General features: G+C 45.8%; 1 long non-coding RNA gene across 1 annotated transcript; it reads left to right on the forward strand.

Annotated features, from left to right (window-relative positions):
* Positions 1 to 4595: 4595 nt before the first annotated feature.
* Positions 4596 to 27127, forward strand: LOC106898257. The gene is made up of 5 exons (XR_001413904.1): positions 4596 to 5577; positions 6759 to 6868; positions 14104 to 14296; positions 24853 to 24902; positions 26388 to 27127. It is a non-coding gene; the product is annotated as an uncharacterized LOC106898257 (long non-coding RNA).
* Positions 27128 to 71237: the final 44110 nt, after the last annotated feature.

The following is a 71237-nucleotide window of genomic DNA, read 5'->3' on the forward strand; positions in this document are numbered from 1 at the left end:
GCTTTTGTGTCCCAAGGATCTGACTCCAGCTATGTTAAAGCTGTTAGGAAGTAGAAATGCCCTGTGTGCAGACACCCATCAAGGCCTGGAGGGGTCTGGAGGCTTGATCTTTGCACCTCTACAAGGTGGTCTGAGAGGGTCTCGTGGGCTGGGACTGCCCAAAGGCCCTTGGAGCTGTGTACTCTCTTGGGTGTATTTTCCTTAGTTCCTGAAATGGTGCACCCATTGGAGTCTCGTTCTCCTCTCTAGATGATTGCTAGATCTGAGTTCCCAGAACCAGGCTGGACTTGTACTGTGTCTTCAGCTCTTCCAGCTGAGTTTGCCCCTTTCCTTGAGTGCAGCTGGTGCTTGAGAAGTAACACGTGTTTGTCTCCATCCTCCAGGGTAGGAGGAAGGTTCCCACCTCTGTGTCCTCTTCCTCTGTCTCTTGGAGCCGTGGAGAGATCCAGCAGGTCAGCATTCATCAGCAGCATTTGAACAGGTCACTTCAGTACCAAGGTACCTTCTCTCCCTCCCTCCCTCCCTCCCTTCCTTCTTGCTACTTTGGCAGATTGCCTTGCCTGATTGACTGCATTTCGATTCATCTCTGATATATAATCTCCTCCCTGGAGAAAGGTGGGCAGGAGAGATGCTGTTGCTGCCCTGAGGTAGAAATCAAGAGCTGTAGAGTGTTATTTCATTCAGTCTGAAAAAGCCCTCTAATAACACAGAGGACGTGTTGTGCTGTAGTGAAAGGCGGCTTTGAGGGATCATGTAATCTGCCCTCGCCTGGCCTTGTGCTGTCCCTTGCTGTAGGACTGGAATCAAAATACCATCTCAGATACTGCAGCCCAATTGATTGGAGCTGCTTCAGCCAATTCCATCTCTGTGTTCTGGAGGAAGACCTTTCTGCTCCTTCCCTGTCTCCTGGTCAGATGACATCCAGGATACTCAGTGTCTGGATGAGAGGCTCTTTCTTTTGCAGAGAGGTGATCCTGTGAAGGAAGCAGTCAGCTTTATAGCAAGTGGGAGTGGGTGGGCTAAGGATGTTGGAACAGGAGAGTGATGGGAGGGAGCAAATGAAATGATGGGCCCCATCTCCCTCAGCCAGAAGTGTTGTCAGGGTCAAAGTCTTGGAATACAAATAAGCAGCTGTGAGGCAGAGGCTGGAAAGAGCTTTTTTTTTGTTCATGCTGGATAATGCTTGGTCCGTTGGCTGCCTATGTCTAGCTGTGTGCTGTCCTACAGGCATGAGAATTGTGCCCTGTTGTCCTTCCTCTTCCCTGGGACCTTCCAATGGGTTGGTGCCTCTTAAGACTGAGCTGCCTGTGTGGCCCCTCTCTTAAGAGACTGAGCACACTGATGATGCTCTCTGAGCTTTAAGGCAGTGAGTTTTGGCCTCTTCTCTCACCTCTAGAGAGGTGTTTCTCTTTCTGATTTGCCACCACAAGAGAGAGGTGGGGGTACCAGGACTTGCTTGGGCCAGCCTTGAGTAAAAGAGCAGGTATCAGAGCCCTGATACAGGTTGAGTTCAGCCAAATCAGACTTTCTCTGCTCCTCTGTGTTGCCTGTGTCCCTCAGCAGAAAGGGAATAGATGAGAGCACCTACTGGATGTGTTTATTTTTCTGGGGCCATATCTTTCCAAGGTCATTTGTTTGTGATTGCAAACATATGGGTGGTTCCTTTGCCTAACCGAACTCTTGGAAGCCCACCAGGAGACTGGCCTCATTTGACTATGAAATACAGAGATTTTATATGGCCATTTAAAATTCTACTCTTCATCAGGACACAGCCTCCTGGGACAGATCTGTGAATGGAGCCAAGTCATAGAATCATAGATCATCTAAATCTATGTAAGTCCTATATCATACTTAATTTCTTCTGACCACTGCTGTCCTAGTCCAGCTTGCATATCAAAGGCTTTTGAGAGCAGGGTCCTGTGATCTCATTTTGCTCGAAGGACTTGTTCCTGTTTGTTGGGAGTGCCTGGTGTCTTAGGGAATGGTGGAAGGAGGTAGTGCCCTCACCTTGACTGTGGATGTGCTCTCTCCTGAAGCACAGTGCAATCTCCACTGGCCCAGTACTTTGAAGGAAACTAACTGCAGCTTTATTTACATGACATGGGTGGGAATATAATAAAAGGAAATGAAGAAGCGCACACTAACAGCAATGGCTTTTGTTTGTCACCAACAATACTGCGAGTCTGGCCTCACTAAAAAGCAAATGCTGAATGGCCAGCTGCCATCCTCTCTTGGGCTCTGGCTGTATGCTCTTGTCTGGAGAGCGGAGCAGAATCAGGCCCATTTGCTTGCTGCAGGTCCTGCTGCATGAGGCGGTGGGAATGATATGATGCTCTTCCCAGGAATTAACATGGGACGAGGCACGTGTTTAACCGCGGTAGGTCGGGCTCTCCAAGCGTTCTCAGAGTAAGACCCCCTCCTCTTTCCAGATGGTGAAATGTCTCTGAAGAGTTCTCACTCTGGATAGACTTTTTTTTATTTAACTGTTTGGCCTCTGCCCAAGGGAGTCTGTGTGGCTTTATGGGAAAGGATTTTTAGTTGTGCAGTAATGGTGTTGTGCACATTTGAACATGTGTACCCAGTGGATCATTCAGCTAGGGATGAAATTGCACTGTTGACCGCAAATGTTTGTGCATATGCATTGATTGCACTTATCTGTAAAGTTATAATCCTTACTCAGTCAAAGCTTCTGGTATTATGCATTTGCTTGTTATTCTCTGTTCGTGCTCAGCAAGGCTCTGTTAAGCCTGCTGCCACCTCCTTCCCTGCTGCATACCTTGTCTTTATCATCTTGTGCCTTCCACCCAGTTGGAAAGTGGCTGTGTCACCAGGCCTTGCTGCCCGGCTACGCTTGTGGGAAATAAACCATTTCCTCAGGGTCTAGTGGCTGATGGTGGTGGAACAGCAGGGTTAGGGAACCCAGAGCCTCCCCTTGGGGTCCAGAAATGGTGATAATTTTTCTATTGCTCCCTGAAAGGATGTGTATGCTCTGTATCTGCAGGGAGATAAACTAGATTTGACTTCTAGGAGAAGAACTTTTTTACTCCCTTTTCTTCTAAATGGATGGAAGGAAGATTGGATGAGGAGAGAGGAAGAGTTCTGAGAATTAGAAGGTGAGGGTGGTATACGACTGATGAGGACCTGATAGTAATCTGTGTTTGAAATCAAAGGTGTTTCACATTTACTGCAGTACTAAGACATGGAACGTCTTCCTGTAGGGGCAGAATGAGATCAAATTGCTTGGTGGAGAGAGTTTTACTGGTTTTGGAAGAGGGTTGGTTATGAAATGATGCTGCCTGTGCTCACAGGGCTTTCACATTGTGTCCTGGGAAGTCCTTCCTGGTGTGTGTCTCTGCCTGTACACTGTGATTCTCAAGGGCTGGTATCTTGAAAGCCTTTTGGCTGCAGGTAGAGGAAATGCTGTGTCAATACAAAAGTATTGCCTCGCATGCCATGGGACTGATGGGTGGAAACTGATCTGGGGAACAACTCTTCTGGGATGTCTGTGTCTTTTAAAGGGATGTGTTGCAGGTAACTGACGCGGCCATTTGTTAATCAGCTGCAGTAACAATGGCGAGGGATAACATTAGAATTAGTGTTAGTGCTTGTGTCCTGCAGGTGAATTTGGCTAATGCTGAAGCACGACTTACCAAAAGTTAGTGTCTCTGACAGCTGCCACCCCAGCTAGCTTGAAAGAAAACAGGGATACAGGGTTTGCATCCTTTGGGGGTGAAGGGCGGGGAGAAGAACAGCAGGCTTGGCAATGCCAGAGTGGGGGATAAGCTTTCCTTTCTTTTGGTGAAGAGGACAGAGGAAATTGGACCTTTTGGTACACGTACAAGGGGTGCTGAGGAGACCACTGGTGTATCTCTCTCACTCTCTTCCTTGCTGGGATGGCTTCAGCTGCAACCAAAGGTAATACATAGAGTCATGAAGCCTGCTGGAGGTTCCTGTATGGAGACAGTTTGAGGAGACACATTGTGTCTGCTTTTTTCCTTGCATAGCCTAGTCTTAGAAACACTTCCTGTAACACCCAGTGGGCTTTTTCCAGAGTACCTATTGGAATTGAGGTTGGCAAGTCAAAAGGAAGGTTATATGTGGACCCCATGCATTCACTAGGGTTGCCATAGTTGCCACTCCTGCTCTAGCTGTTACAAATCCATGGCTCACATGAGGACCAAGAGGATAATCTAAGATGCATCAGGGCTGTTTGCCCCAGAGGTCTGTAATCACAAGATGGGATTCAGTTCCTTGGTAACACTGCACAATATGGTGTTAATGTGGTGGATACCCCTCTGTGTGCTTCAGGCTTTCCCCCATCTCTCCTTGGCTGGATCAGTTCTTTCCATGGCAGCATCCTCTTGTGTTTGGTGTCAGTGCTGTTGCCCTCAGCCTAAGCCTGAGCCCTGTTTTTGAGATGATAGTAACTCAAAGCCTTTGTGGAAGCTAAAGCTTCCAAAGAGTCTGAGCTTCATCTCATCTGCTCTGGGGAGGCACATCTGGGAAGGAAGGGGGAGATATAAGGGAAAATTTGGCTGCAAGATGGAGCAGCATGATTTCTTCTTTTTTTTTTTTCAGCGCTTTGCTGGCCAAGCAATGCCCCGAGCATGGCTATTGCTTCTCTGTCAGCTTCTTCCACTGGAAACTTCAGCACCCTTCTCTCCTCTACCTTGGATAAATAACTGCTGTCTCAAGACCTGCGGGAATGCCAGATGGAAAGTGTTCCCCTCCTTTCAGACTCGCTGTACACACAGGGCTCCTTTACAGCTTGCTGGCATGTGCTCGTTGTTCAGAGAACTGACCGTGCACTGCCTCCTCGGCACGAGCAGAGGGAGGCCAGGCTCCAGGACACAAAAGAAGTAAAGGTGAAGGGATTTGTGTGGCAGATGAACACATGTCTGTGCTGGCAGTGCAAAGGTGTTCAGTGAGCACAAGAGGAACAGGGCTGATCCCAAGCTGCAGGAGGACAATCTGCTCAGCCTCGTAACTATGCTTCTTCTCTCCAGGCCTCTCCAAACAATCATCAGACACCCCTACCTCAGAGCAAGCCTTGGAAGCAAATACCTCAGGGAGGAAAATTTAACCTGAAACAAGTTTGAGGCCGCAAAGCAAATTAGTGGCATGGTTTGTGATACCACCAGAAGGTGTAATTTCTCTAGCCATGCTTGGACACAGCTAGATACCGCTCATTTTTTGTGGACAGACATACTTACAAGGGGAAAAAATAATATTCTTACATCCCATCCAGCATCAGCCTTTTCTCCTTGATACAGCCACTTACAGTGGGAGGTCTTTCAGAAGGAATGGGGAACTGGCAGTGATGGAAATGCCTACAGGAGAAAAGGCAGGGTGTGGAGACATGTTGGTACACAGGGGGAGTAACATGGATGGCAGCAAGGTGCCCAGGAGGGCACCTGTGTGATCAAGCCTCTCACTGGGACTCCAGCAGCCTTTGGTAGAACTTTGCTAGAACTGGGGAGATGAAGTGCAGAGTGGTCCTGGTCTACAGCCCTTGTGGAAGAAGCAGAAAGAGGACTTGTCCATCACTGAACTATTTTCAGGCAGCACAGCTCTTAGGTAAGTGTTCCTGGAAACGTGATGGATTTTCCTCTTGCTCTGCGGGATCCCCTTGCCTTGACGATGCGAATGAGTTAAGTGCTAAATGGCACTGCAGTTGGTGCCACAGTCAGCTTGGCTTCCTGCAGGGTAAGAGCCCTCTCTGCCTTCAGAGTGGTAGAGAGGTGCCTTGGGGCATGGTGGAGAGGGCTTTGCAATAAGACCTGAGCTTCTGCTCAGCAGTCTCCTACCCATTGTGTTTGAGAGGCGTATGCACATGCTACGGCACTGATGGAGGCCGGATGGCTGCTCAGACCTGGTTCTCCTTCACCTGCCCTGCCCTCAGGTGTTGGGGTGTGGGCTTGGGGCAAGTCTCTGTGGGTTGGTGAGTTTAGCTCGGGTTCAAACACGGGGGGAAACAAACTCACCCATTTCTGCCTCTTCCCAGGGCCCTGTTCCGACAGGCAGTGCCACGCTGTCCCAGCTCCAGAGTCCTGGTGCTGCTCCAAGGCCGCCAGCCTTGCAGAAGAGGAGATGGTTTTGTTTAGTTTGCTTATATGAAGAAAAAAGTCTGTCAAAATAGGGATTTGGAAAGGGGAGGGGGAAGCAGGAAGTCTTCCTGTTGGCATTTATTAGAAGGGAAATGAATGTTTTATGTTCGGGGGCCCTGCTGGATGTGCAGTGCTCGGGGACAGTGGTGTGGTGAAAGCCTCCTCACTTCTTGAGTGCAGGGTGCGAATGTGATCTGGAATAAACAAGAAAGGGCTAAATATAGAAGCCTCTGGCTCCCATCCTGCGATGGTGGCTCTGCCCTCACTGCAGTCCTGGAGGCAGCAAGTTCTGCCTATTGTTCCGGTCACATTCTTGTGTCCCACGATGGGGCCTCTGTGATGGAATAAAATGAAGAGAAACAGATGGGAAAACAATAACCCAAGGAACAGGCCCTAAGCTTTGCTGGAAGCTTCCAAAAACCCATAAATCCTCAAATGCATTTGTGCTGGATTAGGGAACTGAAGCAAAGCAAGGGCCAAGTACTTGCCTGCCTTTATCCCATGTGCTCTTGTTGTACAGGGGCCGCTCTCTATAGGGGCTCTACCTTGCAACAAATGCTTGTAGTGGCAACTCTGTTTCTTTAATCTTTTAATTCTGGCAACTTCTCCCCTTGTCCTTCCTCTATATTTCCTGACCTTTTTGTCTTGCAGGCCCCTGGATAAAGTGACTGCACAAGGAGCCAGCCCACCTTCCCATCCTCCTCATGGACAACAGAGCTGGAACCCTTGCAAGGCAGTGGTGCAGTCTTTCCGAGTTTCTGGTAAGTGCTCTATAGAAAGAAATAACCATTAGAGACTGTGAGCCTCTTGGAAGGAGAGAGGGACTGACTTGAGCACTGAGCAGGGAATATTACCTGCCTGAAATACCATGTTTGGTGACCATGAAGGCGTTCAAGTAATTGGAAGTCCTGGCACAGTCACAATTTGCTTTTTGTTCGTGTTTGAAGTCAGTGCATGATGTTCTCCTGAGCAGATTCTTGTTATCTGTAGTATCCCTTCCTTGAGTCTGCGTGCAAAGCCCTCATTGAGCAGCTGGGAGTGTGGATGATTCTGGAGGTGAATGAATGAAGTTTGGTTCTTTCTGCAGAACTCTGCGTTACCTTGCAAAGAACAACCAACTTGTTTACTCACCTTCATCCATGTGAATCGGCTTTTCTCACACTCAGCCAAAAACTACAACTCTTTCTTTCCCTGATAGCTTATTTGCTGCTGTCTTTTTGAGATGAAGCAGATCCCCAGGGGATCAGGCTGATGTTGCAGCTGGCTCAGGGGAAGGGTGAGGCACTGCTGCGAGGAGCAGGGGACAGGATGGGAGGTGAAATGAAATGAGGTCTTCGTTCTAACCAACCATCTTGCGAAACCTCATCTTTAGGATCTGGGGCAGGAAGAACTGCACGCACTGAAGCTGTGCTGCTGCAGCTGTGCTATTACAGCCTGGGAGCTAAGTCATTTAAATCTAGATAGGGATCTATACACCAGAGATCTTCATCCTTGTTAAAATTCCCCCTTTTCTCCCCCTGTTCCTTTCCCCATGCATATATTCTTTTCCTCCCTCAGTCACCCTCCTCCCTAATATGTTTGCTCTTTCCAACCACTGCTCCATGTTAAACAGCTGTTGCTGCTCTGAGTGGACAGATATATCCCTATGCAAGCAAAGGAATGGTGAAACTATTCATGTGCTGAAGTGGTTTGGTCCAAAGCTACTGAAACCAGCAGCCAGGCTCACATTCTGTTTAATGGCCTTTGAATTTGGCTTGATGTTACTCAGGCAGTTGCCCTGGCAGGATATAGATTTTCTGTGTGGCTGCTCACAATACTAGGGGGTATTTTGCACAGACAGATGTGTACTCCGGGATTGTAATTACATAGTTTATTAACTTTATTGTTCCTTGAATTTAAGTGGGAGATTTTTTTTTCATTGAAATTATAGCGTTTATGCCCTTTTGTTCTTTGTGTACATGAAACCGCATAGGAACCACCAAGTTGCTGGTAGAAAGTGAACTTGAAATTGACATAAAACACTGTTGTGCACAGGGGAGTGCATTGCTTCCTTTGACCCAGTGTTAACGCTACCAAAAGCATTTCATATCCTGCATCTCCTGCTCCGCTGCGGCAGCGTGATGCAGCTGATGTGCTCTTGTGTCACTGCTCCTGCAGCTGGGTATAAGGAGCACACCTAACAAAGTGTATTTCAAAGGCAAGGTCAGTAAAGTGCAATTGGCCCCTACTCCAGCTGTGTTTGCTTGTACCTCTTTGGAGGACTGTCCTCAGAAAGCACGCAGAGGACAGGGAACTGCTCCTGCCAGCCCCCTGATGCTACAGGAAATGAATCTTCCTGTTTTGTTACCCACCTCGGTTCTATTTAGGGCGAGCCCTGCTTCCTGCTGAGAGCTGAACAAGGGACCGATGGAGGTAGATTTCATGAGGAACATGAAATATGTCCTCCTTTCTTTGGGTTTGGAGCCACTGAGAGCCTTTTCATGCCATCTGAATGGGATGTGGGAGGCAGCAGGGGAGGAGGAAAAAGACTCCAGGCTGATTTTCTCTTTTAGGATCTGACTCCCATTCCTGTTGTCTCAGAGCAGAGTGGTTTACACCACCAGTCAGTGACCTTTTCTCAAATGCAAAGTAAATATTTTCTCAGCAGACTAACCATTGTGAAAGAAACAGTAGGAAGGCAGGGAGATGGCAGGTAGCTTTAGATATCTTAGGTCCAGTATTGCATAGCTAGAGTGGATAACGCCAGTCAAGCCAGCAGGAAGAGACCTCTCTACCATTTACAGAGGCAACTGTGCAGTCTGCGCAGAGGTGTGGAGAGCAGAGTCTGGCTCACAAAGTGAGGAACAAGGAAAGAAAAATCAGGGTATTCAGTAGGTGTGAGCTCAACTAGCTCAGAGGTGAAGGAAGGAGATAATCCTCCTGTTTTCCTTGTCTCACTTCTGAGGTACCAGCTAAAGCCTTCATGTGTGTAGGCAAGAGTCACTTTGATCAAATGCAGTTACTGTTAAAAGAGAAAAAACAATCAACAGCCCCAAACCAGTGCCTAGGAGGACATAAACAGTTGAATCCTCAATTAATCAGCTGAACACATGGAAGAAAAATGTTTGGGCTTGAATGAAGTGTCGAATTCCATTTGGATGGGATGGCGTTCAGTAATGCCACACTGCAGCGTTTTGTTTTGGAAACAAACCAGAGTCATTTAATCCTTTCTTAACGTTGAAGCTATTCTGTAATTTGCAATTTGAAAGTGCAGCTTGGGGGAGCTGATTGCATTTCTCAGTGCGTGTTCCTTGTGCTGTGCACAACCCTGTTTGGGGTTTTTTATGTTCGCGCTGTGAGAGCTGGTAGGAAGGTCTGCCTTTTGGAGGCAAGCAGACTGATTGACTTCACAAACAAAACAATGTGAGCAGAACTATCTTCGTGTTCAGTGCCCTACAGACCCCTTGGCCCTGAGGAGTACAGTGACTGGAGGGAGATGTTAGGTCTCATTGCCGTTACGGACATGGGCTCTTGGCTAAGAGAGACTGGGAGTGATTGTGTGAAAGCAGGAGCCCACCTAAACAGCAATGCTTGTGTTGTATTGCATATATGTGTTGCATGTATTGCAGGAAGAAGGAAAATTTCCTTCTTTTGTGATTTTGATGGTATTAAAACTTGGTGTAGCTCAGCCACTGGATGCCCACTCCGTTTTTGAAATTGCAGTGGTATCAAGTTCACTTCTACGCAGTTTTGAAGTAGCTCTCTAAGAGTGCTTTTGCCTTTGATATGGGTAGTTCGTCTGCTTTAGAGCTCTGCACCATCTGAAACTAGCTTATCTTGAATCAGAAAGGATTCTTGCTGCAGTCCCTCAAGGCCTCATTGTGCTTGCCCCTCTACAATTACAGTGCTTAGCTAGGGGCATTCTCTTTTCGGAAAGAGTAGTCAAAGGAGTGACTTGCCCAAAGGCATGGATGTGCCTGGGGAGGCAGCGTAAGAGCAGACCATGTCTCTCCTATTGCTGGAGCCAAAGGTGCTGCCATCGTCCAGCTTCTTCCCTGCTTCCTCGTGGAGCCTAAGCCTGACCCAATGCTTGTGTTGTTCACGACACTGTGATTTCTACTTACAGCCTGGGAATGACCAAGCTTGTTGTTCCTTTAGCAGTTATTTAGCTTCTGCAGTGGAGAACGGATAGAAAGAAGTTAAGGCTTAACTTGTTCTAATAACTCTGAGCACCTAAAGTGCATGTGACTGTAATGCTGTAGCAGGTACAACATCATTTCCACTTTGAGGAATAGGGACTCCACCTTCCCGTTATTGAACCACACTGTAAATGAGCACAGTGCTGCAAGCAGATTCTCTACCGAAGAATCCTTCTTTTTTCTTTTTTTTTTTTCTTTTTGAGGTCTAATTTTACCTACAATATCATATTGATGCATGTGTAGTTTTTAAAAAATAGTAGCTACTGTCCATTCCATTCTGCCCCTTCCCGTGTAGCAAACTAATCTCTTGTATATGTGGCCAGAAAAGCAGCTGGGAATGACTTCACCAGATACAGAGCAATGGCAAATCCAGCTCATGATGTATGTTAGCAATATGAATAGCTTACCCCTTTCTTCTGCTCCTTTTCTCTCCTGAAAAGAGTAATGGAAAGTTAAAAGAATTATTTGACACAGAATAGATATTTAAAGAAACACTTCTTCCTGTAAAGTGTATGCATGGTTATCGACATCGTAAGGAAGAGCATTTTGTCTTTCGCTCCTGAATGATGGGAACTCATAACGCAGTAAATTACACCAATATAAAAGTTAATGTACTCAGCTTTAACACGGATATTTTACTGTTATTATCACTATCGAAAGTGACATCCATCACAGTGACATGCACCCAAAAAGGAAAAAAAAGCCTGGTGTAGTTGTGTCTAATAACCCCAATTACAGAGCTCTTCTAATGCCTTTTTTATAACAGTTTTGCAGCTCTGTATTATCTCCTATTAATGTGATTTCTCTCCTAACTATAAATTTCTCAGGATTGCCTCTTCCCCTCCGCTTTCCATAATCGCCATTTATTATCCACATGCTTCCCATAAAACATGACTATAGGTGACAGAGAGAGATTGATGCTGACCTAGATACAAGCCCACCCCCAGCTTTTTTCTTTCTTTCCCCTTAGCAATGATGTGCTCGTTACAGTGTTGAGGAGTCTTTGTTAAAAGGTTCAGCTTCTCCTAGCAATTGGTGCTAAAAATAGTCTCGATAGCTGAAACTTTGCTTCATCAGCAAAGGAGCTCTTGGGGAAGAGGTACTGGGATGGACTCAGGATGTAAATAAACAAGAGGAAACTCCATCCCACTGCCCTGTCAGCTCCAGGACTGACTGGGACCTGCAAGGCAACAAAATAGTAATGCTTTCTGTCTGTGGCTCTTTGTGAAAGAAGATTTCTTCATCTTCACTGGCTAGAGTAACTGTGTACCTGATGATGGTTTTGCTCACATAGTTTTGGGCATTTATTTTAATGTACCCACACTGGGCCTTTTCCATGGGCAGCCAAATACTCTGCAGGTCTTGCAGGGCTGCAGCACTCTAAGCACTCCTGGGGGCTCACCGTACTGAAAAGCAGCCGTGTCTCAGAGGGGACAGGTATGGAGCAGTCCCTGCCTTACTGAAGCCAAAGGCTGCTTTGCATGGCTCTTTCCAAACAGCTTTGTGCAATTCTGTGCATTTCCCCGGAGCCTGCTGGGGCTCCCAGCACAAGCGGCTCATTTCTGCCTGCCCAGGCTTCAAGAAGTGCATCAGAATGCACTTGTCCCCTCTGCATCACTCCCTGGGCCACGGGCCCTGCTGAGCAGGACACATCTGTGACATCTGTGGAAACCTGGGGCAGCTGTGCACATTAGGGATCCTAAAGAGTGGCTGGGTAGTGCCCAAGGAGGAGGGAATACTTTCTTTTTCAGGAATCAGTTAATTTTGTTTTCTGTCCTCCCAGTGGTAAGAAAGCTTGGCCCTGTTGGCCAACACTGGTAAGGGGGTAGTGGGTTTCTGCAGCTCCAACTTGCTTGCTCTATGCCAGACTTGCATTTGCTCTGCTCTGAGACTCTTCTGCATAGCAAAGGATATCTCATTATCTCCTGTCCAAAAGGGAAATGCAACTCATAGAGTAATTATCTCTGCCATCCTCGCTGCCTTATTTCTTACCATGTTAACATACTCATAATTAACCACAGTCTTTTTTTATTTCCTCCTTCATCCCGGTTCTTGCAGTTGTACTGCACCAAGCAACCGAGGCATGTTTGAAGTAGAGCTCTGCCTTTTTCTACCTACCTTGAACTGAGTTTAACTCTGCCCTTTGGTGAAAACCAAAGGGAAAGGTCCAGGATCTCCAAAGAGGAGGAAGCATGGGAGGGAGCTGGTGGCAGATTCTTCTCCTCTCTCTGCTTGTCCTCACCTCTCCTTTCCCAGTCAGACTGTGACATGAGCCCTGCACAAAGACCCATTTTTGGGGGGAGACCTTTGCAAGCCATTCATGATGAGGTTGTCCAGGCAGCTGGCATGGGCTGCCCATGTGATGCTGCTGGGGAAAGCGTGTGGCCTTTGAATTACAGCTCTATTTATCCTGCCAGATTTTTGTGGAGTATGGTTTGTGGTTTCTTCAGGGAATTTTTTGTAGTTTACATGTGTTGATTTCTTAGTACCCTTATTTTGTTTTTATCATCATTAGTAATGAAAAAAAATCAATGAAGAGTAAGTCTGGCTGTGCTTTGGTTAGCGAGGGAAAAGCTTACACTGAATGCCATGTTATTAATTTGGTTTGATTGTCTCATTACTGCCCTGAAACATTGTTTATATGACCAATACATAAAGCTTTTGTATGTGTGAATAATATCCAACAACATAAGGGATGCAAAGGCATTTCTGAAGGCCCCTCAGTGGCTGCCAGATTGAACATCCTCCAAAACTTGTTGCTGATTCAATTTAGCTGGGGCATTTCCAGAAAAGGCTTGTTTCCTCCACAATTTTTCCTGCCTCTGACCATAGCAGTGGTGGGAGAGCAGGGAGCAGCTGGAGTAATTACTAGTAACTATCTGTCATTTTTTTTTTGTGAGCCTGATCCTAGGTCTGTACCTTGGCTTGAAGGTATGGCCATGCACGGGTAGAGCCAAGGACTCGTGACAGCCATCCTAGGGCTGTGAAGGCTGTGGATGCTTCCGTCAAATTGTGACTCTGCAGAGCAGGAAACTCCCTCTTCCTCCTCCCAAGAGGCCAGGAAACCAGCAGAGGAAGAGAAGTCAGCGTTCACAGACAAGGATCAGCACGAGTAGGAGGGCTGGGAGGCAGCTGGGCTGGCCCTGTTCACCTCGATCAGCCCGCCAGCACTGCTCACTTTGACCAGAGCTGCATGAGCTTGCTGTCCCTCAGCAGGCAGAGGGGTGAGCTGGAAAGGACCTGCTCTGACCTCCTTGCCAAAGAGACCCTGGTCTGGCTCACACCATGGCTGTGAGACCCCTTGCTGCCAGCTGTGTGTTTGGGTGAGGGAGGATCTCTCCATGCGCCAGGACACTAAGCAAAGGAAGGAAGTGTCTGCAGGCTGGGTGGCTGCCTGGACTTCCTGAGCAGTTACTTGGGCTGTGTGACAGCAGCAAAGAGTACGTCATTACCATACTTGCTTGTTTGATTTGGCCTCTCCACGATCTGCCATGTGGGCTTGTGAGCCCAGGCAGGAAGAGTAATTACTGTATAGCCAGATGGTTTCGTTTTTTTCAGGGACATTAATTAGCTAGCATCGACTGGCCCAGCCCTGGCACCTGAGAAACAAGTACTTATGGCAACAAATGAGCTGTCAGTTGTCCCCTCCTGAGCCTGCTGAAGGAATTCAATGGACTTTTCCTCAGGCCCTTCATACCTAGATGATGTGTGCTGACATATGTTACCTGTCTCAGTTTTTGAACTGTCTGTTGAAGCTTGTGTGATGGGCATGTAGGTGTGTTAAGGGAGGATTGACCGGAATTTGGGTATATTTTCAGGATTCCCTGCATCTGTGAGGAGCAGTTCTGCTGCCAACTTCATCCCTCTTCCTTCACAGAAGAAAGACTTCTGAGCTTGCCGACAGTCGCCCAGTCATGTGGGACAGTGGCAGGGATGTAACTACAGAGAAGTGCATATGCTTGTCTCCTGGGAGCCACCACAGCTCTGCAGAAGTGCTCTCAATAGCCACCAGTAAGTAAGTCTTTAGAGTGTGAATTTCTTGGGTCAGACACTGTACAACCCATGCCTTGTTGGGCCTTAATGAGTGGGAAATGGAAAGTCTGTAAACTTGGCTGTACTAAGCAGATGGCACTGAAAGTAAAAAATGGATTTAAAGATTATTCTTTCAAGCCATGGTTTGATTTGGAGATGTTGAAGCTTGCGTGATGGGCATGTAGGTGTGTGAAGTGAGGTTTGACCAGAGTTTGGGTACAATTTCAGGATCCCCTGCCTCTGTAAGGAACAGCTCTGCTGCCAACTTCACACAATACCCCCTCTTCCTGCCGTGAAGGAAAGACACTAAATTAGGTGCTCCTGCTAAGCTGGAGATTTTATTACAGTTGCTGTATTGGGAAGAAAGGCTGCATAATGCCCTTGGAGCTTCAGAAACAAAAGGTTCGGTGATGCCACAGCTTCCCATGAGTTTGTTCAGAAATCTGCCCGGTGCTGGAGCACATGGACCTGTCTGCTCAGTTCCTCACCCATGGGCAGTGAGGTTTAGCTCCTTCCCTTTGTGCAAGTCTCCTCTTGTTTCCTGTACCCATTTGTGACCTTCTTGGGAGGGCTGGAAGCCCCAGGGTTTTCCCTTGAGGGACGATTGCTCATCCTTGAATAAGATGTTTACTCTTGCCTGTAATTGCATGGGGCTTGAGCAGCGCCAAACCCTAACTGTGCTTCCTTCCCATCTCCTTGCTTTCATGTAGAGACATGGGTGTGTGAATTGCTTGGGGAGGTTCAAGTTGTGGCATGATAAGCTCCATCTCCAGGCACTTTCCCAATCTAGTTTGTCAGGAGCAGGTTCTGCTTCTTGCTGTCCGTTCATTGCAATCCCCAGTGTACATCAGGGTCTCCTGCCCTTCCTGCACTGCCCTCCCTGCCTCTGGCTCACAGTACATTGGGGCACCGGTTACTGGTTTTAAAATCAGAGGACAAGTATCCTTTATTCCACTTTGAAAAATGAGGAGGTTTGAAGCAGTGGAAGGGAAAGGACCATGGATCTGTTCCAGTATTTATTTTGCTTATTGGAAAACAAAAACATTCACCAGGCTGCTTTCAGAAACCAGCAATCCATAAGCTTGGTTTTCATTAAAAAGGCACTCATTGTTTTCCCCCTGAGGATTTAGTGACATTTTTCAAAATCTTCTGTGCACAATAATTGGGTTTTTTTATCAAATTTTGTTCTGACTTGTGACCGCAATAAAGTTTAGGAAACTGTTATTTATTATGGGTTAAAAAATATTCTATGAATCTGACTGCTTTCCTTGATTACTGGATCATACTGTGATTCTTCTCCCAGTTGCAAAACAGCATTGTAAATGCTGCTTTCAGACTCTGTGGGACATTCCCAAAATGGCTTGTAGAGCTACTGTCTCTGTCAGCCATTGCTCAGCTCTGTTGCTGGGACCCTGACAGGGGAACTTACGGATAGATACCCAGGGAGAGAAAGAAGGTGGTATCCTGAGTTCCCTGCTCCTTCAAGGTCTGTCTGTTCCCTCTCTCTTCCCCACACTCCAGAAATTGAAGTGTTCATTTCTGGTGTTTTAGTGGTACATTCATCAGAGCTTAGTGTTGGTCAGAAGTTAGGGAGTAAACTCTCTAGCCCTTGTTTGTTTTTTGTTTTTTTTTGAGATGTCTCTTCTTGTAGCACTTGTTTGTTTTTTGGTTTTTTTGAGATGTCTCTTCTTGTAGCACTTCAGAACTGAAAAATAAGGTGTCGTGGTGTTGATGTTAAAAGTCCTCCTGAAAAGCGAGCCCTGATACATCCGTATTAGCAGACTCCGGAGGCTGTTCATTGCTGCTTCAAGGATGGGGGTAGGAGGAGAGAAGAAGGTTTCCCCTTGAGAGAGGATTCTTGGAAAATCTGTACTTGCTTTAAAGATAAGGAGTTGACCTCTGGGGGCACCAGCGAGGATCTGGAGATGGGGTGGTGACCTAGAGAGACACCAAATGTCTGGTGTTTGCTGTAGCCTGGTTTCCAACTCCCTAAAAACATGTGAGTAGGAGGTCAGAGGAATATCCAGAAGTCAGGCATCTAAAGGGTCCTGTGTCCCCTGAGTATAGACTCAGTGAAGCTATCCACACATTGCGTCAATGTGGATCATGTATGTTCATACAGGGGGGCTTCTTAGCTTCCAGGCATGATTTGCTGCTGAGGTGGGGAAGGTATGGCTCCTAGAAGACTCTAGGAGCTGAACCATGGCTGTCAGGTCACTGACCAGCCTTCAGGTAATGGTGGCTGTAGGCCACTATTTACCTCAACTAAATGTGAGTGCACAGTGCCCATCTTGTTGCCAGTCAGCTGAGCCCTATGGCATGACCCTGTCTTTTGCTAGAGAAGCCCCGAGCTATCCTCTAAGGCACCTGAGAGACGGTCGGGTTAGGTTAACAAAATAACCTCTGCATGGATGTTTTGCTTCACCCTTTCCCAGAGGGGCTGTTGCATTTCCATTCTCCTAGGACACATGGTGGCATTTCATTCCTCTGAGGTCAACTGATTGTGGCCGTAACCTACCAGAGAACATGAATTAATCACTGCTTTACAGGGAGACTGGACGGTTTCTAAAGAACATGCCATAATTCATCATCTGTGGTTATGGATTATAAGGCATAAGTGATCAAGTAAAATCTATGATGCATCCTACAGGAGGGATATGTGAGCTGCTGTTAATCTTAGCCAAGCACAAATGACTGTGTGGGATGGAAGACCATAGAGAAAAAGCCTAAATGTATTTATCTGTTCCCCATTTGTGCCTGCAATGGATGTCTTAAGGCACAAAATTATTCTAAAAATCCAGCTTCCTTTACAGTTTATAAGCCTGAACTTTTGTAACTAGGTGTGTAAATAATGCACAAAGTATCTTGATTACTCTCCTGCATGTTAAGCTGCCACTGCCAGTGTAATTGCTTGCAAATACTGTGTGCAACAGCAAAGGAAAAATCGGGTTTGCTCTGTATTTATTGCATTTCACTCAGCTTAGCCACTGGAAGCAGCTTGAGTCAGCTTTGCTTCATGTCTCTCACACCCTGAACCCAAAGCTGCATTGCTTAGGTTCCTAGCAGAACTGGTTGGGAATCTTTTGAGATGATTATTTGTTAGTAAATGCTGCATTATGTAGATGATGACTTTTAATAGAGGAATGTAAATTTTGGTTAAAATTTTTGTGGCTACCTCTTGTATACAGAGATACCTGCTCACTGTAGTGCAGCCCAGGATCAGACACTCATGCTAAGATGTGGAAGCTCCTACCTCCAGATCCAGCCCCGCAGAACTTCAGCCTCTTTCCCTCTCACTTTTGGACTGTTGGCTCTTCTTGGATAGACATGTGGGGATGGGTATGCTCTGAGCTGTGGGAGCCCCTTTCTTTTTCCTTTGTTTTTTTTTTTTTTTTAAAGGTTTGAATTTATGGCACATTAAATAGTTAAATAATCAGTCCCTGAAATACATTGCAAAATGGCAAATATTTTTCTCTGGATGACTTTTAATTCATGACTGAGAGAGGGAATCCTTCCAAGCGATTAAGCAGGAAAAATGGTATCTGCCCTTGGATTATGAAAGCTTCTGCCTCTGAGGGGGCTCTCTGAGACTCCTCTCAAGAACTGCCTGTTATTGCAACTTGCAGTGAGCCAAAATGCTTCTCACCATGATTGTGTGGCTGCTGGAGGGAGCCAGGCCTGGACAACTGCATGAGAGTTTAGATCTGATTTAGCAATTGGTAACCAGCACCCAAAATCACTGCACAAATTGAAGCACCTAAGAAATCTGGGATTGGGACTGGTAGAGCTTGGTTCTGCTTGAAAGTTTGCTAACATATGGACATCTGGAAGCAGCAGTTTGCTTCAATTCCTATATCTACATTTGGGGAAGGCTTCTGGTTGACAGGAGTGAGCCCAGCTGGTCTCAAGAGTGAAATCTTGCATGTTTTATCTGTAGGAGGCAAGATCTGTATTTACCATTTTTACTTTTTTTGTTGAGAAATAAGTCTTTCACCTTCAAAATAGAAAAGCTTGCTTGTGTTTGTGTGTGAACACCCACAAACTGGAAAGGCAAAATCCCTTGATTTTCCTGTCCTCAGTGCGATTTGTAGGGAGCTGCCTTTGCTTGCCCACATCCCCAGCTTCGCTGAAGGGCTGTGTTTGCAGAGCTCTTCATGTCTGACCAGCCGAGCTCTGATTTGGATTTATGCACAGATTGTTTGAAGTTCAGGCATAAAACTTAGGAGGGTTGATTTTATTTTGTTTTTCCTTCTTAAGGGGGGCTGGGAGTCCAGGCTGCCAGAATCGATTGGACTGACTTGTATATCTTCTCTCCTGAAGCCAGCTGACAGTTTTAAACCACCTTTAAATCAACCCTTTGTGGCTAAGATCACTGAGAGCTTTTTACAAATGAAATGCAAAATCTGGTGCTTTCCACGTGGAAGACAAATTCACTAGTCTGGCTTCCTGTGCATTGACAGAAATGTGGGGCTTTCAGGTATATATTTACGTGTACATGCTGCTCAGCCCTGCCGTGGTGACAGACACTTCCAAATGGCCCTGCTCAGAAAGGAGAGGTATCTTGGTGTTTGAAGGCAGATCCCGTGGGCCTCGTAGATTTATGGGAACAAGGGCCCTGAAGTGGGTGAATGGGACAGGTGCCTATAAATATAATGAGCTAGTCTTACACGCAGAATAGCTTTATAAATAACAGCAGCCTTTTAGGTTTCCTGGGAGGTCTGGCAGTCTTACAAATGAATGTGCTGCTAGTTGTCTGAGACCAGACATCAGAAAGCTGTCCACGAGTGCTGTTGGCCCACTGTCTCTTTTTCCCTGCCCCTATTCCCTCTCTCTTGGTGGGGTGTTTTTCTGTTAGGTTTTTTTATTTTTTTGGCCGTTTTTGGTTACTGAAACACAGACCCTGCCTGCCCTGCAATCTCTTGCTGTTGCTTGCTGAAGATGAATGATTCATCGGGCCCAACCTGATAAAATTGTGCAAGCCAGTCACCAAAGTTAATCAGACCAAAAGGGAAGAGAGGAGGGAAGGGAAAAACAAAAACAAAAGGCCCCAGAGCTAGTTCTAATTTTCGAACCTCCCCTGGGAATTCAAAAATGCATCTATAATATTCTCAGCCCGGGTTTCTCCGTCCTCCTCCAGCCTTCGTTGGGCAATCGGAGAGCATCCCAGGCGATTGGTTTTAAAGTGCAACTTCCGATGTTGCAATGCAGAGGAGCGTGATTCAACAGGCCTCTGCCTGCCCTCCGACGGCTCAGCCGTGGCGCCTTATTTGTTAATAGTGCCGGGGAGCAGGCGGCTGCGGTTGCAACCTGCTAATCACTTCCACTCGGATTTATTGTGTCACACCAGCCAGGACTGAGGTGAGGGGGCTGAGGAGCTGCTGACATGAATCATGCGGTGCTCTGCTGTGTAATTAGGAAGGAGCCCTGTGGTTCTCGGTGCACTGGCGAGATTTCTCAGGCCTGAAACATTAATAAAGACTGCCACCCACTTTAGCAGTGAATTAGCATCATCCTTGCTGGTCCTCAAAGAGGCCGAGCACTTGCTGGAGGCCTGGATGCTTGGGATTAGGGGGAATTGGGGTTTGGCCAGACAGGGCAATGCTGATAGCTCAGTCACTGCCATGGTGGGCAGGACAGATCTAGGAGGAGGGAAAGTGTAAATGGGAGGAGAGCGCCTGGGGATGCTCTGTGTGAAGGCCATCACTCCCTGCTTGGTGTGTGGCTGCAACAGTCCTGCTCCTGTCCACCACCGTGTGACTAAATGAGATGGAGTTGCACAAGCGGTTGCAATGGGGTGTGCCTCTCCCCTGCCTGTTTGCTGTGATCCTCAAGGGGTTCCCAGGGTGCTGCTTCCATGTCTGCAGCTGAAGAATATCCTTTAGTTTCTCTCAGCTGGTTGCAGCAGTTTAGTGCTGTGCAGGAATCACTGGCTTCAAGACCAGCGTGGCCTCAAGAGTACCAGTGCTCTTGAGGGCTAGTGAGAAAGGATCACCGTTAGTCATCTTTCATGCCAGTTTTTCCAGCTGTTCTTTGCATCCTTGGTGCTTTTGGCTTCAGGAATTAGGCCGAGCTCTTAGTGAGCATGAGGAAATGTGTTAAACCCTGAAACCTTCACACCACCAATGGCCTTGTTCCAGAGTGAAGAGACTAATTAGTCAGTGAGAATGCTTCAAGGGATTTCATCAATTGTCCTGTGATTCTTTCTAGCCTCTGAGTCCACATTACAGTAGAGAGGCATTCCCTTTACTCTCTCTCATTTTAGGTTAATTTTAGTTTAGTTCAGTTTTGGTATATTTGGTATTTAACAATGTTGTATGAAAACAACATCTCCACATGCGTTTAATTTAGAATCAAATTACTGTGATACTGTCAGGAGAAAAACCACATGCCAGACCCTCAGCTGCTGTGAATCAGCAACAATCCATTGATTTCAGCAGGGCAGCACTGATTTATTCCAGCCAAGGATCTGGCCCACCCTTGCATAAAAGGAAAACCCATTTCTTCACCCTGGTGACTGAAACATTGCATATCAAGATAGGATGTGTCTAAACCACCTCCTTTTACTTTTCACCACTTGTGTCATTTTGTTTGTGTTTTCTGCTACTCATTTTTTTGCTGGGGCAGTGAAACTTTTCTGTTGGAGATAATTTCACTCTAAGCTCACAAGCCTTGGCACAGCTGAGTTTTGGGAGGATGGGGTTTAGTGTTGCACTGAATATGAAAAGTGAGATTATCTTCAGCAAAATGAGATTTCTGGTTGTAATGTTTTTGTTCTTGTACGTAACCTTCATGCTATATAAGACAACAGGGGGGATGTTTCCTGCTATTTTCTGTTCTTTATATGATGCTTGAAGAAGCCAAGGGTTGGTGTGTAATTACACTCTTCAAGTCAGAGAGCACCTGAAGAGCTGGGTACCTTTTGAGACAAATTAGAGGAGTTCAGACTGGCTCGTGTACAACTTCTCTGCAAGAAATACCTTTCATGGGATAAATGAGAGTCACTTCATTTTTGTGAAAAAGCGTCTGCTTTCCACAGCACAGTTGTATTTTTCTGTTGGTGCTGTCAAACTGCTTTGAACACAGATGGCAGCTGCATTATCCTCTGCATCCCTTCCATATGAGGAGAGACACAGCGGCCCTTGAGAGAGGAAACCCAGCTCTGATTTCTGATCCAGAAGGTCCCAAGAGCTCTTACGCCTGGCTCAGGCTGACCCTGTCTGTGCATTGATATGGTCCATGTGTTTGGCAGAAATCCTGTTAAAGTTAGTGGCTTCTGCCTAGGTGCCATTGCAACCTCAGCCACCTTCCCACAGCAAAAGGAAGAAACCCCCTTTTTGACAGGTACCAGGAAAAACAATGACGTATGATGTTATAGGTTGGGTGTAACTGCCACCCTTCATTTACTGCAGTTTTAAGAAATTATTAACGCTCCTTTGTGGAATCAGGGAGCTGAAACAATGGTGGCCTCCACCCCAAGCACACGTCACTGCCCAAAACAAAGGCACGGCCCCAGCCTGCATAGGTGTGGACAGGTTTCCTTGGCTGTTGGCTTGGGAGAGCCTGGCAGGAAGGGCAGCCAGGGAAAGCCCAGCGCAGAGAAGCAGTCAGTGCTTTGTGGGTTGACTGATGGTGAAAAGGGAGCGGAATAAACTGGGTCTGGCATGGCGAGGAGAGATTTTGTACCTGCTTCGTACACGAGCAAGATTTCTGCAACGAAATAACTGGCACCGCTGAGAAGCGGAATCCACATGGAGCTGACCTAAGGCTCTGGTTATCCACTTGTCTGAAAGAAAGTCGCTAAAGAAAATGAAATGAGTTGGAAAACAGAAGGCATTGGCAGGAGTACAGCCTGTTACCGGAATATATGTGTTGTATAGCAGTAAATGGAGGAGCCTGATTTGCCTGGCCCTGTGCAAATCCCACTAAGCGTTTACAAACCAAGAAGTGATGACTGACGCAGAGCAGAGGGGCAGCAGGGGGAGAGTGAAGTGCTTTAAATCTCTCATTTTCATTTGACTCAGTTCCAGGATGACACAGTCCACCCTAGATTAAAAATAACTACAGAAAGGAGTAGAACACTTCTGCTTCGGGGTATCTTTTTGGGAGCATCACAGGTTTGATTCAGCCTCCTTATTTAGCTTTTATGCCAGCCTGTCAGTGGAATTGTGCTGTCGTGGCTGAAGTAATACTGCGGTGACTCGCAGCTGTGACAAGGACCTTGGGCTGCCTTCCTCATTTTAACATGAAACTGTAAGGAAGACTTAGCACTATCCTTGCTGTTACCCAGAAATGCTTTTCTTCCAGAGATCAGGAACAGTAGGACCTAGGGGATCAATACTGGTTTGGGAGCCAAGAGATGTGACTCCGTCTCCCAGTGTAAGTTTTTGTGAGGACTGTTTGGAGCAGGGACTGTTGCCTGCTCTGGCTGCCCATGACTTCTTTCAGTTGCTTTGCAGGTGCATCAGTAGAAACACCAACCCACTGTCCTCTTGAGTCTGATCTGTGAAAAAATACATCCTGTATCACTGCTGCCACGTGCAGATTTCAGCCAGATTTAGGGAAGTGAAAGAGAACTCAAAGATACTAAGTTCCAGCTTTTTTTTTTTATTTGTGGAAATAAGCGGTGGCTAGGAAATGAGATCTAATTACCTAATTTCTTCTTCACAACAAGTTGCAGTGAAAGTGCAGATCTTGTTAGAAAAGTGTCCCCTGCGAGCACCCCCCCCCCTCCCCAGAGGAGACAAAGTTCTGAGTGACTGGGATGGCGTGATTATTGTCAGGGTGCAGAGCTGCTGGATCCAGGGGAGCTTTGATACAGGAATCCTTGGGACACCCAGTTACTTCACAGGAAATCTGGACAGGTTTTCTGACTCCCTTATCTCCTGCCTGTTTGGAATGGGTCTGTAACAAACTGCCTTGCTCTGCACCAGTAAATGTGATCTCCTACAGAGTCATCAGCTATGGGTGGCATGAACTGGTGTAACCACGGGATGAACATACCTTTGCCTGTTAGTGCTACTAGAAGATCTGCAAAGTTCAGCAGGGGAAAGTTGACTTTGACGCCTCCTCAGTAAGGTTAGAAGGCAGCTAATAACTCCTTTCCCCAGTAGCAAAGAGCTGATAAAAACTAGAGCTGACCCAGCCCTGTGAAAGCCGCTTCCTGGGTTCCTCAGCCCCCTGGCTGATGTACAGTTTGGTGGACAAACTGAAAAGTAAGGCAGAAAAGGCAGAAATCCCCCCTTTAAAGGGTGGCAAATGAGGAAGAAGAGATTTATCCCCAAATTTTGCCTTTGTTCAACTGGAAATATATTGTCTCCGAGTAGTATCACCAACTAAACCCATCAAGTTAAGTTTAAAATGGTTCCTTCAAAAGAGTTTGGGGTTTGTAACCCTCAGATCTTTTACTGCCAGAATTATTTGGGGATTTGAATAGCTTCAGACTTTTTTCTGTGAATTTACTGTTTTCTGTAAAACCAAACTAATTACCCAGATCCCCTAGGGTCGGATAGGACCGGCAGTGCTGCAGCGGTGGAGTGAGAAGGTGTTTCTCAGAAGCAAACAGGATTTACTCTGCTGGTTCCCTCCAAGTGCCATGAATGGTGCCATAGGGTGTCAGAAATGCATCTGGTGTTTCATGCTGCTGCAGACCGGAAAAAAAAATATATTTTCCAGGAACTCAAGCCTGAATAACATAATAAATCCACGTATTTCTTGGTTTTCTCAGTTATCTCCTCGTGCTGCCTCACAGTGCTATCTCTCCCCCACCCTTTAGGGCGGCTGCGGTTGTTCCCAGTGCATGAGCAAGGGAGCATTAGATGTTTCCTTGTAAGGAGCGTACACTGGCCTTACCTGCTGGGGCTTTGCCTTGCAGGAAGTGTGACTTGCCCAGATCCTGCTGCTTGGGAGGCAACAAATGTCTTCATCCAGCAGTGAGGTAGGAGTGACCACTTCTACGTAGAGATGGGGCTCTTCAGTGGAGGGCAGGGCTTTTGCTGCTGCTGTTTGTCGTAACGTGCAAAACCCTCTCATCAGAGATGGGATCCTCTTGTGCTAGGCATGCTCAGATAGAAAGAGATTGTTTTAAAGCGCAAAAAATGTTAAAATAGATAAGGACAAAGCTGGGAAAAGCTGCAGAGAATCATTGACTGTTCCATGTCCTTTTGGTGGGCTAATGGCACTCGGGCCCAGCAAGGTCAGTTCAGTGTGCACAAGATGAATTTCTCAAGAGAATAAGTGTTCAGTGCTCCTTCAGTTCAAAATAGTTGGTTTTGGCACATTGTTGCAACAGTCTCACATGCGCTCAGCGGATGCAGCCAGAGAAGACGGATGAGCCTATTGTTGCTGCAGTGGTTTTTTTTGTTCTGTTATTTTTCTGCCAGTTCAGTGAACTGAACCGGCTCATGGAAGAATCTCTAGTGCCAGAAACATCAGAGTACAGAGTAACAGTGGAATCAAGCCCAGCCCTTCTGACAGCTGTTAGATTAAGCCAGCCACTCTGGTTTACTCACTCCTGGTGCCTCCTCTTCCCTTCACAGGTGGGTCTCTGGGATCCCTGAATTTCTGCAGTTTGCAAGAGTCGTCCCTGGTGAGTGAAGAAGTAGAGAACCACACTTTCCAGTGTAATCCATACGGCACCATTTGCCACTGCTAACACTGTCTATTTGAAAGCACACAATCAGGTGGGTAGCTCACAGCTGGAGGGGGACTCCTGAAGTGAAAAACAAGGAGTGTCTAGTGTGTGTTTATGAGAACTGCTCACAGAAGCTGGCCCTGCAGTGAGACTTGGTGAAGGCTTAACTTACTGTCCTTCATGGGTTTATTTTCCATCACGGACAAAGAGTGGGCTTCAGCCTGGATTTTTTATTCCAGTTTGTGCTCTTTCCATCCTGGGGTTGAGATTGCAGCACCTCCTCAGCACAGTACCGGAGAGAGCTCTTAAATTGGTTGCCAGACTCCTGCAGTTCTCACTAGAGCTAGGGTTTCACCTCCTGTTCTTCAGGCTAACTGCATGAGGTGGATTGAAATTTCAGGGTTTCCTTGCACACGTGCTTTCTTTTTTCCCTGACATTTCATCACATTTCCCTGCTTTCAGTCAGGCTGTTTCAGCATGAAAATTCAGAGGGGGAATGCAATGTAAAGCAGTTAAGGATTAGGAAGTGATGAGTAGATTGCCTGGGGAGCTTGTGGTGCCTGTCCCTGGGAGCTTTTAGGAAGAGGCTGGCTGTGCACTTCAGCTGTGCTACACAACAGGGGGGCCTGTTTTAAGATGGGATGTGAACTGCTTGTCTTTGCACCACTCCTTCACCTCTGCTTTGCAAACAGTGCTTGCTAAGGTAATCGGCAATGACAAATGCTCATGGAATATTGCAAGTGTGTGAATCACCACCTCAGAAATATTTGGAAATAGCTGCTCTTGGTATTCTGGGCTCAAGCTTCCAAACAAGAGCTCCAAATAAGTAAGCAAGAGGACACGTTCTCTTAGCTGTGGGTACCCTTTGCTGAATGGGTGTGGGCAGCAAACCCGTGCAGAAGCTGTTAGTAATCCTTGAAGCTCTGGTGTGGTCACACTGAACCAGAGGCTGAGTGTTATATCCAAATGCAATGACTTTAATTTCTAATATTTGGCTAGCTTTAGAAACCATCTTTCTTTTTTCTCGTTTTCTTTCATGAAGCCAACATTTCTCATTGGTTTGGGGTTTTTTAGTGACTAGAGGGGAATGTAGTCTTCTCAGAAGCACACAAGCTGTTTTGCTCTTCAGTAGTGTCCCTCCTTTTCATATGGGCAGAGGAGACCTGGGTGGAGAGAATCAGAGTCATTAGGCTAAGGAGAGCTGCAGGCATGAAAGAAAGCTTCTGAAAGAGGATAGAGTGGCAGAAAGGCTGCATTTTCTCAAGGGATACATGCATTGCATGAAATGAGATGATCCTGCTGCCTTTGCTGCAGCAGGTAATTGCATGTTTTGTGTGTGCTTTGCTTGTTCTTTGTGACCCAGAATGTGTTTCTCTTCCCAGCCCTTAGCTCTTTCTTTGCTCTGAGTCTTTTGATTTGTTCTTTCTTGTTCTCTTCTAGTCTTTGTGCATGAAGCACAGGCCAGAGGTGCCTGCTGCCCCTTTGACATCTTCTCAGCAGGACTGATGGTGGCCAGGCTTTGAAAAAGAAGCAGCTGCAACATGGGGCCTCCCCAGCAGGTCTCCCATCCTGCTTCCTCTCCGTCTCCGTGCACGCATCCGGAGGAGCCAGTCTGCTCGCAATGCCATGGCTGCAGCTTCAGACAGCCAGAAGTCATCTGCAATTTGCCTCCTGTGACACTGAGTCACAGGAGAGAGGAAGGTCTTGATTCACTGTCTCATGGGAGATGTTCTGGCTCCAGGCTTCCCTTACCGTTTCCTCGCTTAGATACCCGTTCAGCAAAGCGTTTGAATAGAGTCCATTGAGCTGCTGCCTACAGCTTGTTGCCCCCCTTCCTCCCCCCAACATGACAGAAAATGTCCTTGTGGCACTGATGGTTGTTTCCTGAAGAAGTGTCAACTGTATGAAGTGGAGTTGGTTGCTTTGATATTCCCTATTCACGGCGAATACTAAAAATACTTGTTAAAGATCATGACTCTGGCGGCAGAATTTTTTTTGGTCTTTGTCAGTTTTTGTAAACTGTCACTTCAGTAGTGGGGAAATACGCATGTATGATGGAGGGAGGGTTCTTACTTCCCAACTGCCAAAACAATGCAGCATCTTAGGGAGAGAGGAAAACTTCCCATTCCTTCCATCAGTAACTGAACTTGAGAAAAAGTGTCTATCTTTTCTTTTTTGGGGGGAGATTTTCCACTTAGCCACCTTCTTGGAGGTGCTGGCCAGCTCTGCCTTGACTTTGGTCCAGAAATGTCTGTTATCTGCAAAACTGTCCTGGACATGTCACTGGAATAGCCTTTCCTGTGAGATTTCTGCTTCCTGCTGGGCTGACAAAGCAGCCAATTCGGTGGGATTTCCCCTGTGGTGGGGGGGCCATGGTGTGGCCACACAGTAACTGAAGTCTCAGGCTCCTCCTTAGCAGAGGAGGAATCTGTGAAGATCCTGTTCTACTTAAATACTTGAGATTTTCACACTTGAGGGTTTTACTAGTAGATATTATTTTAAATCCTTCACGGGTGGAAGGCAGCCTTTAGATTTGTCAATCTTACAAAAGAAATTTAGCATTTGGAGTATTGTGCTGGAACTCCAGAGAACTAGTTTGGGAAAACTAAGAATATAACACTATCCATCTGGCCATGGCTGGGCAATATTGTTTCACTCCTTTATTTCTTCTTTAATCTGCTCACCCATGGCAGGTGGTAGAGCTGGAGGTACACTTGTAGTGTCACTCTGACAGGTGCTCTGATGGTATTAGGGGTCCCTGTCTCAGATATACAGGGAGAGGACAGTTCAGACAGGTTTTTTAATTTCCTCCCTTCCCAACCAAAAACTAGAGCTTCATAGCTCCAGTTGTGCATAAGTGGGGGGGACTCAGAGTACCTGTTCATTTTACATCGATGCACCAACTGCCATTTGAAGGTAGTGGTTCCATGTCATTCAAGGTGATGTTGAATCCCTAAAGCCTCTTTCTAAATCCCTTGTGCCTCCTGTCTCTCTTCCTGAGATCTGCTGTGTTGCAGACCTTGCTTTTATGGAATCTGCCAGGCTGGAAGGTGCAGCCTGCTGTTCAGATCACATTTACAGAGGGCTCATGCTAGACTTAAGCCGATATTATGTTTGTTCCTCTGTGATGCTTATATTTGTCTTGTACTTTGTCTGGGAATTCGGACTGTGTGTCTTGGCTAGGCTCTGTGGTATATGTTTAATCCCAGCTTCTTTGCTCTCCTGCAGGGACTTGCTAGGGAACAGGAAGTAAATGGAGTGTCTTGTAGAGACGACTTGAAGGGAGAGCTGACTGCCAGCCAAAAACCCCGTCCAGCTACAAAAGCAGCTGTTTCAGCCCAAAGAATTTGTAAGCAGAATTATTTTCTTAGCACCTCATCATGCTTCCTGCAGGAGCTTGGGCAATCAGACAGGTTTTCCATCCTAGTAGGCTACAAAACATGGGGTGCTTATTTAGATAAGTTGGTGAGTGGTGCTTGGTGATCACACGGCTGAGAGAGCTCCACGCGGGTGAGGGGGGAGAAAAAGTTTTGAGGCGTCAAAAAGGGAACACTTGGGCTGAATCAATACTGGAGGTTTGGAGTCAAGTTTCAGCCTTTTTCCTGTGGCTGCTAATTCCAAGCCCCAGCTAGAGCAGGGATGTGTGTGTGTGTGTGCCTCAGGCACAGCAGAAAGCAGGAATTTTCCTAGGCTGTGACGCACAGTCTACCTGGAGGACTGGCTTTGTCCTGGCTCCAGGGCCAGGACAGGGGGCAGGGGACTCCCAACTGTCCAAGCGTTGGTCCTGTCTGGAACCTCTTCTACACTGAGAAGTTCCTGGAGTTAAAAAGAGAGAGTGTTTTTCTATGAGAGACTAATTGCCATAGGAAAGTAGAGAGACCTGCTCCCTGTTTCTGACATACAGGTCCCACTGTCACTTCTCTTATGAAAAAAAAATCCTTCAGCTCCTGACGACAGACATAAAGAAAACAGATTAGTTTGATCTAACAGCACAATCAAGTGTAGTGGGTTGGTTCCCCTTTGCTCTTTGTTTCCTCACTGGCCTGGAGTGGGGAAATTCCTAATCTCAACACCTAGCCATGCCCTCTTTGCCAAGCCTCAGCTTACCATCGTGGCCTGCGTTGAGGCTGTGACAGAGAGTAAAGCCTTGCGGCTGTTTTTCTAAGACACTGACAATCCTTTGCCAGCACCCAAAGGTCTGCTGTGGAGCTGCTGCTTCAGGGTGCTGGTATGGAGCTGCAGGAGCCTTCTGGGCAGGTCCTGGCCAGGGCTGTCTGTACTCCCCTGCCCCAGGTGCTCATGCCATCATAGAAGGAGTGACTGAACCACAGAGAAAGCAGCTCTCACACAATTTACAGCTCAGCGTGTTAAGATAATGCCAACTGGTGCTGCTTGGCTGCACCAGCTCCTTCTTCCATCGTGTTATTGCTTTGAAGGGTAACAGCCTGTTCATGATGCTGCTGTTACAAATATGGTTTCCCACTGTGATTGTGAACAGCATTGTTGTCCTGGAGACAGACCATGGTACCACAGTTCCCGTAGTTATCTCTACTACAGAGAGATCTGGGTTCCCCTTTTCTGCCTGTTTATGCCCTTGCAAGGCCCATGGGACTCTAACTTACATTCTCAAAATTCTCAGTTTACAGTTTGGTCCCAGCTGGCTCTGCTGTGCCCTACATCAGCCTCCAGAAAGTCTGTGTCATGGGACAAGAGACCTTTCAGCTGGAGAAGTCAGTCACTTGTTCAAGCTTGGTCCAGATCGTTAGGTAAATCTGCCTTTGTTTCTCAAACACACCAGGAAGCAGCAGGTTCAGGGTCACGGGTGGCAGCACGACCACGTAGTGCAGAGCTGCTGGGGGGTACATGTCCTCACCCCTGCCCACATATCTCTCCCCCAGGGGAATGGTTACAAAATCATTTCTGTGCAACTTTGAGGATGCTTGCTGTCTTTTATTGCCCTTCCTTTTATATTGTTAACTTTGGTTGGTGATGGCAGTAATTCAAGAGTGATGTTACAAGCAGTCAACTTCTAGCAGCATTGCTGCCTGGCTGCCACAGGCCACCATTTCAGAAAGTTCCAGAAACAGGGTGCTTGGGGGGTATTGCTTGTCCTGAGTTGAGGCTTTATTGCTGTGAGCAAACCTTAATTACAAAGCAAATGTTACTTCTAGACCTGATTGTCTGAATTCTGTGGCACCCTTACACATGCAGCAGGATGCAGTATACTTTTTTTTCCTGGCCCAAACTGTTGGGTACCACTTGCTGTGTCGCCTGAATGCAGGGGTGAATTTCATTGGGTAAAGTGACGCCTGTGTATGGATGAAAAACAGATGAAAGTATAATGTGAGTCAGCAGCTAGAAATTAAAGTTAGATAAATGTAAGCTTGAAATAAGGTACATGGTTTTAACAGTGACTATTTAACTGTTGGTGTCAGTTACCAAGGGATACAGTGGTTCTTCTGCCACTTGAAGCCTCTGAAGAAACCACGTCTTACTATCTCAGCCAGAAGAAATTTGGGACATCAGATGAAATTTCAGAACGTTTTCAGGCAGGAGACCAGTATGAGCATTCCTGCTGCCCTCTTAAAATCTAGAAATCTAAAAATAGGTTTTTTAAAGGCAACTTGGCACTCGTTAGAATAAATATTGCTGTTCTGTGACAATTCATCTTTCCCTCTCCTTAACGCTGTTTGCCTAACATGTTGCTCTGAGCTGGTGGATCGTAATCGAAACCGGTGATAAGCCGTGTTCATTAAACGCCGCAGTGTGTCTGTGTAACGTGGAGTGGTAGTTTATGCCCAGATGTGAAACAGAGGCTGGTCTATGAAGAGGCTTCATGCTGAGGTCGTGGCTTGCTGAGCGTTTCTTTTGGTGGCAATATGGTCAAAAGCTTCTCCTTCCATCCTTCCACTCCTGCTTCTTTTCTGCTTTCTTGTTTGCTTTTTTTATTTTTTTTTTGGTAGTAAAGCCCCCAACATCATCATAGGTCAGAATGTGATTTTCTTCCAGCTGAAAAGGCTTTCATCTTGAGAGCTTTCTCACTGACTTTCAGCCTTGGCAGTTGTCTTAGGGCTGCCTGAGTTTGTCTCCAGACCAGTATGGGAATGTAAGCGCTGGGGGATAAGCTGGCTGTTGCTGAAAGAGGCCCCCATTGGGAGCTGCTTCACCAGGTGGGAGGGAATGGTCAAGGCCAGAGATCAACTAGGACCCTAGCCAAGGACCTGGGCAGTGGTGACCTCGCTGCAGTCGCTGCCTAGGCCAGGGATAACTGTGCGAGGGGTGCTGGTGTTTGTGAAGGAAGTAGGACTGACAGTGATCTAGTGACTGGAAGGTCCAAACTCTTTCTTGATTTGACCTGAGATTAGGGAAAAAAATAGTGGTTTTTAATCCATGCGATCCTTGAATGGCTTTAGGCTATGAAAGGAAGTCTGGGCCTCCTGAAACACCCTGTGCCACAAACACAGCTTTACTGTGAAGGACTGTATTAAAACTGGTTTCCTTATTGAGGTTTGCTGGATACTTACTAAATGTGAGAAACCTTCAAAATCACTCTAAATGGTCACTTGTAGTTGTTTAAAATTTTATTTTAATATGTCTCCAACCCTATTACAGGCTTAGTAAATAAAAAACCCTCCAACTATTTCCTTTGACTTGCTGAACTTCAGGGTGATGTCGGTGTTGTTAATCTAATATCAAAGCATCACAGCACTATGAATCTGTTGATCCTCTCAACAAGAGGTGAACTGCTCCAGGCTACCCAGGGGGTGATAAAATACATCCCCACTTAACTGTATGCATATATGTAGAAGTGTCTTCCCTTGCCCGAACATTAGTCAGGAAACCTCTCTGGCCTGGCCTTGCCTGAAGTCTGTGGGTTGCTGGGAAGGTTATGACAGATGCTTCTGTTAAGCTGTATTCTGTAAACACGCCACCACCTTCTCCACCCAGTCATTGCCCTGCCATCTCCTCCCCATTCTTCCAAATCTGTTCTGCGTAAAAGAAAGTAACAATTGCAAGGTCAAACTTTCGAATTCCTAGGTGCTGCTTGTGCGTGCTGCTGAGTTGACTGAATGGTATTTGAAAAGTGCAAAGGATCTCCGAGATCAGCTAGACCTATGACACCCTCACAGAGAAACAGAGAAATGTTGGAGGTCAAAGGTTTGAGTAATAGGATGAGGAAGTTACAGCCCCATGTCTGAGTCATGATCTTTCATTTTGCTCTTCTGAGAAGTGGATCTTGGTGCTTTTAGAAGAGCATTAGTTTTGCTTTCTAAGTGTTCCCTTCGATTTCAAAGGGAGGAAAGGTGGTTGTAAAAGAGGAACGTTTGTCTGTGTTTTCTTTCTCTGTGTAAAGGCCTTGTGAAAGAACAAGTCAAATTCACTTCTGGAGGAACAGGGCTGTGTCAGAGGCAGGAGATATGGTGCTTTCCCACCCCAACAATGAATTTTTGCCTGATATTGGCAAATGACCTCTAGCTCCCATCCTGCTGAGGATGACCTTCCAAGTCCAGACTTGGAAGCTTCTATACAAGGAGCAATGAAGCAGTCGGGGATACTTCAGCCTAGAAAAGGGTCAATTTTGGGGGGAATGTGACAGAGACATAGAAAAACTGGAGTCGCATGAAGAGTGGATAGGGACTGAGTGTTCCTGCTTTTTCCTGTGCAGGAACTGGAGGCCAAGAAATGGGGGCAGTGGGGTTGGATTTTAAACAAATGAAGAGAGATGGTTCTGGAGGTACCAGGTAATACACCTGGAGAACTTTGCATCAAAGGGTCTTGTGGCTGCAAGGTTCAAAGGAAGACAAGAGTGCTTCAAAACAGGATTTTTTAGGGATTACTAAATACACAAACTGTCTAAGGCCAAAAAACGTCTCTTCAGCTGAAAATAATTGAAGGCTAAGAAAATAATTTGGGTTTGTGGAGGGAAGTACTATGCATTTTTGGCCTGTTCTTACTCTTTCCTTGGTGTCAACTCACAGATTTTGTTGGAGGCGGTAGTGGCATAGGTGGACCCTTGGTGTGGACCCGTATCACTGATGGGAGTTCCAAGACAGTTAACCCTGGAGACGATATTGTTAAGGTTTTTTAGTCCCTCAAAAGAAATATCAGTACAACCAAAGCCTTCGAGAACATCCCAAGGACAGCTGATCTCCTTAGAAATGGTTTCCAAGCTATTTCTAAATTGACTGCAATCTCAGAGGTTATTTCCTGAATGCCCTCCCTTCCTGCCCACATAAACAGTAAATGATAAGGTCTCAGCTTGCACAGGGGAGCGTCCCCTGAGGTATGAGGACTTCCCCCTGAGGAGGGGTAAGGCTGCTGTGCACAAGAAGGAACAGAAAAGAAGGGGAAGGTCTGAGTGAAGGTACTACAGTGGAACTTTGGAAATGTGACATTTGGCAAGCTGTATTTTCTTGAAAAGTTTCACCTGGCTACAGACTGATAGGTGGTTGGAAGAGCTGGGCAAGAGTCCACGCAAGCTGGACTGGGCTGGAGTAGGAACTGGTGGTGAAAAAAAAGCTCTGAGCTGGAAGGCATGGGCATGTCTCACTGCCCCGTTTGCTCTTGAGCACAGTGAACCCAAAGGAGTGATGCTGGCTGTTGGTTTTCTCAGGATGGGAAGCCAGGCTTTCTCCTTCCCAGGCGTTGGTATCAGCAGGTTTGACAACTCAGAGGGATTTCTGAGGGACTGCTTGACGTTATGCCTACACGAACTTTGTGTCAGGGAAATGCCTATTCCCAAAATTGTTTTTCTGCAAGCAAAACTGCAGGACTTTTTCCTTTATTTTTCACTTTTTAGAGACTTAACTCATCAGTTTTGTACCTGGCAGAATCTGCCTCTCCCTTTGCGATGGCTGGAGTATGCTTTTGCAGCCAGTTCTGCATACACAGGGAATTGGGGAGCAGGTGACTTCAACTTAACCTTCCCTCTGAGCTTGAAGAACAAGCCAAGGCAATACAAAAGGGACCTTCTAAGAGACTTGTGCAGCTGCACAGCCCTTATACTGGCCCCATGATGTGTTTATCTTTTGCCTTCAAGGAAGTGTCAGAGTTAGGGGAAGCTCCCCCAAGTGGGATGGCTTAAAAGACTGTATCCTCTGCTGGGAAATGCACATGCTTTTTTTTTTATAAGCCATTTGATATATTTTTCCTCTCTTTCTCTCTCTTCCCCTCCTCCCCTGGCAGCAGGATCTCTGGCTGTTGCATGCTTTTCATTAAATCTTTGTGAATGTAAGCTTGTATGTTCTGACACAGGGTCAAAGAGTACCATGGCAGGGATAAAATTCAGCAACAGAATGGAAAGGTTTGTCTGGTTTTGATTACTGGACATCGCCAGTTATTGTGGAGTGTGTTCTTGGCTGGGGTCTGAAGACTGAGTTAAATATCACCCGGAAAGGAGCATTCCATGATGCTCCTGAAACACTGAACTTCTCCTGAAATATGAGGGGGTGTGGGAGTTGTCTTGGCCAATTTCCAGCCTCTCTAACGCTCCTGTCACTCTTACCCTACGTGTTCTGCTTTTGCAGGATCCATTGGAGGTGGTTATTTTGCTTCCCTTGCTGATAGGAACAACTGCCGCTGTTGTGTTGTGGGGTTTAGGTTGTTTGTCTCTAATGAAAGCCCCGCACTTAGCAACAAACTCAAATAACCAATTGCTTACTCAGCTTTGCAGCTCTGTTATCTGAAGGTATAATCACTTCCTGCATCTTTGTTTGTCTTTGCCTCCAATGCTCTTGTATGGCAGGTACCATGCTGCTCCTGCAGCTGCTTTTCTCTGCCCCAGGGCACGTCAGCACGTGGGGAGGAAAAGCAGTTCCTGGTTATTGCTGCATCTTCTTTCAGTGCCGTAGACACAGGCTGCTCTGTAACGTGAAATATCATCCCTCTTATTTCTGAGGGAGGGGAACAAGGACCCTTTATGTCTATTGTGAAGACTGTGGAGTTCGCACCTAAGAGGGATAGTGGCAAAATCCATTTGTAACATCTGAGGAAGCTGGGATCTGGGATCTGTGGGCATCTGTCTTGGCAGCTGGCTGTGATACAGGCCAAGGCTGCAGAGGTGAAGTGTCAAGGCCCAGAGTGTGCCTAAATAGGACTTAATTGCCCTGATGAGCCTGCTGTGGGGCCTCCACCCGTGGGTTTCAGGGCTCCATTTAAGCTCAGTCCATGAATTTCAGCTGCTCCTTGAGCTATGGTGTAGATGTAACCTGTCTCCCACTTCATACAGCCATGCCTGTGCCTTGCTGTGGACCGCAGACTGGGACCCTGACCCATGGACTGACCCCCGTTTGACGTCGGACCTGCCTGGTGAGCACTGGACTGTGTCTGACCCTGGTTACTGTCACTGGCGCTGACTCTGACCTGCACTTTGACTTCCTGACTTGACCTGCCTTATCAGCAGAAATGATCTGGACACTTGGTTGACCCTGGCTGCCATCTCCAGGCTTGGCTGCTGGTCTCACTTACATCCTGTGGGACGGGACCCTGGCTGGTGAGCCCTGCCCTGCTGGCTGAGTTACACTCCTTGACTCCTCATCCCATAGAGAACTGCCAGCCCTGCTGCTCCCTGACCCTTGAGAGGTCTCTATGGAGTGCTTATTATTTGGAAAGACTCATCTTGGTGTGAAACACTTCCTCAAGTATTAGCACAGCCAAACAACAGTGAGTGGCTTCGGGGATATCCTGTCTGCCCACTGGGGAAGGTGACACCATGCATCAAAGCTTCCCTGAAATCTCCAGTCTGGTAAATAGGTTCTCACCAGCTCATTAGTTGTAAAATGAATTAGCATTCCAGACGTGGGATGGGATGTGGTTCTTAACCCAGCAGGCTGGCCAGGCAAGAGCTTCTCTCCAGCCTCAGGAAAGGATGCTTGAGGGTCTGGGGGTTTGTTTCTTGTTTGCTTTTTAAACTCTTCTAGTGTTTTCTGCTGGGATCGGTAATCTGCCCTGTACGCTGGAGCTTGCAACCTCCCAGGACAAGAAGAGAAACCACTCTTTTGTAGAATCCTCGCTAAACAGGTTCCCTGAAAAATATGAGGAACTCGTGATTGCTAGCTCCTTGGAAGGAAAGATGCATTTACAGAGAAGCAATAACAATCAACAACAGACAGAAGGAAATGGCTCCTCCGAGAATAGGAGCCAGAGTAAGGGAAGAAAAATGCTTGGGTTAGATAAGTGAGTTTTATGAGAAGCGGAGAGAAAATGCCAAGAAAGCAGGGGTGGTAAAGGAGGGACAGGGGCTGGGGAGCAGCCCCTGGAGAGGGGATGCTCCGTGTCCAGAGGCCACCTGTGAAGCAAAGCCTCCTGACTGATAAGACTGTGGTGTAAATGGAATTGCTGCAGCGCTGTCCCATGGGAGGCCAGGCCCAGCTGAGCGAAGCAGTGCATTTTGCCCTAGGGCAGATTTCTCAAGGGAGGGAGCAGAGGTTTCCTCCTGAGAGGCACTGCCAGGTCACCCCACTCACTTGGTGTTCCTGATGGCAGCTGTGCTCCCAAGGAGCAGGTAAATGCACGGAGGCAAGTGTGTGACAGTGTCTGCCAGCTGTGAGAGGCGCTGCCAGGTCACCCCACTCGCTTGGTGTTCCTGATGGCAGCTGTGCTTCTCCTCCCAAAGGGCAGGTAAATGCATGGAGGCAAGTGTGTGACAGTGTCTGCCAGCTGTTGCTGTCTCAGGGGGATGGGGACAGCTGTACAGAGGGGACTGGCCCTCCCAAAGAGTTCTGCATGGGGCTTGAAGTGCAAGAAACCTGTTGTCACCTGTGGTGTGTACTCTTAATTCAGCATTGTTTTGTACTAAATCCCTCCTGCTCTCCTCTCTTTCCTTGTTAAGCTTGTCTCAAGCTGATGGCAAATAAAACGTATTTTTCCCCTTTCCTGTGAGATTCCTAACTTCACCTATGATTGCAGATATTGGAGGTTGCAAGCTCTTGCTTACCTTCAGAGATTTACAGCAAATTCCTCCCCATGCACTATGTACCCCAGAGGGCAGAGTATAAGGCATGTTCTGGGGATGGCTGGGAGGTGTCTGTGGCATTTTGGAGATCCCCACTTGTTACTGAAGGGTAAAGTGGGCTGTGTTGTCACTGGGAGCCTCTGCTCTCTTGTTTCTTTCTAAATGAAGGGATTCGGGTGACCCAGCATCCCCTGTTGTGTTTGCATGCTGTAGCCCCAGAGGAGTTTTATTGGATATACTTCATGCAGCTCACAAGGCACAGGTCCTTGTCAAAGTAATAATTGACACCATGTTCCTCTGAAGCTTTTCTGACTGTTACGGAGACAGTCACACAATCAAGACTGAAAAATCTTTTTGTTGCAAAAAATAGAGACAACTGTGTTTTTCCCGTGCAAAGTCACAGACGAGTGCTGTTGTGTTGCTTGAGATTTGGGACTGGATTAAACTGGAAGTCTGGAACTGGGGAAATGTGAACAACTTGAATCTGAGCTGATGAAAATTTTCCTGTGATTCCTTGCAAAACATAATTCACTTACCCAGATAATGGGTGTTGTGTGACTCTTAATTATTGTAAAAGCAGAGTGCGTTCCTGCTCCTAAATTCAGTTTGCTTTTTTCTTGCACTTTATCAAGTAATTTCTTCCTTTGGAGGTCTTAAAACCTATCTGTATTATCACTGTCACTATTCTGCCCAAGTAACCTAACGCAACTCTGATCTGATTATAAATAAGATCTCAAAATAATCACTAGTTTATCTAAGTTTGGGTTTCTAACGTGGGGACTGCATTGGAGCTGACCTAGTGTTGGGTATTTCCAGCTATTCAGGCACTGCAGAGATCCTCTGCCAAGGCTTGTTCCTACAGCCTGGACTGTCCACAGTGTCATCACAGGGGGAAAAGATGGGTCCTTAGTATTGACTCCCATGTGTACTCCCAGGTCAAGGTGATTCCTAAGCTCGCTGTCACCTCTAAAGTGATGTGCTAACACGTATACAGAGCTCTTGCATGTATAAGATGTCACTTGTTACCTGCTAATTGAAATCAAGAACATGCATTTCTTTTCAAATAGTTAACAACCACTCTCATATGATGTTCTCCTTTGCTGGGCTGTCCCGAGCAGCTATAGCAGGTGTTGGCCTTTTGAGGAAACTCTGCTCGGAAGTGGATGTTGCTCCAGGTGAACCCATTTCCCCCTGTTCCTCTTTACCCTATGGGTTCCCTCTGAAAATCATGAATCAGCTACAGATGAACAATACTTCTTGGGGGAGCGCTGACTGCAGTAACAATTTCTTGCTTCCACTCGCATTTTTTTATCCTATTTAGAGGCAAATGTAGATTTGCCAGCCAGGAGTTGCATATATTACCATGACTCAAAAACATCTTTAGGGTACATTTTCTTATACAATGCTGATTTGCCAGATTTACCTGCACACCAGTTTGCAGATCTTTCCATCCAAGGCTGAGATGATTTGCTTTCAGATTGACCAAAGAGAATATCAGCTCCTGAATGCTTCTGTGCTGGGATCTCACAATGAGACAGATCGTGCCGCTAGCTCCACAGAAGAGCTGGATTTTACACCTGTTGATCTAGGGTAATGGTAACCTCAAGCTGCCCATCACCTGCAACAGCTAGGAGGGATGCCCACATAATCCTGGAAGACCTGTGGGATGAGAATGCGTTCCCTCAAACACTCATTCTGGCTTGTGTAAAAGACAGCATTCAGATGCAAAAAGGTTTTATGGCAAATCTTATATTCCCAGTGGGTCTGATGTTGAAAGACTGCTACTTTTATACTAGACATCTCTTGACCAGTGGTGTTTACTCTTCCATATAAATTAAAAGTAGCTACATGTTCAACTAATTGTTTCTTCAATATATTTCTTATGGTGGATGCTTCCTTCCATGCATCATGGATGTGTGATAATAACATGTTCATTGGGAGGGGAGATGGGAATTAGCAGCTCTGCAGTGGCCATAAGCAGTTATTTTTTTCCTTAATTGATTCTGCATGATGCTATTAGCATGATACCTGTTCTCTTCCTGGAATAAACTATAATCAGAATATGAGGAGTAGGAATCTTCTACTGATTTTGTGTGAGCCTCAGTAAACTCTTCTGTCTCCTTTCATGTAGTTGTGAAGTAGGCAATTAGTAGAGGTAACTTGCCCTTTGGGTCAGCGTGCGTGACTTGACCTGGAGAGTTTTGTGTCCTGAACTTCAGACAGCAATCCTTAGCTACAAGCCTGGATCTGTTATGGAAAAAAGGAACAGGTGAATGTCCTCCAAAATGAGCTGCAGAAAGTTATGTGTAGCCATCCTTTGCAGCTCTTCCTTTTTGAAAAATATTGTCATCACTGGTTAAGGATTGCTCTGATTGGGGGGGGGGTGTTTCTTTAAGATGGCAACCATGTTTCTGAACACTGTGAAATGTTGGAGGTTTAAGAGAAAGGTGAATAAAGAAAAGCAATTTTACACCCCTAGGAAGCTTAACCACAAAAAATATAGTAGGTATTGCAAAATGCTGCAGCTGAGAAGTGACAATCAGGGTTTTCCAAAGTGTGTTCCAGGTAAGTTTTCAGTCTAGGCAGAGGGTGCAGCTGGAGGAATGATTCTTGTCTCTTAACTGAGTGGGTAGAGTCTTCCTTCCAGTATTGCTGGAACTGGTGCTTTGCTGCTCCCCTTCTCCTGGTCAGTGCTGGAGGAAGGAGAGGGCCAGTGGCTGATTATCTTTGCTGTCTGACAGATGGTGAATTCTGCCAGTACTGCAGAGTGGAATACAGAAGTTTGCTCAGCATGCACCTGGTTGCTTTACAGGACCCTTGTGTTGCACAGGAGTGATCAACACTCACGTGGGGTATCTGGCTCCAACCCAGAATACTTAACGGTGGCGACTCCCTCAGAACATCGGTAGGAATAGGCTGTGAGGCAAGTACCTTGGAGTATGGAAAAAATTCATCAGCAATAATGTTAAGATTGATAAGGGGAATGAAACTTTAGTCTTCATCACGGTGAGATATGAACTCTGGGTTGAAAATCTGCTGCTCCACAGAAACGGAATGGCTGGTTGATCTCTGTTCTTATCTATGAGATATGTTTGTCGGCTTTTCCACTGACCTCCTCATGGCTTCTTCAGACAGCTGGATCAGCTTGTCTTCTGCTGCAGTGACCTATTATTTATCTGCTCATTATCAAAGGATTTACTAAAAGCTTAGGCCAGAGGCCAAAGGGTCAGTACCCAGAAACATCTGCACTTCTTTCATTATGCCTAGGAGGTGAATCGTATGTGGCATTTGGCCCTTGAAGTAACCTGAGCATGTGAGAGGCAAGTGCGTGAAGTGTGTAAATGGCTGGCTGCCATCATCTGGCTGATCCTGAGTAGGAAGTTCAGTGTTCCCTTGCTCCCATCTCTTCTGCTATCCAACCCCTGTAGTTGAACATGAAGCTTGCAGTGGTATTGAGCTGGGAGAAGCAGGTAGCTGAGGCAGTGAGAAGAACCTGCTTACTGTGGTCTGTGTACTTAATTTTCTTACCTCATCACCAAGAAATACTTGAGAAAAAACTCAGGGGCTCAGCCTTTCAAGGTGATTTCTGAAGCTCTTGCTTAGTTATGTGCAAAGGGCCTGTGGGGTGAATACATTCAGAAACAGTCCTCACAAAATGGAAGGCTGGGACCTGTCAAATGTGCAGCAAATGCAAGAACTGAACAGCCCAGGTGATTGCTGGAGAGAAGGAGCTGTGACTTGTTATCTAAAAGAAGGCAAATATTGGCTAAGGGCTGCTGCTTTGAGACGTTCTCTTCAATCAGAAACAGACATGTGATCAGAAAATTGTGTTTGTTTCTGTCTTCCTCATCAGTCATTTAATGAAGAATAATTACAATGGATTGATCCTCTTGAATGTTTTGAACTTATCACCCCAAAGCCAAAACCCACCAGGCGCACTGCTGCTGGTTTACTCCTGTAGAAAGGTCACATCTAAGTAGATAGTCCTTCAAGAGCTGAGCATGGGCAGAAGTAGTCACTCACATCCCACCAGGGTCTCCTCCTGTGTAGGACAGTCTTCTTAACAATGTTAAGTAGCTTCTGTATTTTTGGACACCTGGAAGCTGAGCAAAATCTTGAGCTGACACCTCAGGATGTACTGATTGATAAGAGATTGTGGAAAAAGGGATCAAAGATTATGAATTTGAAAATTCTGTTGGTGTTAAAAAATGGCATTTTTTTAAACCTTTGAACTTTGCAGAAAAGAACTTGAATCTGCAAAATTCCGTATTTTTTTTTTCCTGAGAAAATTGACCTTTTACAAAGTAGAAGCAGTTTCACAGTAATTGATTTCTCTGGTTCCTATGGGTGGAGAGGAGCTATAGTACCCTGTGATGCTGTACAAGATGTGCTAAAAGAGTTATTAATCCTATATTTCCCTCTGTCCCACAATAAACTTATACCTGTTGAAGGGCTGAGCAGACTACTGAAATGCTCCCTTTTGGCACTGTGTAAGTCCACAGGAGCTATTGAAATGGAAATCAGGTTCCCAAATCATCACTCACAAGAGGAAAAGAGATGTCAGTTGATATTTTTTTGTTAAATGAGATAAAAATGGGCTGAAGTTTTGGCGAAGGGGAAAATGGGCAAAATGTCTTGAGGGTTACATTTGGTGCTTTTGGTTATCGAAAAGTACCCTCTGTTCTTTAGCAGTTTATGGAGTATTTTCCCAATGAAACACCATTGCGGGGGCATGGAAAACAGGGTCAGAAAAACACAAATAGGGATGAGACTTACCATTGACAAGAAACCACGTTTCTGAGGGTTTATGGGGAAAGGGCGGCATTTGGTTATTGTGAAAGAGCGAAGCAGCCTTATCTGTGCACCAGCCTTTGAAAAAAATGATGCCCTGTCAAAATTCCCCTGCATTCTTTTTCAGTGCATTTGTTTTCTTTTCATCAAGAGTTTTGGGAAGTAAGGTGTTGCGGTTTTCAGCTCTTAAAGCTGTACTGCCTGTTTGGATGTTTGCCCCACATGGGTCAAAATCGTGAGCAGGGAGACTAACACATCACCTTCGTCCATCATCAGGTAGTAATTTGTTGTGCAGGACTTGCCTCTAAAGACAACTGGAGAGGTCTTTGTCCCTTTCCAAAATCCTGGAGATCTCTGAGCTCTCAGCTTCCCCTCTAGAAAGGATGGTTTAGAATGCATATTGTTCAGGTCAGGGTTTTTTTCCCTAGTAACTTTTATCAGAATGGCATTACTTTTGTATATCGCTTTTTATCTCTGCTTTTCCTCTGTTCTGAGATTATCCATTGCCATCGTGCCCTCAGAAGCACCTCAGTCCCAAAATAAAGCAGCCTAGGACTACGTGTTCAGTGAAAATTGTCATTACTTGATCACGGCAGCAGCATAGATGTCTTTGGTCTTTGCCAAAGAGGTACTTGCTCTGAGAACCAAATATATTTTCACCTTTGAAGCCCAAGCAGCTCTGTCAGATTCAGTTAACCAGAAACACACACATGCATATATTTTGGAGAGACTTTTCATTGTTTCTTACTTGATGAATGTGTAGAAAATATTTTTTATTGTAATATTGACTGTTCAAAATGAAAACTACAGTTGTCTTTTTGCCAGAGCTGGGCTTCTAGATGATGGGAGGTGTTAAACACTCAAGGTGTTGCTGCATTGTGTGTCACCCTATCGCTAGCTCCAAAAACAAAGCACTAGTTGCTAGATTTTTCTTTGCTTCAAGAAGGCTGCCTAGCCCGAAAACTGTCGGAGAGCTTGACATTTATAAATATACCCCAAATAACCCAAAAGCATTGTGGAGTGCATCACTGATGTCAACACACTCAGAGCTAATTGTAGTGTTGAATTATGTTAATGGAGTTTCAGGGGAAACTGATTAAACTACGGCTCCCATGAGCTGGGGACAGTGGCTCTGGAAAATGTCCACCATCTGGAGCCTGATTGTCTCCAGAACTGCTTTTCTGTCCCTGGATCATCAGTAGGTGAATGATTTTTTTTTTCTCCCTGATATTCAAATGGGAAAAACCATCAGAACATTTAAGTCTCCAGCCAAAATACAGGCTTGCAGCATAATCACACTTGGATAGACTTGTGCTCTTAGTGAAACCAGCAGTAGTAATGTAAGGGAAAGGTGAGCATGTAAGGGGGAGAAAAGACTTTATTTTGAGCTGCCCTGAAGTTACCCTAAAACCTTTGGATCAAAAAGTCTGAAAGAGCAATCTCCAGACAGAAGAGAACAGGAGAAATGCAGAACACCGATGGCTGGGAATGCTGGGGGAAAAATCCTTCCCACAGTCCTGAGGAGCCCAGCACTTGCACCCTGCAGAGGAAAGGGTGACGTACAGCTGCCCTGGACACTGTCATCTGGGGAAAATTCCTCCTTTGCCTGAAGCTTGGTACCAGGAGACAGACAAGATATTCCTCTATCAGCCATTGAAGGAGGAAATTGAAAGCAGAGATAGGAACAAGCTGTGGGCAATTTGAATTGCTTTAATTATTCAATTAACTTTGCACCAGTGTGGGTGATGAGAAGATGGAGAGTTCTGACAATGCAGTGAACTATTAGTAGGGAATCCTCAGGACTTTTAGGACTTTTTGATGACTGGCCTGATGAAAGAACTGTACTGGAATGAAGACCAGAATCATTGTAGGAGCCCTTCAAGTGCTGGGTTCAAGAAAGATGCCAACTAATGCTTGGTAAGGAGAAGTTTGCCTAAGCTCCTAGGGTGACCTCACCTGGGCTCTTCTGCTTGCCAGGTTACTCTTCTAAAGCATTTTACTCCACAGTTGAGTGAGGTGAACCTGGGGTTCCTTACGGGCTACACATACACTCCAGTTTTCAAAGCCACTGCACCGAGCACTGCCATCCTTTCAGAACAGTGACTGGGGAGAAGCACTGACCACGGATAGCTTAGGAGATGTGAGTCCAAGCCATGACTGTGCCTGGCTTTGCCAGCCCAGCAGCTAGGAAGAAGGGGACAAGTGGAGCCTAGCCATGGGTGAGTGGGCTGAGCTGCTTTGTAAAAGCTTGGGCAGACATCACCACCTCTTGCCCAGCCAGGGATTGCCTACCAGTGTCCAGCTTTTGGTCTCGGCTGTAGGTGCCAGGAGAGATCTTTGGGCTTTCAGTAATGGTAGGGAGGTTCAGACTTCCCCTGCTCTCCTGTGTGATGACCCTAGACCCAGGTACGTCTAAATAGGGTTGTCTAAAATGTCTAAGAATAAGGTACTTGGAGTCCTTAGCTTTGTAAATAACTTCTTATAAAGGCTTTTGAAATTCAGTGACTCTGTAAGCACCACTGTATTCAGACTTTCCACCCTCCTCTTTGTTTCTGCTCTGTTGCAGAACAACGTAGAAGTACCCATAAAGTTGCATTTGAAACAGAGCCTGGCACACCAGATAGAGGATTTTTTTGTCCTCAGCCACCTGGAGTAAGATAGGGTCACCGGGATCATGGTGGGTTCACTCATCTATGGCACCTGTGGGATACACTAATAGCAGTGGCAGGTGGTAACCATTACTTTTGATTTGGTGGCTTGGGAAGCAGAGGAAGAACTTGGATCTTGTCAGACTGGGGGAGAAGGGCTCTCTGAAATAAACGTAGAAGTACCCATAAAGTTGCATTTGAAACAGAGCCTGGCACACCAGATAGAGGATTGTTTTGGCCTCAGCCACCTGGAGTAAGATAGGGTCACCGGGATCATGGTGGGTTCACTCATCTATGGCACCTGTGGGATACACTAATAGCAGTGGCAGGTGGTAACCATTACTTTTGATTTGGTGGCTTGGGAAGCAGAGGAAGAACTTGGATCTTGTCAGACTGGGGGAGAAGGGCTCTCTGAAATAAAGTTAGAGCTGCACTGGTTGAACAGGTTTGGAGTCTCTTTGCTCTGGAAAGCTCAGTCACTTTGTAAGCGTGAGAAGGAAAGAGAGAGGAGAACATGCCTGACTTCTCATACATGTGGTAGGTTTCTATTATTTGTATTTTCCTGTAGTTGCAGAGTGATAGACCCTAAACGTTGTGAGCTGTGGGTCTTGTGTGTGTATTTAAAGGCTGGGGCCAAACTGTGGAGGCTTCTTTCAGGGAAGAGTATTTTTCCTGAGAACTCCGTGAGTAATGAGTTGAGATCTGCCTCGGGGCATGTGAAGTTGTTGGATGCTGTCTGGAAGCAGCATCGCCCTGAGAGCTCCTGAGTTAAAGGTGACTGTAAGTAAAGAAGTGATCTGAGTTTTATTGACTGTTATCTTATCTGTATCTGGGGAAATAGCTCTCCTTCCCATCCAGTTCTCAGCCCTTCCCCACATGCAATTCCATCTCCTTGGTGCTTGCCTTGAGACTTCTTGTCCTGGTGGTTAAAATAATAGGTCTCCTGTTCCTGAGTGCTTCCCCAGATTAATGGAAAGTCAGAGGTTCTCTAGCCATGATTTTGTTGAAGTGCTTCAGAAAACCCTACAAATTTGGCTTGTGTACGTAGGCTTGAAGAGAGCAGTGTTGGATGTTGTTGGTGGAGAGGCAGGCCATGTGGTAGCAGGGAATACAGTGTAAGCCTCTGCCCAAACATATCACTAGTGGCCAGATCCTTATCTGTGAGTTACTTGGGTTGTGTTTGCTCATGGGGTGCACAGGTCTGTAGGATTGTGAATAGCCCTGGAGAAAAGGGTCAGCTGTAAGGAAGCTGGAGTTCTCAAAATGCAGGAATTGAGAGCTGAGAAAACAGTTGCCCTCAGGGGAAGTTTTGAGAAAGGGGAAATGAGTTATTTCTGTAGGTGGTCTCTGGTCCTCTCCCCTGGTAAAGTGCTGGCTACCAAGAAATCAGGATGGGAGAGGATGATAAGAGGTGGTTGCCCAGGTCGGGACTCCGAGTCTCACAGTACTAAAATCAAGGAGCACTAGAATAGGTCCAAGTAGGAGAGAAGCACAGGCTGTTACTGGGATCTGGTTATAGCACTGAGATCTGTTAAACCTGTGTGAAAACCCTGCAGCCAGAAAAGGTGTTGGTCAAGAAGCTCAGCAGCATGAGGAGGGTTTGTAGTCCCCTCATTTGCTTGCTTGGAAACTATCTCCAACACAAGGTGACTCAGCTGACAGGCAACTGGTTCTTTGTGCCCATGGGCAGGAGGTGAGATCTGACTGCTTTTAATTGAACTTCCTCGGTTTGTTTGACTTGCTCAGCTGGCTTGTTTCAATGATAAATTACAGCATGTTCTGATAATATTGTATAGGCTTAAGTGTTGGTGGGTCAGTTGTGATAAAACATCCCCAAACTACTGGTAAGATGATGATTAAGCAGTAGCTTGTAACTAATCTGCGTGTGCTGTAAGTAATGGATCAACAACAAAAAGAAGCAGCAGGAGAAGGGCAGGACAGGAAGAGAAATGTTTCTGCTGAAGAATGTAAAATGGTATTTTGTTTTTTGCAGAGCATGTGGAGAGTGTGGGTGGTTTGACTGGAACGTACGTAGAGTTGTGTCCCTGTCGTGGCTGAGGGAGTGAGCAATGGTACCATACTGGTAGGCAGCCTGTTCCTCACAGGCATCACTATAACAGATACACGTACAAGCCACCCTTAACGTGTTCATTGCTCTTAAAATGATAAATCTCATGTATCGCACAATGTTCCAGTGCCTTGCAGTTCATGCACAAAAACCAAGAGAGAAAACAAAGGTGCAGAGGAGGGCTACCATGTGCCCTAGGGAGACACGAGGTCTCCCTGCTTCTCAGTCCCTTCTGCACTGTGCAAGGACCACCCTACTTGGCCCACACCACTCCTCGGGGGGGATTTGCTGGTGGTTTACAAGTTCCTCAGGAGTAGCTTTCTAGACTTGAGCAGCCCAGCGTGAGCTATTTCCATCCTCCTCTCCAATGTAGCAGACATCTCTGGCATGACTCTGAGTCAAACTGTGTCAGTCAGCTGTCTCGGGAGCACATGCAAATCTCATTTAGGCCTTTACAGAAAAGATGCACAATTCCCTTAGCGCTTGTATAGATTTTCCACAGTGTGGTATTTGGCTGCTTAGTCACAGAGTTATCTTTGTGTTTTAAGAATAGATTTGACTACGGTCTCCTTGGCTGTGCTGCAAAAGAAAGACTTTATTTGTCTTAGCACAAACACCTTGGTCTGAGTGTCAGAAGTGCCAGTGAGCTTAATTAAACAGGCTCCTTAATAGGTTTTGTTATCATTTTAGTGCTCCGCACTTGAATCATGTCTCTTAAAGGAATTTTTAATGAATTTCTGGGGCTATCTGACAAGTAATGTTCTTTGGTTGCTTGTTATGTAAAATTCATTAATGTCTCCCTTTGCATACATTGTTGAATTACAAATATTATGACTTAATTAGCTTATTGCAATTTATGGGATGGTGGAAGTCGTTTTTTACTTAATGATCTTATGCAGAAGTAAGCTATTTAAATCAGGCCAGCAAATAGAAACTTGAGTTGTTTTGATGTCCCTGCTGAGAAATACCTCCCCTTGACCCTCAGCGCCTGGGGACTTTTCCATATCTTGCTAACCTGTATTGTTCCCATAAAAAAGGGGAAAATCTGCTAGCAGTATGCAAAGCTTTCCTTCTTGGGGCTTGGCAGGACTCAGCCACCCTTGTTTCTTTGAGCACAGAACTTTGTTTATTTTCTTCTTAAAAGGAGGTCTCTAGTACTTTTTTCCTTTTGAATTTAACACAATTATTTGGGGGTAATTCCTTAGCTGGTATAAAGTGAAGTTGAATTGCTACTTCCATCAGCAGCTTTGAGAAAGGGCTAGAAAACTACCCCAGTTGTCATTCCTGTGCTTCCTTGGGAGTTCAAATTATTCACACTTGTAGAAAGAATTGCCTCCTGTGGGCAGGTAGAAGTCTGCAAGGCTGTTGATCTCTGAAATGCCCATGCTCATGGGGGTGAAGAAGACTCAGTATATGGCAGCTGTGGGCCAGAAAGGGCACAGTGTCCCTTGAAGGCTCTGCCTGGTGGAGGTAGCTCTCGATAACCATCACACCGACGTATGTTCCAGTTGGACCTTCCAGCCCAGCTGTTGATGTTTAATTTCCTGTCTTTTTAGGTGTGGGGTGTGAAGTTATCATCTATCCAGACTATCCAGATTTACTTTCTCAATTGGAAGTTTTGCTGGACAGGAAAAATGTGTAGTGGGTCAGAAATCATAGTCAAATGGTTTCTGCAGGGTGACACTAACAGTAGTGCGTCCTGGATACATTGGGTGTCTTAGTGCCCACTTCCTTGCAATGCCACAGCCTCTCTGGCTTGCACTGGGATGGAGACGGAGCTGTCTCCAAGACAGGAGCATAACTAGATTATTCGTGGAGGAAGCAGAGGTGAAAGTAATAATAATAGCTTGCCCAGAGCATGTAGGGAATCTGTGGCAGAGAAACAGGACTCTAGGGCAGAGTCCTAGATCTTAATGGCGGAAACATTCATTCTTCCATCTGTATTGATTTTCAGATTCCTTCATGCTTCATTTCTGAGTTTTATCCTCATTATAACCTGCGAAAAGTTGAGTTGCTTCAGTGGTCTCTCTCTTTCCCTTCCAATCTCCTTCTCTTCCTCCTTGTTCTTATTTCTTGCTATGCAGTGCGCCGTACTCCTTTGGAAATCAGCTGCTGCTGGTGAAGGCAGGACCTGTTTGGAAATTGCAGCCACAAAAGCCAGACTCTCCAGTGTAACAAGGCCATTAAACTTCCTGTGGGAGTTTTTAAAGCTGGCTTTATCTGCCCTGCAGAGAGAAGTGTGGGGAGAGGCTGTTGCACCATTGTTCCTCCTGCTGATGACGCAGACTGGGATTGCTCCTCCTCGAACGCTGCCTGTGCTGGGTTGAAGCTCAGCTTTGTGTTGTCCTAATCCCTCAGTCAAGACCACAGCAACCGCACTAAGTTAGAGCAGCCCCGAGGCTGTTCCCTTATTCTAACACGTGCCACCAGCAAATTACTCAAAGAGATCAAATCTTTGACTAGACTGACCCACTGACTCTGCTTCAGCCCAAAATGTAACCACTTGGTCTGGGAGCAGCCAAGTTAGGTTTGGACTTAAACAACGTAAGCAACTGCTTAGCAAACTCAAAGCTTTATTTCCCTACTTTGATACTCTTCCTTCTCTGTCATTTCATGGTTCAGCACGTCACTGTAAGTACTTCTGAAACTTCTGGTTTTGCTGGAAAGAGTTGGTCTCTCTGGGAATTAGAAATATTCATGCAGTCTCATCTTCATTTCTGGATCAAAGGGGTGGATTTGAAGGGAAGATGAAGTTTTCTCATGCTGTAAGATTTGTCAAGATTTTTTTCCCAGTGTTTTCCTCCCAGACTGGAGTGATTTTTTTACTGTAATTTTGTGTTGCCTGGTAATTGACAAAAATCCACACTGGTTGGCACCAGCAGAAAAGGCACATAAGGTACCCAAATTTTCGAAGACAAGAATGTTTCTGGCTGTTTCCAAAATACCTCCCCCTCCGAAAAAGTTAAACAGGGAGACTGCTGGAACTGATCTGTTCCCATAGCTGGATTAGACCTCAGTGAATCAGCACTGAGAAACCTCCTCGGGGAAGCTCCTGCCAGACTGTACCCCGGCATCACTGGCTGACTTAATTTGGGGGCTTCCTCGAGTAGCATGGCTGTGTAGGACAGTGGGTCAAAGCCTTGACGCTACAGTCCTGGAGCCCAGCTGTGGCTTACAGAGAACGGGGAAGAGCCCTGTCCCATCCTAAATCCCTTCTATCCTCCAAATTGCACACAATGTGAACGAGCTCACTCCTCCGATGCTTAAGGGGTGTTCCTGCTGCAGAGAGGACAGATGAAAAAGCCTTTCCTAGAAAAGTCTGTGAATTTTGTGTAGCTCAGTAGCTCACAGTTGCTGGAATAAACTGGAGAGCAGCGTTTATCCTGGGAGGGATTAGACAGTAGGAGAGAGATTTACTTTTGAGCTTTTGATTTAATTTGTCTCGCATGGCATGCCTGCCTTTTCTCTATTTAGGGTTATCTTGTCCTGTTTGTACCCTTTTAGTGCTCTAATAAAACCCAGCCGTGGGGCCAGAAGCCTTTGACTTCTGGCTTGGCTGCCTCTAAGAACAGATGTGGCGATTCCGCCTCCCCAATCTCCCTGATTCGGCCCAGTCCAGAGCAGCTTTTAACTGATGAAGAATCAGAGACCAAAGACTTGTCAAAGTTGCTCTACTTGCAAGGAGCAGAGCTGGACAAACATTTTGGTCACCAGGCTTTCAGTTCCCTTCTTGGCAGGGGAGTTTGCTGCCTGCAGTGCTCAGTAATGTATGCTCGTGTGGAGGCTGTTCTGCACATACTGACTGGGAGCTGTAGGGTTTCTTCCAGGAAATCTGTATTTGGCTTTGTAGCTTCCTGGGAATAGTTTGTATATCGGAAAGCCTCCTCCTACCATATGGGAAGGAGCATTCTCTTTTGTACCCTGTAAAATATATGTAAAGTTCTGTGTTTGTTTTTTTTTCTTATTAAATTCTGATGAGTCCACAAGCTTGGAGTTTTCAGGGGCCTCGATGCAGTGTCTGCATCTCTGGGCGTGACGTTTGTGACATGGACTCTGAGATGTACCTGGAAAAGGAGCAGAGCTGTGTGTATCTGTCCCTTGGTTGGTCTGGGATCCAAGGCATGGAGACCAGCAAACGTGGTTCAGTACCAGAGCAGCCGGTGCAATGAAGTGGCACAAGGTCAATGTATTAGACAAGCTGTAGATGCCTCGAACTGGCAGATGCTACTTTTGAGTAGGTGGCTCAGGCCACATCTTCCCATGTCTGGAGGCTGCAGCTGGCCTGCACCACTGCCTTCGTCCTTTCACTGCCTCCTGGTTTCCAAGACCAGTTGTGCTTGGTTGAGCAACGCATAACAAGGGAACATCCAAGATGATGAATCTGCTCGTCATGTTTATCTAATTGACTCCCAGTTGCCCTCCACCCAAAGATGACTTTGTCCTTCAGCCTGAGCACTCCTCACCATGATTGCTGGGTGTCTTTTCAGTGCAGCAACGCTAAATTCAACTGCATGGAACAAGTATTTGAGGAGAAGCAAGGTTTCAATGGATGTCACTTTTTTTCCAGCTCCCCAGCAGTAACACCTTGAATGGAGGCTCTTACCTCCCCAGCAAACAGTTTACCCTGATGTACCTTAATGTTTGCAAGGAATGAGACTTGACAGGGGTCCCAAGGGTAAAGCAGGCTTCAAGAAAATGCTGTTACTGTCACAAAATCCCTGCCCAGTCTGAGGCTCTGCTGGTTTTACTAAGCTGTTTGGAAGTTGGCTGTGCAGTATTCTGGTGTCCTTTGTGTGTATGAGGGTCAAAGCAAAGTAGTTTCATGGTATTTTGCATCTCAGAACTGGAAATCACTCTTTTTTTTTTTTTTTTTTTTTTTTTGGCAGGAGGCTTCAGGTGTGAAGTTGCAAAAAAACAACCAAGCCAATGACTTGCCCAAAATTCCAGGGATTTTGGCCAGGGAGAGAGGGGAAGACTGGATAATTCTTTTGTAGAATTAATAAAATTTAATTTTGCCACAGAGTTAACTCTTTTCTTGCATTCAAACAGTTTCCTTTCACCTTCCTTACCTGAGCAGGTGGGAGGGAAACATGGCCCAGCAGCAGCAAAAGAGGATAAGTCTGAAGAGAAATAAATCATCTCTATCTGCAGTTGCTTTGTGCCAGGCAGTTGGCCAGTACCACCTATACAAACACTGGTGTCCATCTGGCACAGGAGCAGCTGAGACTCAGCCCAGCTGAGCAGGTCTCCAGGTGCCAGGTACTTTTGGGTGGCATCACATATTGAATGTTTCCCAGAAAGAGAGCGTCTCTGTGTAAACATGATGAATAAACATAGTCATTCTCTCCACCCAGCCCCGTCCTGTCAAGCGTAAGGTGCAGATGCAGGATCCAGGAGCTCTTCCAAATTAATTCTTTCCCCTCTTGTTTTGCTGCCTTCTCCTTCCACCTGTGGTTTGTGAGCAAACCAAAGCCAAGAGCTTTGGCAAGAGCCAAGCAGTGTCAGGCTGGCCCAGCTCTGCCCATTGTGCAGCCAGCATCCTCATGGACTTGCTGCACTTGGGAAAAAGGCTGCTCTTGCCTTTGTTGGGGCAGAAACGTAATTCAGAACAGATGGTTTGATCATAGGGGAGGAGGGATGTGAAGTAACCAGCTCTTGCTTGTACCCATGCTCCATAGATCTTGTGAAAATAAGTGCATAAGGAAGAGCAGGGACTGGGTAGCTCTTGTGCCCTTCTTAACGTGGCTAGTAAGGGTTCAGGTAGAACACCAGCATATGACAGATCAGCTGTACAGGAAGGCCAGCCACTACTGTTTCTCACTGGTAAAAACATAGGTTTTGGAAATGGAGCTCTGGCCATCCTTCATATTGGAAAAACTTAATTCCACACACCTCCCTCACCCTCCCGCGCCCCGAAATCCAACTCACAGTTTACATTAGGGGCATTGATGTGTGCTGCTTAAAAACCTAGACTGTTAAAAGCAGTCAAGAAACTAAAACTAAGGCTATAGATAAATGTTTGCCACACGTATTTTTAGTTGGAAAATGCTAAATCTGCTCTTGATTCAGTTGAAAAGCCACTAAGTTGTTTGATTGCTTCTGCTGTATCTCTGTTAGAAGGCGGCCTTTTCCCTCTTGACTGCTGGGGAGTTTCCTGAGATGGAAAGACAGGAAGTATTATTTCTCTAGGGAGTATGTGAGCAGAAAAAACCTGAGCCTCTAAAGTGGATTTATGGCTTGATGTCCCTTTTGGTCTCTTGCACAGTTTGGACCCAGATTTGAGACACGCGTGTCTCTTGAAGGAGGACTTGGGAAACTTGAAAAAGCCCTAAGATGGGTTTTTCAAGTCATAAAAGAATTGTGATTTTCCTGCAGCAGCATTGGACACCCTGTCCCCTACGAGATGGTTGTTCACTCAGTAACATGAACCATCTGTGATACAACCTGTGCACTCAGTTTTATTTTTTGCGGGGCTTGAGGGGCTTGTTTGGGTTTTTGTTGAAGGAAACAGAGGTGTCCTTAGTGTTGTCCAGATTCTCCAGCTCCCATGCTGCCCTGGCTTGCGTCAGGCTAGGCTCCCACAAATGCTGTTTTTTATCATCTTTCCAGGTTGAAAGAAAAACATGTATGCTTGATTGCCTCTCCCTCAGAGCTGAGGCCACCGTGGTGGTACTATAAGGGAGGGCACTGTGCCATGGCCCTTTTCAGCTCACTGGCTGGAGCACCGCGAGGAGTCCAGCAGCATTTTGTTTGTGAGAGAAATCCCTCTGGCATTCTGTGCTGGAGCTGGATTTACTGGAAACAGGTCCTTGATGAAAACCTTCCTTGCACAACACTTTTTCCCACCTACAGACAGTGGTGAATGGCACAGTCCAAAAGCCTTCAACAGCCAGGTCTTTTGTAGATGTCTGGCAAGAAGGCTCCAGAGCTGGAGAACAAGACTTAACTCAATGCTTCTTTAATTGGGGGCGGTGCTGTGGGTCTCTGTATCGATGAGTAGGTGATGACCCTGCAAGTTCTGCTCACTTGTAATAGCTCCTTGGGGCCGTGTTTGTAAGGGTATTTTTGGAGAAAGCTTGTATTACAGTGTGATGGATGCAGAGAGTTGAATTTACAGGTCCAGATCTTGAGAGTTTCTGGGAAAGGGAGAGGGATGTTGTTTAGTTTCTACTGAAATACGGAGGTGCTCCTTCAGTCCTCCTCTGATTTTCAAACTGGGTTGGGTTGGGGAGAGACAGTGTACATAGAGAAAACAATATGGGAATTTTGTTTTTAACAATATGGGGATTGTTTTTAACAATCCTGCCCAATCCTGTGGCTGTCATTTGGTGATATCCCTGCTTCCCACCCCAGCCAACACCGGCAGCGCAGGTGTGTGTCTGCATTCCTGTTGACTCAGTCCCCTGTAAGTTCCCGGTGAAAGCTTCAGTCTCTTCTCCTTTAATTGATGTGGTTTGCTCTGCTCTGCTGGAGACTCTGTTTATGGGCCAGATTGTGACTTTGGCCCCAGCATGTTACTCATGTCTACACAGATGAGCGTAGACAAACCTGAGCTTGTCTGCCTGTGCAAAGATGAAGTTGAACGTGAGCCAGACACGTCTTAGCATGGAGTCAGAGCAGAAGCAACTGCGTGCCAGGCTCTATAAAGCTCTGCTCACAACCCACGGAAGTACCTTCTGTAGCTGAGAAGATGGTTGCATCCCTGTTGCACATCATGCCTACCCCATGGGAAGTCCTTGCTGTGCAGCTTCCTTGAGTAGAGTCATTTGTCATTAAATCCCATCCAAGAGTAAGCAGATGTTGGGGATTTGCAGGTTTGTGGGCTCGTGGTGTGTTCATGGGCAGCAGGAGCTCTGCTCCTCAGGACAGCTTTCAGGGCTCAGGGGCAGAATGAGCACGCTCTCTTGGAGCATATCCTTACTCCACAGTTAAATGTGGTACCTCAAGAAGGCTAACCTTTCATAGATGAGACAGCCTTTGGGTTTAAGATCTTCCGAAGAAGATGGAAAACGCAGCTATAGTTTTAGGTCAGAAAGGTTGTTCCAGACAGGTAATTCTCCACAGGGGCTATTAGTGGGTATGGATTTGGATCCTAGCTAAAGAAAAATGAGCTTTATACTGCAGTAACAGTAAAAGTATCTCAAAGCTAAGGAGAGACCTCTTTCTCTGCTCAGAAACTGGTTTTTGGGTGAGGAAACCAAGATACAAAAAGCACAAATAGAACATTGACAGGGGAGGTTATGTAATGAACCTTGGAGAAGCGTGCACCCTGGCCTGGTCTCTGACTTCAGCTGACTTGATGGTCTGAACCAAGGCCTGGGTGACTTACCAAGGTCCAAACGTATGGCATGGGCTGCCTGCCAAAGAGGCTAGTTAGTGACAAAAGGGAAGGACCAGCCCCTTGGACTGGCAAGGAGACCCCCCAGGAAGCATCGTCCCTTGGAAAATGCCAGTTGTCTGAGACAGAACAATTTCATGGGAAAATGTTGGTTTTGATGAATTTCATTTGCTGAAAAATATTGGATGAAAATGTTTTGAAAACTGTTTGACCTTTTCTAAATGGCAAAGTTTCAATGTTTTTAGGTCCAAATGCTGCTTCATTTTGATAGCTAGCATTAATTGAAGGTTAAAAAAAATGTTGGAACTGAAATGAAATTCCTGAAAATGAATAGAAACACAACGTTCTCTTCCTCTTTTCCTCCCCCGCTGTTCTTATTTCTGGGGAAATTGTGAGATTTTTTTTTTTACTTTTTTGTTTCTCTGAACTGGGATATTTAAAACCTCACAAATTGTTGTGGGAGGGCATCCCATCCGGCTCGCTATCCACCTTCTCCAACGCGGTTGCTGGTATAAAAAGCGATTTTTTAAAATTTTATTTTGTGATGGAGCTAGAAGCATTTTTCAGCCATCCCAAAGGGAGAGTCTGTGGCTCTGCAGAGGGACTGGGGCACAGCCTGTCCCTGCAGCTCTCGCCTGCCCAGCACCGTCTGTTGGTTCCTGGCGAGTCTTGTATCTCCCCAATATGAAAGGAAAGAGTGTGAGCAGTGTGCTGTGATTTGTTCTGCGGCTAAGTGACAAACACACTGTGTTTGCTAAACCAACACACCAGGAAAGCATGAAATGATCACTTTAAATGCACCATGGCTAAAAGGAGCCAGTTGTGTGTACAAGTTGGGAGCTGGAGCTCTTGTCTAAACATAGGGAATATAAGGTAAATAGGACTATGCAGCAGGGGATGTCTTTAAGGCCTCACCAGGCAAATACTGCTCACTGGTCCAGAGCTACAGACAACAGGGATGTCATCTGGCTAACCTGGCTGGAGCAAATGCCTATCCATACGGGACAGTTGCCCTTACCAGACATCTTACAGTCAGGTGAAGGAACTGGGGTGGAGAGAGCAGGAGTGGCTGAAGCTTCAAGCTGCATCTTCTTTAACTCTGCACAGGACTGAAAATACACCTTTTCATCTGCTTTCTTAAATGGAAAGGATTAATATAAGTTCTGTTGTGCAGGGTGTGATGGGAAAGAGGCTGTGCTGGCTCCCCCAGCATCCCAAGTCTGTTGCCATGTTTCTGGCTGATGTGAAGGGCATCCATTGCTCCTCTTTTAGCTTTGCTGTCTTTGCCTCGTCCATCAGGATAAGTCACATCACCATAGGTGAGCAGTGATTTCTAACCATGTGTTACTGTACTAGCTCTTTGGTCGGGGTATATTGTTTTATCCTTTTGAAGTGATATAGAACAATGTTATTGCACCTCTTGGAGTCTCCTCAATAGGAACAGGAGTTTGCACTTCAGCCCTCTTCATACCATGTAGGTGCCAGTTTGGATTTTAGCCTTGTGCAAAGGTTGTAGAGTTCAGCTTTACCTTCTAGGGATGTTCATGAACTGGAAAAGCAAAGGTGCATCTCCTCTGAGACCACGTAAGCTTGCAGAAAGACTCTAGAATCAGCAAGTGCAATTGGTTTTCAAGTTTAAAAGTCATAAGCTTCAGGGAAATGGCTGCAAATTAATGTATAGTAAATGGTAAAAGGATCTTAGTGCCAAGGGTGCTCCTAGAGATCCCCACAAGAAGGGAGTGTGGGTAAGATACAGTCTGCAAGCAGAGTTTGGGGACTGAGGTATGGTGAGGTGTAACATTCCTTTCAACAACAAATACTGATTAAAGGTTCCTGGCAATATTTGTTTTATCTTGGTCACTGATCTATTTCTGAAACATGGAGCATTTTTAAAATCCCCATCAAGCTGATTTGCCCCAAAAAAGGCTCCTGTGGGATAGCCAGTAATTGGGCCTGCATCCTTTCCCTGTTCTCTAATAGCAAAGCCCTTTTTTCTTCATTTCCCTGTTGGTATCGGCAGAAATGCCAAACATGAAAAGGTTGTGATGTAAGCAAACAATTTTAAGCAGGATATTTAAAAACAAAACAATGGCAAACAACAGCAAAAGAACCCCACAGGCAAATCTGAAGGATTTTTAAGATGTTTTGCCTCACTCAGGTGGGTGCAATTATGCTGGGAGAATGAATGGATACAAATATAGACGATCTGAGATGGAAAAATCAAATACGTAATTTCTAGGAGAGACACAGAGCTAAATTTTCCGTACTATATATAGACTTTATTCAGTGCAATAATTCTGATGATTAATTGTGAAGCCACTTTCTTTTAATTTGCCTAACACTTCTAACAGATCGCTCTGGTAAACTGTTGTTGAAATACTTCTTGCATCTTAATGTGTCTCTCAGTACCAGGTCTGCTTTCTGAAGTGCACCTTGCGGGTATTCTTATTTTGGGTACCCAGGTAACTTGTGCCTTGACAGCCATTCACTTAGTTTGAACACTCCTCTTGCTGAACATTAGCTCCACGAAGAAGAATATAGGGGATGCTGTGTTCCACTGGTGCATTTTTGTGTGCTTCAAAATAACTTTTTGAAGCACTTTTTGAGCTGAGAGGGTGAAACTGTCTCTTATATGAGTGGCCTGCATTCCTCTGAGGAGTTCCTTTGATGAATAGGATGTAAGGCTTGTACAAAGAACTTATAACCCTTTCCCCTCTCTGCTGGTTTTCCCTAATAGTTGACGTTGCTTTCATTTTTGCTTTTTGTTCTAAATATGCAAAATGGACTTTTCAAAATTATTGTTGTGGGCATTTACCACAAGAACATGGGGTTGGGCTGTGTCTGAACAGAGAGATGGGCAGTGTTCAGTGTGCCATTCTCCCTTTCAGCCTTGTAAGCCCTATGTCCAGGCCCTACATATTTAAAAAATAATAATAATAAAAAAGTAGCCTGATTTTGCTGGAAATAGGACATCTGGATTCCAGTCTGCACCACTGGAGTCAGGAGGCTGCACAGCTCATGCCATGGGAGGCTGCTCTTTGCTGCTGTTAGGAATGACCAGCTCATAGTGGTGCCACTAAGCCCATGGTGGCTGTGAACTGGCAGCCCATGGAGTGCTGTGTGATGCTCCTGCAAGGTGGGCAGTCTTAGCAAACCTCCTAAACCAGGGTGGCCAGAGATGGTGGTGTGGCTCTGAATTGTTCTGCTGTTGGCTTCTCCTGCGTGTTAGCATGTCCATCAATTTGCGTCGTGCTTTTCTGCTCTGGGCGTTGCCTTGAAGAACTGAAGGGAGGTGGTGAAGAACACCCAGGGAGGTGGTTGAGGCCCCATCCCTGGAGATATTCAAGGTGAGGCTCGATGAGGCCCTGGGCAACCTGGTCTAGTTGGGGGTGTCCCTGCTGACTGCGGGGAGGTCGGACTAGATGACCTTTGGAGGTCCCTTCCGGCCTGGGAAATTCTATGATTCTATGAAATCTATGAATTCACTTTTCCTCGATTATTGCGCTCAGAAGGAGATAGCAGCTCAGCTTCTGAGAAACTCAAAGGCTTTGGCATGTAAGGAGCCATTCAAATCACTTCTTAAACCTTTTATGGGATTTTTCAACTGTAGCATTTTTGCCTTCATTTTTGAATTCAAAGAAACCATCAGACTTAAAGATTAAAAACCAGCTCACCAATCTATTCTTGTATAAGCTCATCACGTTCCATTAAAGCTACTCTCTTGGTCACATCCATGTTAATTTTGAGCTGCTGTGCTATCTGGTCAGAAAATCTTGTCAAGGGTTTCAACTGGGTGAAATCCAGGAGTGTTTCAGACTTGAAAGTTTCACAGTATTTTTAAGTACTGCAGAATTTGAGCTGTAATTTGAAAGGTGGTGGGTGTGTGTGTTTGTGTGTAAAATAATCAGGGCAATCACAGATCTGTAACGTAACCTGAGTTTTTGCATTTTCATGTTTCTTAAATATGTTTACACTCAAGCAAAATAGTAGTTTTTTCATGAACACAAAACTCTTAGAGCTATTTCTTGGCTTTTCTATCATCAATGCTCTCTTTATTATTTTCCACAGATGTAACTTGTCATATGAGATTTCCATAGACAAATAATATACTCTCTTTTCTGGGACTTTGGAAAGCAACAAGGAAAGCCAAACCAATCCTGTTCCCCTGTCAAGGTACACTTTGAAGCATGATTGCTTTGTGGTTTCTTTAGGGCACAGCTTCAAGTTTGGATGCAAATGCAAAGAGAGCAGATTCTGGCCAGCGATTTCACCTGCCAGCAGGGTGCCTTTCTTAGCTTTTACTGCTTGAGTGCCCAGAACTCTCCCTGCAAGACACTAACGAAGCAATTAATGGAAAGGGCTTGTAGGTATCCCCACAGAGAATAGTTCGTCTCCTTTTCATGTAAAACTCAGCATCTAGAGTTACTTTATGCAGCTGGCCTTCTGAGGTGGCTCCTTGTAAGTCCCAAACTACATGGGCTTTGTGTAGTTATCTGTCTCTGCCTGTTTCAAAATGCATCAAAAGCGTGCCCTGTCTAATAATGTTACTAATTACCACTGACTTAGTACTGGCAATGCTGCAAACGGTACTTGCCAGGAGTATGGCAGCAGTATTTAGCAGAGGAGCAGTTCCCTTTTAATGAGGGGAGCTTGCTAGTTTGGTTGCTTTAAGCAGCTTTCTTTAAAATAGTGTCTCCAAAATTCAGGAAGAGAAAGCTGCCTCCTGTAGCTGTGCTCAGAGATCCCCCTGACTCTCTTGCAGTGGGCACACGGGCTTTCAGGAGCCCTTGAGAAAGGTTCACTCCGGCAAGCAATGAGAAGTAAGAACCATCTAGGACCATGGACTTTAACAAGTCCTCTCTGTGTTTGGAAGTTGATTTTGGGTGTGAAGCAGTGGTGTGGGGGTTTGTCTCGTTGACGTTTCAAGGCAGAGGTAGCTACAGCTTTGCTACCTGAGCAAGGGAATATTGTGTCCTGGCTGCTTAACGCTGTCTCTGACAGGGCAAGTTTTGCTGGTTAAGGACAGCTGATGAGTCTGACCCAAGTCCCAGTGCTGTGTAGCAGTCAGATCAGTGGCAGACGTGGTCCTCACCATCTCAGCCTCTGTGTGTGGTGCTTCAGACTGGGAGTTGAAACGTAGCATGTGGGGTAAACCAGCATCACCAATTCTGGACAACAAGCCTGTTAACCTTGAAGTTTAACTGTGCCTGTCCACACTTCTGAATGGGGCCCTGCCCCGAGTCTGTCAGCAGCTCTGGAGTGGGTAGGAAAGCAGAGGTCACATCATCCCGTGAGGCATCAGAGCATCAGCAGTCCCTGGGACAGGGTTTATTTAAGTAACTTGAGTTTTTACAAAGCTGCTGCCTGCAAGGAAAGGAAGTCACCAGCCACAGATGAGAGGGGAGCCTGAGGCTGCTGAAGTGCAATGTCAGCTGGGTGTCAGAGCTGGGGAATGGGGTGGGAATGCACCGTATCTGCATGTGGCTTTGCCAGAGCCCAAAAGCTGTGCCTGCATGTCGTCTGCCAGCGGGGCTGGAGTCTCCTGTGACACCTCTGTGTGTGCCTGGGAGAGAAGTGTGCTCTGGTGAGAGGATGATTAGGAAGGGGTGACCTGGCACAAACATGGTAGCGTGCCACCTTCATAATCTGCCCTGTGCTGATGCAAGCTTAAATTAAAAACTTGTCATCTAGGATTTTGCTCGTGTGTGTCCCTTCTAAACCTGGGCTGCAAAGGGTCCAGGAACAGAAAATGATGGGTTTTCTAAGGAAAAACTTTGAAAGATAAAGGTGTTGTTTATTTCACATCTCTTATTATATTGTCTCTTTGCTCCCCATTCCAGGCCTAATCCCACATTTAAGAATGCTTTGGTTATGGTATTGATAAGGAGAGACTGATAAATTATTTTAAAATCCTGGTGCTTTTAAAAGGGAAGGTTATTGAAGCACGAGTTAAGGTGCTTGAAAATGTGTCGGTGATAATTGTGCAATGGGAAGCAAAGGAAGTTCTCTCCCAGATGAGTTACAGTATGAGTAAGAACATCCTACCTTCCGAAGTCCTCCCTGGGGCTCTGGTGGGGTCTGATACATCTCCCTCCTTCCTGTCTGAATTTGCAGCATGACTCCCGTGCATTATTTCACAGGCATCTGCCTGAAGCTTGCTATCTGCCCTTGGGGTGCCTGGGCCTTCCCTGCGAGCTGTGGTCGTTGGGTTTGCATGTCCTGGGTGGCACCAAGGCTAAGACTGGTGCGGTGGTGCTCTCTGAATGGTATCCAAGGCCTGGAGGCTGCTGTGCTTTGGTGCAGCCTCCGTACCTGGGGGCTGTAGGGATGAGAGAAGATGTGCATGAGGGAAAAAAAAACCCCAAAGAATGGGACATGAGACAGGTTAACGTGCTGGTTCAACAGGCACGCACAGGGAGGGGAGAGGAGGGAAAGGGTTTGCAGATGCAGCTCTTTCTTCTGTGCTCTTATCTACCATCCTGGCAGCAGGCTCAGTGCTGAGACATGGCTCTTTGGGAATTGGCCCAAAGCTTTAATGAAGGCAGGCGGGGAGGTGTTCCTGGCTCTCCAGGGCCCTTTGTCTCTCAAGGCTATCGGCTTTCTCTGAGGAGACACATCATCACCCAGCCCTGTGCTGGATAAGAGCTTTTGAAGTCCTCTGTTTGATATGCGTCACTGCCTCCGTCACACAACACACGACCTTCTCTGGTTTTCTTCCTTTCCCTGCTGCAGTTTCACCCACCTGGTATCACAACGGGAGATGAAACAAAGCTGAACCATGTGTCTTGAAATAACTGGAGTTTGGGGAATGTGGTTTCCTAGAGAGAGCAATTAGCACCTTCAGAAGGTCTTAGCAGGAGTGAAGATGAGTCTCTCCTTCCCATGCACAAACGGAGCTTTATTTCATTTAACCAACTCCCTGAGGGTCACAGCTCTTCTGCTGTGATCTGGCTGCCAGGCTATGTTTCTGTGGCTGCTGTGACCTCGGCTTCTTGCCTGTCCTGGGGGTCTCTCCTCTGGCAGGCATGAGCAAATAGGCAGGATCTGCCCTCTGAGCTCAAGCATTTCTCTGAGGTCAGGGCATGTTGCCTGTGAGTATCTCTGGAGGCCACACAGCCCCCAGGGTGACAATAGTGCTGACTGTAGTGAGGTATTTGTTGTTTAAGTTAGGGCTTTTGTCATTAATCCTTAGTAAAGACATACAAACAGAAACCAATCTGAGCTTTCAGGGGTGGTGTTAGATGTTTGGGGAGGGGGATTCATGGTTTCTCTACTGTGCTTAGACCTTGTGCACAGGAGTGATGAGCATGCCATGAATAGTTTATCTTTTCTCTGAAAGGCACATGGCTGTGGTTAATGGGGTAGTAAGAGCAGTTAGTGGCATAGTTTGTGAATGTGGGGGGTGGGATGACCTGGTTTGGCGACTCAAGGGTCAGGGTGTAGGAGCAGCTGGTGTCCTGGTGGAACCAGGGTTCTTGCAGAGTTAATGTTTGATGGTGCTGTGTGTCAGGTGATCTCTTGCAGTTTAGAAGTCAAGTCATGCACGGAGTTAACCAGAGGAGGAAGTAATATGAAGGGGTTGGAGTGAGGTACCTAACCAACAGGCAAAGCAAACTAATGATGAATGAGTTAAAACAACAGTTCAGGATATAACTAGAAGGGAAACTCTTCTGAGAAGCTATCTCCAATCTCTGATTATCTTGCTGTTTCTAAGTGAGGGAATTGTGAGCACAATGAACTGTGCAAGATCAATAATAAAACACATTCACCTTGGATCCTGCTATTTCTGCTGTGCAAGCAAACAGTATTTCACATGACTGCTGGGAAGGAAAAGCTAATTAAAGAACTGTTATTTAATTGGCCTAGGTTCATCTTTATCTAATAGTCAACAGCAGACAAGCGAGTCTGGAAAGAAAAGTTCTGGAGGGATGAAGTGACTTGACCAAGATTAAAATAAACCCAGGCTTGAAATCAGCCTTTGTAATTCCTAGCAGAAGGAGCCTGCCCAGCTCACCAAAAAAATCTCTTGTGTTGCTGGCAGAGGTCTTCAGCTCAGAGCACAGCACGAGTGCCTAATTCTAAAGTTACTTGTGTAGAGCTTGTCTTACGTACCTCCATGTGCAGTGGTGACTTAGAGGGGAGCGAAGCAAACCAAACTGAGGGAAGATGCAAGTGGTGCACAGGACGGTCAAATTCCAGTGAGAGGATTGTGTTGAGCTGCTGGGATGTGCCCAGCAGCGTGTTTGCTCATTGTGAGGTGGGAGGTGTGAACCTGTATGTGGGGAGAATTCAGCTGCTGTAATTGCAGTGCATTCTAAGGGGTTGAGAGCAGTCTTCTGTATTTGTTGGTACCTCTGCTCAACATGCCACATCTCTGTAGGTTTCTCTCCTAGCTTTTCTCTTCTGGGATGCTCAGCCTCTGAGAGATACAATTGCTGCACACCATGGTTTTAGGGTCAGGCCTTACAGATGCTTGAAGTGCAACAGGGATGTCATTCCTGAGCAGCATTTGAGGCAAGGTAGGATAGAGGCAAGGTGAAAACATGGTTAGTGTTTCGATGGCAACTGTGTGTGTGTGTGTGAGTGACATCAGCGACCTAACTCATCCCTGTTACCCCTTTTTAAGGGATGGTGCTGGTAAGATAAGCTAGTGTCAGGAATGCCACTGGAAGTTCCTCCTGCCCCTTAGAAGCTGCCTGCTGCTCAAAACAAGGGAAGCTCAAGAGGCACAACTTGGGGAGAAATCAGGTTTCTACTTGACTTTTGTTCTCTCTAGTGGCTTTGCAGTTGATAACCATGTCTCCTGAAGTCTGGCATGGTATAAATCATACCAGCCAGGCTCTGATCTATATTTTAAATAGCTTAGCTAAACATGCCCATGTAGCTGTGTGTATTAGCAAAGGTGTTCTTCAGGCCAAGGTGAGATTGGCTCCATGTCCTACAAGGACATCTGTGATTGACTGGTACCTGACATAGCCTCCTGGGATATCCACTTGTCACCTGAAACCTTCTTGCACGTGGCTGTGGGGCTGTGGTACATCCAGAGCAGACATTGCTTTCTGTGGAGGAAGTTTCTGGGTCAGTAGATCTTGCCACGGATGTTTCCGGGGCTGCGTTGACTGCACACTTCCTGGGTTGACAGTATACCTCCTCTTACATAAACTTTTGCCTGAGATTTAAGAGACAAAAATACAGTGTTTGTTACAAATGATTGCCTCTGTCCTCTTCAGTCCATATAATTTCCAAGTCTGACATGGTCACGTTATCGAATCAGTGCTTTTAGAGGCTGGATTCATTTTATTTGTGACCAGGCAGTCCCGGAGATGCAAGCTGCCAAGTATCTGTCAATAATCAACCAGAAGATATCTTATCTTTTTTTTCCTTGGCTAAACACATTGTAAGGGCTAACACACCATGAATAATAGATAGTCATAAAAAAAACACATCCCCTGTAAATCTGTCCCAGCTGTTACTAGGCTAAATTTATGACAGCAATATATAATCAACTGTTTTCAAGAAGAGGGATACAAAAACAGTGTGCTAAAAGTTATGGGTCTAGCAAGAGATCTCTGCTTTCTGGCCTGGAAGAGTCCATCTGGAAATGCAGAAGTGTGGGAGGTGACATGGATAGAGACTTAGGGATTTTGTTGTGGTGGTTTTTTTGTTTTGGGTGGTTTTTTTTTTTTCCCTTTCTTAAAATCCACCACCATGCTATTGTGCTAACTGTCTAACCTGAGACAACCAACAGGAAGTGGATTTGCAATCTCTGTGTTTTGTGCAGTGTCTGTTTGGTAAAAGCAAAGCTTGAGAAGCTTGCTTCTGCTCTCACTGACCCCTATCTGTTGCTCTTCAGGTTTTTTTTCCTCTATTATGAGGTGTAGATAACTTATTTGATATGGTGATTGAGATGTTAACTGTTACACCTCTTTCTGAGTATCTACCCCTGCATTAAAGGAATCTGAATCCCCATAAATTTCCACTTAAATTTGGACTTGAGTTCATCTTTCTGGTCATCTTTGTGGTGTTAGGCCTCGTTCTGTTGGCTGCTGCCTGTTTCTGGAGTCTGGCAAACCATAGGTCAGCACTTTCCTAGCTTCAGAATATCTTTTGTAAAAATAATAGTTTGAATAATGGAATAGAAACTGTATTTCATTTTCATTCTGGTGTTTGAGACTTTAGGATCCATCTTTTAAGTGATCCTCTGTGTAGCAGTGGTAATCACTGACAGCAGTGATTTTTCTCAGCTCCAAGAAAAAGTTAATACTGCAAGGGTCCTGGTGAAAGACTGAGTATCAGAAACTGTCTCATTCAAAAATGTTTGCATGGAAAAGTGATCATGTCACATCATAGTAATAGATGTTGGGATTTAGGCTGACAAATGTTTCTTCACATTGCTAACGAACTTGGAGCAAGTGTCTAAAAAGCCTCTTCAGAGTCTCAAGCTTAGTGGAATCCAGCATTACGGGAAGTCAATGAGGTGATTTCTGCATCCAAGCAACTCTTGATACAAATAACATGCAAGTTCAGATAAGGGTAATCAAATTGTATGCCTCGGGTTGTAAGATGGTATCTGCAGGGGTTGGGAAAGCGTGCTCCCTAGTGCTCACCACTGGGCTTGGCGGCCGGCCAGGCTTCGCCATTGATTGGCCTGACAAACTATTAAGGAAGAAAAGTTTCATTCAGCATTAATAACAGTAATGAAATCCATTGCTCAGCTGTTTTCTTTTGCTTTCTTAAAAACATTGTGTCTTGGAGGTGACCGAGAGCAGCAGGTTACAGAATGCAATCTGTTCTTCTGAACTTTCTACTCTTAGTCCTTCAGTGTTTTTTGAAGTCTGTTGAGATGGGTTTAGGCATCCCAAAAGTGCAATTGCCGTGGGCCCACAAGCCTTTTTGGATCTTTGACTCAGGCTCCTGGTTTTATGGGAGAGGATTTTTCCTGCCAGAGTGCTCCGGCCGGTGGGGTATTTGATGCACAATGAAGATATATTAATACCATGCCCTGGAGAAATGACTGCTGAAACAAATTGTCAGGCCAGTGTAAGACTTCCTGTCATCTTGAGGGGATCTGGGCAAAATCTACAGCCACCAAAGAGCAGATTTATACACAGTGCTGTTACAGCTGCAGTAAATCTAATGTCAGCTGTAACATGCCAAAGGCAAAGCTTTTCAGGCATGTGGTAAGAATGGCTTTCAGTGTGGTAGGGAAGCTTTCTCTGATCCCAGGCAAACACTAGGAACTGTGGAAACGCTTGGTAATTAAAAAGAATTTGGTGGGGGCAAGTAGCACCAAAATATTTTATTGGGCTGGGATGCAGGAGGGAGATGGGTTTGTCACCAGATTTACTGCTGGTTTGCTTGGTGCTCTTGGTGTTCCCCTTCCCCCCTCAAAACGTGTTGTGTAGTATGCCTGCTTTCCGAATATTGTGCTTAGGTTTTTGAATAGAGGTAAAGGATTGATACAGCTTTAGTTTCATAATGTAGGTTAAAAAATGGCCTTTCCTCCCTTTTCCATGTCTAACAGCTTGCTTGCAACATAGCTAGAATATGTTGCAGTACTGTGGTTCTCTGCACCTTGGCCTTCCAGGTGTATTTTACTTGTTAACTTGACTGTGCAGATCCCACTCCCCTCCCCAGCTGGGGCTGATGGAAGCACTTTCATTTCAAGGGGAAGGAGAGACCCACATCTCTCCTCTTGCAGCAAAGCTACAAGTGCCGTGAGATTTGAGCCCCTCAGCTTCCTGGCATTTTTATTGCTGGCTTCATGATTCACTGGTTCTGATCAAACCAATTTCCAGCAATAAACAGCAGGAAGGAAAAAAAATATAAAAATGTGTCATGTTGATAGTACGATAAGTGAAGGGAGCAATGACCCTCAGCTGAGAGGAGGGTGAGCCAACCCGATTGCGAAAGAGATGGCTCATCCTGTGACGTAGCATCGCTCCGCCAGGAACTTGGGACAGGAGAGAGATGGAAGAACATGTAGAAGGAAGAGAAAAGGATGAGTGACCGTAGGCAAGCGTGTGTTCCACTCCCTGCCACTCCACCACAGGCCACCTGGCACTGGCATGTCTGAAAGAAGGAGGATGGACATGTGGATCTGAGCGTCTGTGCCTGTCATAGATGTGGCTCCAGCCTGGGCTCTTTGGTTTTCCTCGGTGGCCTGGGCTACCAAACACATCCACTGGCTGCTTGATAAGAAAGGGCAGTAGATGAATGCTGAGGCTGGGTGTGATGACAGGGCTATTTCTGTGCATATTCAGCATATTCCCCTGAATCTTGAGCCCTCCCTTAGGAGAGAAGACTTTGGTCTTTACTCAGCTACAAGATATCTTGGACTGTAGCCTGTGAGGTGCCTGCCAGTTTCTCAGTGCCTCTACCTTGCAATTTTGGGGCCAAGGTAGCAGTGCAGCAGCAGTGCAGCTGTCACATGCTCATTTGCCTAATGAGCTTAAGCCTTCAGAAAGCAGCCAGTGAAAGTAAATGTGAAACTGAACTTTGACTTCATGAGTTTAGCAGAATAGGACTGAGCTGTAGATGTGAAAGAGCAGCAAAACAAGCTTGGTAAAGGTGCCTGGATTTGGGCTGGTGGGTTGGATGTTCATGTTGTGGCTAGAGGCTCTATCTCCAGTTGGGTTGTTCTTGCCCTCTGTTCTTTATGGTGCCTGTTTCATCTCCTTGCTGGAAGGTTCCTCAGCTGAAAAGATGAAATGGCCAGCCTGGACAGATGGTGCCTTCACCTCTGAGTGGCTCACGTGAACTGGTTTCCCCAGGTAAAGCCTTTGCAACAGTTCACAGGTCCGGGGCAGCTCTTGGAGCTGGGTCCTGCTCCCTTTTACCTGCAGGGTTCCACGTAGTCACTTGCTTTTCTCATCTCTCTTCATGACGTGCTATCACTGGACATCTTATCAACGTTAGCAATGCCTTGAAGAGAGCTAATTTATGTGATAAGGACTTATTGCTCATTTCTCAATCTGTACCGGCACTTCTTGCTCAAAAAATAAGATTAGAGCGATCAAAAACCTGTAGGACAGTCACCTCAGATAGTGTTCTACTTCTGAAAATGGTGTACGTGACATAAATCATTATCAGGATGTCATTTAACAAGGACAGAAGCTATTGTATATCTACCAGTGTATATTGAGTGTTTAACATTATTTAGAGTTTATTATTTTAATGAATCACCATGATTATGAACCTGCAGCGTTCAGCAATCAAGAGAGGGGCATTGCCTGGGTAAGTCCATCGGCCCTGGGTGACGTTTCAGTGGTGGTTGAAACCAAGCTGCTGAAGCAGCCCTGCTGTTTCCGTCTGCTATATAAAGGACTGAGCTCAACAGGAAAAGCTGGCAGGTTGTCCTGACAATAACAAGTCTCAGAACTTTAATCGGAGCTGGTTTATTTTTATGAACATGCCAAATCGCTCTAGTTCCCATTTAAAAACAAGTGGTTTAATTAGGCAATCTATTTATGGTGAGATGTGTATCTAAAATGAAGGGCATTTCTTCATCATCTTCCACTTTGCTAATGAAAAGCACAGCTACAATAAATTGCCTGCCTTGGGAGAAATGTTGTATCTCCATAGATTTTTTTGTTTGATATGGAGGATGCCCTTAAACCTGACTTAACTTGACCTTGTGTTGTTAATTTTCCCCACCTGCAAAATGTCTTGGATAAGGCTGAGACAAACAAAAGGAGGGGGGAAAGTATAAAGTTAATTTCTTGGTTACTGTGAACTGGCATAAACCTTAAAAAGACAATACATTTAATGTCTGTTTGGTTCATAGTAGCCAGCAATTTATTTGGGGGCATATTAACCTGGCACTGTACAGTCAGCTGCTGTACTCTTTGCTGTGGATTTGGAGTTTTCAGCAGTGGAGCAGATGACCTGGCAAGGGGCAATCACTGGAGGTTCTCAAGGAACAGATTAGGTAGTCATCTGTCTGGAAAGATGCAGCTGTAACTGATCTAGCCTGGAGCAAGGAATTGGATGAGACTGAGTTTGAGAGCCGTTCCTGTGCTCTTGTTCCAGGGACCTGGCTCCTCACGTGCTGTTGACCAGGTCAGGGAAGGGCAAACAGTGACATGACTATTTGGAACATACCTGCAGCTGGTTTTATGTGTGGGGATGCTGAAAGGAGATGGGAATGCTGACAGGCTGACTGCATCCGTGATGGCACACCATGGAGCTTGCTTCTCCTTATCACCTCATCCATGTGTGAGGCTTCTGATGAAGGAGCTTTCCACCCGCTGTTGGATGGTATGAGTGATGGACTGTGCTCTTGCAGAATGTACTCTGGGTCTTGTTGCCTCTTGTTCCCTTCCTAAAAAGGGCAACATGGCTATACTAACCCAGGTGAGAGGCCCATCTAGTCCTGTGTTGGCTCTAGACAGTGACTATAGTGCATAAACAATACATATAGGGTACTTCCTTATGGGATGTGCTCTCCTCCTCTACAGTGGAGGTGTATCCTGTGCTTAATAGCTTCTGATGGGCTTTTCTGTTGATTTGTCAAATTGTTTTCTGAACCCTTGATAAGCTCTTGATATCCTTGGCATCTGCTGGCAATTAGCTTGATAAGTTGTGGTTGAAGCCATCTGTGATACTTTCTTGTCTTGGTGCTGGGTCCTGTATGAAAGCTTTAATTTTCCTTGTTTTCTGGCCTGTGGTCTTGAATCTCCTCAACTGCAACTCTGTCTTTCTCCTTTTGTGGTAGAAAAAGGTGAAGTCTGCAATGTCAGCTGAGAGAGTGGTGTGTTTGAAAGCAGGGCTAGGAGTTAGGAGTACGGGAACATTCAGATAAGGTTTTTCCATGCGCAAGTATATTGCAGGGGTTTTGTAAGTCACTGCTGTATTTGACCAGCTCTATTTACTTAAATATCCAATTTCTTATATGCAAAATAAATTTCAAAGGCCTCCTTATCTCATCAGTGACTGAGAGGGCTTTTGCACTGGAACAGATGTGGGGTGTAAGTAATGGCATTGCCATGACCACATCATGAAGGATGTAACAATGTGAGTGTCCCTGCTCTGCCCCGGCTTCCCAAAAAAACTGTCAAGATGCCATTTTGTGCTAGCTTTGGATTTTTCTTTCCTTCTCCCGCTTAAGGCATTGCCCTGGGAACTTATTCCTCCTTAGAAGAAATTATGACCAGAGCTGAGCCACCCTGGGCCATGCAGTCAGACATTAGGACACTTTCAACCTGAAATGGCAAGAAAATGTTGATTTTTAGCTGCTTTTGTGAGTCTTTGCCCTTGGCTCCATGACTGGGGTTACACAGTTCAGCTTGATGCCTGGGGTGGGGGTCTGCAAGCAGGTTGTTTCCCCATTCAAGAAAAGGGGGTGCAATCATCTTTACCAGACAGGTGACTGAGAGGTGACTGTCAGAACTGTATGCAGCTGGTCTAGGATGTAACACGGTCTACTAATATTATTAATAATTTCTAACTGAGAAAAACAGCAGATTGTTTTAAAGGCCCAGTTCAGAAATATGGATAAAAAATTCCATAAACTTTTAAATTGTTTAGACTCCCAAGTTCTCCTCTATGCTTGATTGCAGTTTGCCATTAGGGAACTAAATGCCTTGTTTCATCCTGTCATTTCTGGGAAATCTCTCCCCAAATCTCCAGTTGGGGCAGATTGGAATCTGTCCTGTAAAGGAAATCAGAAGGAAACTGGGGTCCTCGAGCTTGGTCAGAGTCTACCCAAGGCATCTCTTGTTTCCCGAGCAATGAATAGATACCTAAACAGTGGCCCTTTAAAGTAACCCAGAAAGTCACGACTCTTGCCTACGCAGTACTCACGGGGACAAAAGAACATTTCATAATTGTTTGTCCAGATAAACAAGTGTCAAGCCTGCGCTGTGAATTAGTCGTGGTGGCTTAAGTTAGCCTTTATTATCAGCAGAAGAACACTTGTTATTTAATCTCTCAGAAGAATGCCCGGGTTGCTCCTTTGCTCGCTTGGTTAAGTAACATGTGTGATAAGGTTTTTCTTGTGTCAGGTATTATTTTATACCACCTAGAAGAACAGATCTTTTGGTTAAATAGTAATAATAATAAAAAATCAAGGTTCCTTAATTCCAGTGGAGGTCAGTCAGTTTAAGATAGCTCTGGTCCTGAAGCTGGAAAATGACTGTATCTTTAGACAGGGTTACTTTTTTTTTGTAGTCAAAGTGATAAGATTTGAAGTTGAAAGTTGAATAAGGCAAGCTCATAGGTCAGAGACTTTCCAGGTATAAGAAAAGGAAAGAAGGCACGTAAGTCATCCTTTAAGACACTGATTAAGTATGGAAGAGTCACAGCTCTCGGGGGAAGACAAAATAAAGAAATTAAAATAATTTTAAAAATGACAGTCTGTCCTTAGTAATACCACTTTGGAGTGTATCAAGATACTGGTACCAAATGGGTGGCTGCAAAAAACCCTCAAACCTCAAGGTGCTGGCAGCCTTCCTCTTATCTGCAGTGAAAAAATAACTGCATGTTCACAGCC

The sequence above is a fragment of the Calidris pugnax genome, unplaced genomic scaffold (assembly GCF_001431845.1).
Source record: "Calidris pugnax isolate Ruff unplaced genomic scaffold, ASM143184v1 scaffold407, whole genome shotgun sequence".
Taxonomy (NCBI): Eukaryota; Metazoa; Chordata; class Aves; order Charadriiformes; family Scolopacidae; genus Calidris; species Calidris pugnax.